We start from the raw sequence: 72,089 nt of genomic DNA on the forward strand, positions 1-72,089 counted from the left end.
ATCACTTGCAGGTAAGTCCATGTTTAATCAAATGTGGGGAAATGTGCATGATGTGCTGCTAGTGAAGACCTATGCAGTGTGTAGTTAGTTTCAGTGCAGCTTGCAATCTGGTATGAGATTTTACTGTTAAACATTGATAGTTTTTTGTTTTACTATTCTGTTTACTGAAGAAAAGTTTGCACCTTTAAGGGGGGGGGCATCATAATGGAATTATGCTTAGGGCACCAAAATGGCTAGCAGCGGCCCTGGTTATTAATCATGCTAGCGATTTGAGACAATTCAGGCAAATTATCAAGAAACGCACATTTTGTAGTCGAAGTTGTTGTTCTACCATATTTGTAACTAGGAGTTTGATTTGCCACCATAGGGTAGTGAAGCAATTGCATGATACCAGATAATGATCCGAAATGTCTTCGCTCTGCTGAAGGATTTTGATGTCGTCCACATTTATAAGTAAGATAGTATTAAATCTAAAGTATGATTATGAAGGTGAGTGGGTCCTGACACATGTTGTCTAATGCCCATGGAGCTAGGAGTGTCTATAAATGCCATTCATAAAACATCTGTATCATTATCTACATGGATGTTAGTCACCAACAACAAGGTCTGCAGCCAGTACTAGCTCTGATAAGAACCCACCAAATTCTTTAATAAAATCTGTGTGGTGCCCTGGAGCCCTATATGCAATAGCCAGAATAAATTTTAAAGATGTTTTATCCTTAGTGTTAGGTGTGATACATGAAGTACCATGACTTCAAAAGAATTATATTTAGGATTAGACTTCTGGAAAATGCTAAAAGAGTTACTGTACAGTGCTGCAAACACCTCCCCCTCTGCCTTTTATGCGAGGCTTGTGTTTATAATAATAATCTTGGGGGACAGACTCATTTAAAGTAATATAATCATCTGGCTTTAGCCATGTTTCTGTTAGACAGAGCATGTCTATTTTATGATCTGTTATCATATCGTTACCAAAAAGTGCTGTATAAGAGAGAGATCTAATATTAAGCAATCCGAGTCGTAACAGTTGCTTATCTGTATTTTGTTCATGTTTAATTTGTTTAACATTAATTTAATTACCTTTGAGAGGTTTACGCATTATTTTATGTTTGCTAATCCGGGAGACAGACACAGTCTCTATTTTATGAGGTTTGGGAGAAAGGATTATCGCATGTTGAGCAGACCATTGGTTATGCCATTCTGTCTGCTTCCTGACCTGGGCCCCAGTGAGTCAATGTAATAAAGTTTGTTATAAGGGAAGGAAGGAGGCGGGAACCGGCGAACATTCCAACAATAAAACTTTAATTGAATAAACAATAAACACTGAAGTAACTGACCGATAGCCACCTCACGGTAGACTGCAGGCCATAAAACATACACAAACTAAACACATGTTCGGGCCCGGTCCTCTCTCGTCAACAGTCCTGCCGAACATCCTTTTAAGCTCCCAATCTCCTCCGTGATAAGATGCGGGACCGGTGCGTGCACAGCTGCTTCCACTTATCACCCACGCCACCGGCCCCGCGTCACGGCTCTCGTCCCGCCTTCCTCACCACAGTCAAGTTTTAGCATTAAGACTATGTGCCATATTTCTAGACAGAAGAACAGCTCAAGGGGGGTGGATACCATCACTTTTCAACAGGTCAGGTCTTTTCTCTTCCAGTTATTTATGAAAACGATATCATTCTGCAGACAAGTAAATGATGATCAGAATCTAGAATCCCCCACAGTTCCCATCTCCAGTTATTATTGACCAATCAAGTATCGCAGACAGCAGGAATTAAGTTTATTTGAGTAATAAGTCTGGTGCAGTGCTGTTAGTGGACGGCTGTAGATGTTAACTTTCAAATCAATGACTCATCTCATCTAAAAGAGGCTGCTTCTGTAAAAGAGAGAGTCAGCCTGGAAAAGTAATATCATGCAATATAAATACTCAAGAGGATTGAAAAGACCCCCATATTTTCCCAGATGACACAAACATGACTACAAATCATCATTCCGTTTTTTTTTCTTCTTTAGAAAATATTTTTTTAATTTCAAAATAAATGTAAGTGTTTACTAGATTTCATAACATTCGGGTTAATGGTGACTTTGGTAATTACTTTCAGATGAACCTCCTGCTCAGGCACGATGAGACTTTTTTGTAATTAGGAATCAATCCGTCTGTAGAGAGATGCTCACACTACTTACTTTTGAGGGAAAGATACAAAAATCCTTTGAGACGCTAACCTCAGTCAACCCGCATGTAAAATGTATGAATCAGCTTAGAGATGAGGTAGATATCCCAGGCAAACAGAGATATATCTCTGAATCCTGCGTTCAGCAAACGAGCAGGGCCTTGTATTGCCTTCTCATACCGGCATTAAATCGTTTTCCCGCTCATTCTCCTTCACAACTCCTTTCTGGTGGAACCTTCTTCCTAACTCGGTCCGGTCAACCACATGTCTCGCAACAAAAACCCTTCTCTTCCGTGAATACTTGACAAACAAATGATTTTTTAAAATAATTTATGTACACTAACCCTCTCTCTATTTTCTCAACAGGTAGTGGTCTAGCTATTGTTGAAACTAGCAACTTTGTATTAGCACCTAATGTACTATTGCTCTTGTATGACATATCGCTTATTGCTCCCTGAATTCTTTGTAAGTTGCTTTGGACAAAAGTGTCTACTAAATGACTAAATGTAAACGTGAGGAATGTACATTTTGAAATCTTTATTTGATTATATAAGAACTATATTTATTTTTTAACTGTAAAAAATTAATAACATTAAGTAGAACAAACAGGACTTCAATCACAGATAGTAAGAAATGTACACGTTCAATATCCTTTGATATTTGTGCAGTTGGTCAGATAGAATTAGCTAAATGATCACATACTAGCACATTCAAGATCCTTCTGGCATGAAATCAAATCTACGGTTACGAATATAATAAAAGATAAATATACACATTAAATATACACTCTACCAACTGTGTTTTCATAGCTTTATTGGTGATTGCATGTTAATAAAAAACCTTGAATGATTTCCCCATTCTCATAAAAAAACATTCACAATATCCAGACCAGGTTTGAATTAAATGTGATTTTTTCATAAGCATTAGCTTGCTGGCTAGATGTGCTTCCCAAAAAATGGGAAATAACTTGACGGTGATAGTTTACGGCTTCAAAGACATGTAGAAATTGAAAGCATTAGGATTATATACGGAGTCAAGATTGAATGTTACAGCCCCACATAAATGATCCCACTCATACATTCTGAAAAAAAGTCCACACATGCTTATGCATCTTTATGGCTTTGTAATTATGTGACCGTAATATCAAAAGGAGTGTTGAAAACATTCTGAAGCTCTTATTTAAAAAAAGTCTTAAAAGCACTGCAGCACATCTTACTGACTATGATTTTAATAACACCCCAAAATAAAACACTTGACATGTTGACAATTCTTGACATGTTGAATCAAATGTATTTTTTACAAACTGAGATTGAAGTCAACATTAAGAGTGTTCACAACCAATTTTGTTTTATAATCTGATGTGTTCCGGAGTAAAACCATGTAAAATAAAAGACATGATATGGCTTTGCTGGAATTAGATTTGTCAAATGTTCACCTTAAAAATAGAAACTAGACAACTGGATGATTCAAAAATATAAACATTTCAAACCTATATGATTTTCTTTCTCCAGCAGAACACAAAAGATATTTTGAAAAATATTGGTTACAAACAACATTGAATTGCATTGAATGAACACCATACCACTGAGACATTTCTCACAATATTTTTTTTCCACTGTGTTCCACCTCATATAGAGGTTTTTCAATAATTACGGTGAATAAATTATGACAGAAATTGGATCTGTCTCCTTGCCTACCTTTTAGCTTTCCTGTAGCTCAGTGGTTAGAGCATGATGTGACTAAAAGTGTAGGGGAATAACACTTTTCTGGTGAGTCCCAAAAAGCCTCAAGTTGATCCAGTCTTTACATTTACATTTATGTATTTGGCAGACGCTTTTATCCAAAGCAACTCACATTCCATTATTCTATACATTTGTTTCTAAATATGTGCAATCCCCTGCGATCGAACCCACGACCTTGACATTGTTAACATCATGCTCTTAACACTGAGCTACAGAAAAGTGTGCCCGTTTATGTGACCGTTGATGGGAAACACTGAAGTGGGCCAGGGAAGGCTACAAGTGATTGTTTTTGGAGAGATATGCGATAAGGGCCACAGCCACGCCCACATAGATGCCAGTGCCAATGGTGATGGAAAGCACGGCGAGGAAGAGGGCGCGTCTGGAGCTGGAACTGGCGTTGTGAAAGTCCCCTTTATTCACCGCCTTGTTTGTCTGCAGGATAAAAAGGGAACAAAAGGCAGAAATAGCAAATGTTGAAAAGGTTTGGAGCTTTATTGTGCATATGCCCGCATGTGAGAGAGGAAAACGGGAGAAATAATTAATTGCTCCCTCTTCAACAGCTGACTGACAGAGAGAGCCACTAAAGAGAATATCAAATAAGCATGCATGAGTCAGAGATCTCCTACGGGCCATGGCAGCCTTTGAAGTCCAGGAAATGTTAGGAGAGATATTGCTGATTAATTCATTTACATGGCACTGCTGTTTTACCTTTCCCTGCTCTTTTGCAGATGTTACCTTCTGACCGCACTCATATATTTCTTCAGCTATTCTCTTCATTTGTGTAATGCTTGTAAATTGCATACAGAAAGCAGCCTTTTGCCTTTGCAAGCGTTCATCAAACCGGCAAGCTCACAATAACCTGATGATGCTAATCCTGTTGTACTGAGCTTGCCGTCGCCTTTAGCAGCCAATCATAATTCAGCTACTTCTGACCTTGTGCATCATAAAGTGGAAACAATGGATGATTGCTCAACCTTGATCGCAGGTCTCTCAGATGTGCATTTCCAAGCAATATATTGAATATTCATGTTTAAGTGAATGTACATATCACACACACAGTTTCTGCCAATCTCATAAATCTTGAGTACCTACAGTATACAGTAGTAATGCATATTTCGTATCTTCGAAGAGCCTTTAGTTTGATCACGGTTATAAAACACAGATACAGATGCACGATTATTTCCAAAAACAGGCAACCTCCTGGAGACGTGCAGTGAGCGGAACTATAGCACGAGCAAAGAATGCATCACATTATCCCTGCTTAACTGTTGATTGTCATGATCGGGTGTGGTGAGACACGGACAGAAGATCCAGGTGCAGACAGGGGGTAAGGGGTTAACACAAGACTTTGATGATAAATACAAATCAAAACCAACGAGGGGGGTAACATAAAACAGGGGGATATGATAACAAGACAGGACTAATACTAATACTAATACTAACTATACATAAACAAGACTAAAATTAACTATTAGCATGACCATCAAAACTACACTCCACTAACGTAAACTAGGAACTCACCAAACAACCATAATGAACCAGCACAAGAAAGAAGCCACAAGGGCATTAAATAAGGGACCAAATCAAGAGGGGAACAGGTGTAGAGCATAAACTAATTAACAAGCAATAACGAGGAAACGAGAGGACATGCACAGAGACGAGACCAGAGAGCGCGTATGGCAAGCCAAATCAACAATATTTGCCTCTCTCCACATTAAACATGAGGTTTTGTCACGATCCTGCCATTAAACCAAGAGAAACATGACATGATGCGGCAGAATCAAGTTTGTTCTGTGTACCTTATGCACATACGCGGCGATTGTCAACAAAACATTTTGACGCAACATTTGACGCAGTTTCACTTACCCTGTGCGGTTCATGACCGGCATATTTTAGCACTGGGACCACTCTATCTATCAGTTTCAAACGATCTGCAAATCCAGCGTTATATCCACCATTTATATAACATTCCTCACCAAGATGCAGTACATAAGCAAACAAAGCTGAATTTCACGAACACAGCACATTGATGGGTGTGCTCTGTGTCTGGCTCTAGCTGGTTGATGTGTACGCGTGTGCTCTCTCTCTCGCTCTTGCAGGTTAGTTTTCATGGAGAACTGTCTAATAGAGGACTAGGAAAATAATTCCTGTAAGGGAATTTCATGTTCGAAAAAACTTTTCCAAAACCTATACGGACACTGGGGGAGTGTATCGAGCACAGAAATAATGTCATACGTACAACTAATTTTCACCATGTTAAGCATTAGAAACCAGCACGTTTAACATTGTAAAGAAGTCAGAATGCATGAAACACTGATGAACCACCCCTTTAACATATTTGCTATTTGATTACTTTGCTATGTATCATTGTGGAATATTGCAATGATATTTTAATACACTAATAACACTATATAGCACTTATTATTCGTAGTTTTTTTAAACATAGCAATAAACCAACATGAGCAAAATAAACAATTGATATTTATATTAACAACATTAACAAATATTTAAAGTGATAGTTCACCTGCAAATACAATTCTTAGGGATGTGACAATTTATCGATGGCGATGTGTCGTCCTTCCCTGTGCGATACTTGAATCGATACGCTGCACCTAATATCGACATTTTAATACATTAATAAAACAAGACACTCTCATATATATTTCCAAGCGTTATTACATTATGGCTCCACTGGCTGGCGCTTAAGACGCAAACGAGGGAAACGTGAACAAACTGGTCTGAAAAAGAGATTAGGATTGCGTGTAAAATAAAATATGCTCCATGCATATATGTAAAAGAACATTAATGTGCTTAGATTTAATGCAAGTTGCTACACTCAAATGTTTTTAGGGTTAATTTTATGTAAGCTGGTAAACACTAAGGTTTAAATAAGTGCCTGTTAAATTTACAAATGTGCCAGTATAAATTTTTTTTATGTTTTAAATGTGTCAGTTAAGAAAGATAAGATTTTAATTTAAGCATAAAATGCTTAATTTACTTGAAATGTTACTCATGTTGGTAATATATTAATTTAACAAATGAAAAGCTTTGTGGACTTGAATAAAGAGACAAATGTTGCAATGAAACCTTTTCATGGCCATTTTGTTTTCATAGTTAGGCAGATATCGTGATGTATCGTTATAGAATTGGCAAACGATACATTGATTATCAAAGTATCGTCACATAATGATATTATCTCTTTAATGCTCTAAAAACTAATTTCTTATCTTTTTCTCATGTTAGCAAATGCATTATGATATGGTTTTATTCATTAACATTAGTTAACATTAAATCAAATATATATTTGTATATACTATTAAGGATGCTGTCTAATATGTAGGAGTATCTATTGACAGAAATGAAATATAATATACATAACTATACACATGACTTCATTATAATAAATATAATAACTTCAGATGTGTGTTCAACTATAACACCTACCAAGTTGCTGCATATAAATACTTATATAATACAAATATCATGCTGGCATAATATAAATCATAGGTCAAACAATAAGCGAAAAATGGTATTGCTGCAACTACATGAGGTATAGTGTTTTTTTTCTCTCTGCAGATGCTTTTGTTTACATTGCTAAATAGATACAGTTAAAAGAGGATATATACAATGTATCAGAGAGTAAAGCGAGATTTTGCAGGATGTATTCAGAAGGATAACCCCCAGAAGGGATACATTTTGGCATCCCGTGGCAATGATCATTGACAGGGCAAAAGTAAAATGTATTTGTTCTGTGAGTCTCCTGAGATAACTGTCAACAGAACTGCCCAGAGCATAACACCAGCCATTACAAAATAGTCACTTTTCTAGCCACTAACTAAACTACAACATGTTTCATTCCCCTGTATAGTTTCTTTAGTTTTAATTTATTGTAACGCTGTCCCTTACGAAGCAAAAGCAAAGTAAGAAGGGGTTGTCATTGTGGTGGATTTGTGAGTGGATCATTTTTAGCTGGACTTACAAATTATGTACAATGTATTATTACAAATTTCTCGTTTTTTAATTGAAAAAGGATGTCAAAAATAAGGAGTACCTGGCAAAATATACTTTTTAATGATATTTTGGATAGATATTTTCCTTCCGCTTTGCAAAGGACAGGCTGAAATGGTTAAGGAATCCCCTTTTTCCATTTTGTAGAAAATCCTTTTTCTTGAACTATACATAACTGTATGTAGAGACAAGCCTCATGGTTTTATTTCATCAAGATATATTGTCAATCGAGAGCCTTGAGGTATAAATCAGATTCCATGTTCTGCATGCCTTGGGACACTTGTTGTTGCACTTTTTTTACTCTTAAAGAATCACTAAATCGATCACAAAAGACATGATCTAATAAAATTGTCACTGACATTATCATGATGCATTGTTAGAAAGCAAATAGTCCATCGGCAATCTCTGAGCCCTCATTGGTACACAGGAGCGGCTCATGTATGCTTCTCCTTTGGGGTTGCAATACAAAGCATGTTAATGTGATTTCTGTAATGTTTTCTGTCAGGGTATACATTTGAGCCCCTCAGTCCAAGCAGCATACCAATATGTTGTTATCTCCAGTTCTGTTATCCACTTGTTTTCCTGTCATATGTCTTAAATGTTCTTGAGCCACAAGAAATCTCACTCGGTTCCTCAGCACGGACACTTTTACTTCAGAGCCTGTCAGGCTGTCCTTGACCTGTGAGGTAGTCAAGTCAAGTCAGCTTTATTTATATAGCGCTTTGTACAATTTTCATTGTTACAAAGCAGCTGTACAAGAAAACATTGACTATAAGTAAAACATAAAAGGTTATGGAAGTCAAAACACAGGTCAAATATCAGACACACTATAAATTCCTATATGCAGTGTTAATTAAATAAGACTATAACATTCTAGCAACCCCCCCCCCCGGCCAGGCAAACAGTGCAAAACAGTATGCAAATGGTGGCGAGGAACCCAAAACTCCATTGGAGGAGAAAAAAAAACTCAGCGGGAAACCAGGCCTAACCTGGAGGTTTCAGTTCCCCTCTGGCAAAAACTGCAGCCTCTGCACAAGCTCGACAGTGCTTGCACAACAAGGCAAAATAAAAAAAGTTAGATTTAAAATTATCATTAATAATCTAAGGCTGAAGTTTTGTAGAGTCGCCACGTCCTTCGTCCAGCTTTATCATCACAGCATTTGTCAGGTCTGGGTATGGATTGCGCCCTGCCCGCTCCGGTAACCTTGGAACAATGAGACAAGACTGGCTGAGAGTAGAGCACTGTTCTGCACTCTTTGATGCAACAAATGCATCAGTTGTTATTGGAAGTGTTCCTGGTTCCGGTTGATCTAACTAGTGCAGCCTAGATCTTTGGAATATATATATTATGATAGTGTAGTGTATGCAAGATTAAAAAGATGCGTCTTTAGTCTAGATTTAAACTGACAGAGTGTGTCTGCCTCCCGGACAGTGCAGGGAAGACTGTTCCAAAGTTTAGGCACTACATATGAAAAAGATCTGCCGCCTGCACTTGATTTTCAAATTCTAGGTATTACCAACTGACCTGACGCCTGAGAGCGTAGTGCACGTGATGGACTGTAATACTTGAGAAGTTCACTCAAGTAGTTAGGAGCTAAACCATGCAGGGCTCAGGGCTAAACCATGTCAGATACTGTAATATTCTCTGGTCCCCTCCCTGCTTACCGTGGTGATGAAATATATAGCAGATTATCATATCTAAATGGCTGGTTGTCTGAGTGGTGCCTGCAGAATGATATTGTTTTTATAAATAACTGGAAGATATTTGAGGACAGACCTGACCTGTTGAAAAGTGACGGTCTCCACCCCTCCTGGGCTGGAGCTTTTCTTCTGTCTAGAAATATGGCACATAGTCTTAATGCTAAAACTTGATTCACTGGGGCCCAGGTCAGGAAGCAGATAGAATGGCATAACCAACGGTCTACTTGCAATCTCACGTCACATAAAACACAAAATGCGATAATACTTTCTCCCAAAAATCATAAAATAGAGACTGTGTCTGTCTCCCGGATTAACAAACATTACATAATGAATAAACCTCTCAAAGGTAATTTAATTAACGTAAAACTAATTAAACATGAACAAAATACAGATATCAACTGTTACGACTCGGATTTCTAAATATTAGATCTCTCTCTAATAAAGCACTTTTTGTTAACGATATGATAACAGATCATACAATAGACATGCTCTGTCTGACAGAAACATGGCTAAAGCCAGATGATTATATTACTTTAAATGAGTCTTGAAAATTTGAATGCCACCTTCTCGGAAACGCTAGACATAGTTGCTTCTCTGCGCTTAAAGAAGATTCAAAATGACAGCCCGACACAATTGAATAATGAACACACTCAGGCTCTAAAGAAAGCGGCACGAAAAATGGAGCGCAACTTTAAGGAAACTATATTTCGTACTGCATGGAAGGATAGTATTAGAAAATATAGGAAAGCCCTGAAAACGTCTCGATCCGCCAACCTTTCATCACTAATAGAAGAAAACCAGCATAACTTTTTATTTGATACAGTGGCTAAATTAACCAAAAATAAATTGTCAGCGACTTCTGATTCTGTATAACAGCATAGCAGTGATGAATTTATGAACTATTTTACAAATATAATATCCAAGATAGAGAAAAAATTATAACTATGCAACCAGAAGGGAAACCCGCTGAACAAACAACTAACTACAGCACCCCAAGGAGAAATTGCGATTATTTTCTACTATAGATCACAATGAACTCTCTAAAATCATTAGATCATCTAAATCAACTACGTGCATGCTAGACGCTATACCTACAAATCAACTGAAAGAGATGCTCCCAGAAATTATAGATCCTCTACTTAGCATTATTAACTCATCTCTGACACTAGGACATGTGCCTAAAGCATAAAAGGTGGCTGTAATAAGGCTCCGAACATACGACCCTGGAGAACTAGTTAACTACCAACCTATTTCAAATCTACCTTTCTTATCTAAAATTCTGGAAAAAGTAGTCTCAACTCAAATATGTTCCGTCCTCCAAAGGAATGAGATTAATTTCCAGTCTGGATTTAGAGCACATCACAGTACAGAGACTACTGTGATTAGAGATACAAATGATCTGCTTATGGCGTCTGATCGAGGTTGTATCTCCTTATTGGTGCTGCTAGATCTTAGTGCTGCATTCGACACCATTGACCACAGCACGCTCCTACATAGACTCGAAAATGATGTCGGTATTAAGGAAATAGCTTTGAAATGGCTTAGATCTTATTTAAGCGACCGTTTTCAATATGAAGTTATAAACAATGAGGTATCACGCAAATCGCAAGTCCAGTACGGTGTACCACAGGGCTCAGTCTTAGGGCCTATGCTCTTCGCATTATAATAAAGCGACACGGAGTAAGCTTTCACTGTTATGTGATGATACGCACCTTTATGTTTCCTCGAAGCCTCATGAAACACAGCAATTCCATCGAATAGTGGAATGCATAGTCGATATAAAAAAGTGGATGAGTAGCAATTTTTTATTACTAAACTCGGACAAAACTGAAGTTTCACTTATTGGACCAGGACCGCCATACGTAACAACCAAGAATACTGCTTAACTTTTGATGGATGTTTCATAAAACCCTCATCTTCAGCAAAGAATCTTGGTGTTTTATTTGATAGTATTCTGTCATTTGAGAACCAGGTCGCCAACACCTGTAAAATTGCGTTTTTCAATCTTAAAAATATATCTAACCTACGTCATATGCTGTCACCATCAGATGTAGAGAAGCTAATTCATGCCTTTATGACATCAAGACTAGATTACTGTAATGCACTATTAGGTTGCCCTGCAGGCCTATTAAAAAAATTCAACTGGTCCAAAATGCGGCAGCTCGAGTTCTTACACGTACAAAAAAGTATGAGCATATTAGCCTGGTTCTGTCAACCTTCCACTGGTTACCTATAAAGCATCGCATTAACTTTGAAATCTTGCTTATTGCCTATAAAGCCCTGCATGGTTTAGCTCCTCACTACTTCAGTGAACTTCTCATGTATTACAGTCCTTCACGTGCACTACGCTCTCAGGCGTCAGGGTCAGTTGGTAATACCTAGAATTTCAAAATCAAGCTTTCTAGAGACACTATTTTTAGTGTCAACCATTTAAAGATTCAAATTTATAATGAGGATCAAACTTCTAATTAAGTGCACTTTTCTTGGTGGATGCACTTGAAAGTAAACTGAAAAATGAAAATGAAATTAAATCCAAAACAGTAAATCCTCTCAAAGACCTTAGATAATTTCAAGTGTAAACTAAATGAATTTGGGCCATGGTAATTGATAAACAGGACCTGGAACACACTGTGAGTTGCTTTTGGATAAATATGTCAGGTAAATGTAACCTTTTACAGTACATTTCTACTAAGCAGCTCTTGGGTAAAGTCAGGACACTAATTCAGGACAGTGCCCAAAGCAGCAAAATGGGAATTAATTTCAATGTAGAAAAAGGTTAAACCAGCACGTAACCATCTTAAACCAGCACAAACCAGCATCAAAACATACAGTATATCCGGAAAGTATTCACAGCGCTTCAATTTTTCCACATTGTCATGTTAAAATGGATTCAATTTTGGATATAATATTTTCCTCGAAATTCTACAAACAATACCCCATAATGACAACGTTGAAGAAATTTGTTTGAAATCTCTGCAAATATATTAATAATAATTCTGGAAAAGCACATGTACTGTACATAAGTATTCACAGCCTTTGCCATGACACTCAAAATTGAGCTCAGGTGCATCCTGTTTCCACTGATCTTCCTTGAGATATTTCTACAACTTCATTGGAGTCCACCTGTGGTAAATTCAGTTGATTGGACATGATTTGGAAAGGCCTGTCTATATAAGGTCCCAGAGTTAACAATGCATGTCAGCCTAATGAGAGAGTACAACAGGTCAGTAGACCTAGATGTAATTCTCAACAGTCAGAATGCTGTGAATGCAAAAAGAAAATGTCAGAAGAAATACTGCTGATCAAGAAAAATGACTTCCTTCCCTTGATTTGCGCAGTGATCAGTAAAGCAACCGAACTTCCTCAGGGAAGGAAAAAGGTAAAATCAATTGTGGATATTGCAAATGACTTTTTACGATTTAGCTCACAAGCTAGTAAAATTCAAGAGATACTGAATTGTAAATACGAGGGTCAAAATAGTGATTAAAAGCCTTATGGTTTTTTCATTCTTCAATGGAATGCCAGAAGCATAATAGCAAATGGTCAAGAACTTAAGAGATGTATACACAATCTGAAAGAAAAACCTGAGTTCATATGCATTCAAGAGACATGCATGGTTAAAACCACACCTTAATTTTGTATTGAAAGGATTTAATAGCATTAGATGTGATAGAGGAACAGGAGGGTGTATGACATTTATTAAATTAGGAATACCGTATATGTTTATTGAATCCAAGGAACATGAATGCGTGGTAACTGAAATATTTAATAAAGGTAGAGGTAATTTTACTATCATTAACTACTATAATCCATGTAAAGCATTAAATAGTGAGGTATTGTTAAGAGAAGCTCACAACAGTTTATGTAGTAAACAGACAGATTCGAATGGTGAGGCAGTGGAAGAAATTATGATGAATGATAGTGTGTATAAATAAAGGTTATGGTACTAGAATTAATGTTTATAAAAATTTAACTTCTTGTATAGACTTAACTTTAGTTGATAGGAACATTGCCAGTAGATGTGAATGGGAAATAGATCAAAGTACAATTATGGGTAGTGATCACTTTCCAATTACATGTGCAGAACAGATTTATATGCCCCAAAGATGGAATTTTTAAATTCGGAGAAATTTGTAGAAGACTGTGAGAATGGGGGAAAGTATATCAATTAATAATGATCAGACAGTTGATGAAATGAATAGTAGTGTCAGTTCTTTTATATTGGCTGCTGCCAGGCAAACAATTCCTGTTAGTCAAAATCAAAAGAGGCAAACCAAAGTCCCATGGTGGAATGATTAATGTTCTGAGGCTATCAAGAACAGGAATAGAGCTTTTAAGAATCTGCGTAAAACATTAAAAATGGAAAATCTTATTAATAATCAAAGGAAGAGGAAATTAGCCAGGAAGGTTATTAAAGGGGTTAAGAGAGAATCATGACAGTTTTGCTCAACAATTGAAAGAGAGATCAACTTAAATCAAGTATGAATGATGATTAAGAAGATGATAGGCAAATTTAAGCCTCCTCAGGTTTCTGTCTTCATTAAAGATGGGAACCATGCAATTTTAGATATGGAAAAAGCCAATATGTTTGCTAGAGCTTTTGTAGACATGCACAAAGGTAGCCACCTGGAGGAACGGTATAAGAAAAGGAAAGAAGAGGTACTGAAAATAAATAAGAATATATTAAATACCTGAGAGTCAAATATGTCTATTATGGATTCTTAAATTAATATGTCAGAACTTAAAAGAGCATTGAATAATACTGCATACTCAGCATAAGGTTGTCCGTCCCTGATGCAATGTTTAGAAAATTGCCTGATGAAATATTGGAGAAAGTTCTTAAGCTGATTTACAAAGTATGGAATGAAGGTAAGTAGTTACCAAGCATATGGAAATGGACGAGAATCCTTCCATTTCCTAAGCCAGGTAAAGACTCAAGTGACCCAGGAAACTATAGGCCTATAGCACTCACTTCACATTTTGGAACATGTGTAGAGGTCTGTTGATTAAATTAGGAAATTTGGGAATTGTAGAGTCGGGTCGGACCAAAAGGTCAACACCTGGGATCGTAAAATGTCAGTTATCACCTTTCTGGTTTGATCAGGGCACATTCCGACACTCTCCCCGAGCTTCAAAGGCATTCTTAGCTAGGCTAATAATTGTGTTCTTGTACACATTATAGGTCAATGTTCTAATGACCCTATAATGTTTCATGTATAAATGTTCCCCTTTTCCTTCTTTAAATGATGGTGTATAGCACAGATATGTTTTTTATACCATACTCATTTTATCTTCGTCTAAAATATTACAGCGCCAAAACTTCCAGGCGACCATAAATGTAAATGACCTATTTAGCCGGACAAAGAAACAGGTTTCCCGCTCAAAATCAGCTCACTACATTAGATCGCCCACTCTGGAGGGGCGTGACGCCCTCAGGGTTAAAACATCTGTGCACGAAATAAATGTTGCTCGTTGCTGTTTCTTCGATCTCTCGAGACCTGCCTTTTTTCCAGCAAGTTTGCTTCGGCTAAGTTCCCTCTTCCTTCGTCAGCCAATCCGGTTCTCAGGGAGAATCCAACGGACTCACCGCTCAATTTAAACGCACCAGGACTTCCATCAGCGTAAACCAGAATTTGTCCGAGCACATCTAAAAGCCAATGCAAGTATCTGATTTATTTCTAAATAGCTGCGCGTAAGCTTTGCCCCTTTTAAATAAGGAGATTGTCCGTGATGGTTTATGCAGATGTGAATTGCTGATGTAATACTGCCACTCTTACTTTGTCTATTACTTGCATGCATGAAACGTAAAAGCAGTACAGAATGAGTGTTTGTCTTAGTGTTTGTCATTGTTTAGTTAGTTGGTTTGTTTCCCCTTTTATGTAGTCAATAAACCCCAATTTGTATGCCACGCTACTCTGTGTTTATTAATCACATCTTAATGTCCCTTGAAACTGCTTGATTTCGTTATAAGACTGAAGTGGTACTGTGTTACAGTAAGAGTATTGTTTTCCAAGGCCAGGAAGGTGATATTTCTTAGAGTTAATATACGATCTGCTGATCACCCGCTGGACGAGTGTATTTTAGTTGTCGCTATTATTGATTCTGCTGCATCAGGTAAAGTGTAAAAGATAGGTATGGTTAATCACCATTAATTATACATATCTTACTGTGGTTAACTTCTTAGTTTCCCGAGATGCACAACATAATTAATGGGAAAATGTTTAATTACATACTTTACTTTCTTTCTCAACGTTCCATCAGGGGCAAAGTTGGTGATGCAGTGTCTGATGAGTTTATTATTGAAAACGGAATCCCTCAGCGGAGTGCTATAAATCTTGTTCAACAAAATGATCAATGACATATATGAAAAACTGGGAGATCGTAACAAAGGCCTATTATATGCAGATGATGCTGTCATTTTGAGAAGGGGACGTAACATTTTATATGTAAATGATAAGATTCAAAAAGGTAATTCATTTTATGAGAATGGTCACTGGGCATAATTGGGGAGTTGACAGGGTGTCTCGGATTAATATATATAAAGCATTGATAAGATCTATTGATTATGGCAGTATAACATATAGCTCAGCATGTAAGACTTCACTCAAGAAAATAAGATCAGTTATTTGTACTGACTCTATGGCAGTATTACAAAGTTTTATAACAGATAATGCAATACGTGAAGATTTGGTAATAGAGGTAAAGCATTTGCTTTTAAATATTATAAACCTTGGACTAGCGATAGGCTACAGTTGTGTTTGATACCAGGCCATTATGGAATTGATGGCAATGGAATTGCTGATAATCTAGCTAAAAAAACTCTGGAATTAGACCAAGTAGAAATTCACATTCCATTGGGTAAAGGAGATGATAAAGCGTTAATTAAATCACAGATTATGCTAAGGTGATAAAATAAATGGCAGTCTGAGAGTAATGCCAGGCACTATCATAGGAACCAGAACTGTGTTGGAGGGAAAAGAACCACCTCATTGGGTCTTAATATGCATGAAGAAGGTATTATAACCAGTAGGGCTGGGGGCAAACGATTATTTATTAAATGATTAATCAGGCGATTATTTTAACGATTAGTCGACTACTCTAACAACAAATTTGTCGATTCATCTATCGATTATTTTGCTACTGCTCGATTAATAAAAACCATAATGTATCAAATAAATACAAAAATATACTTTATTAAACAGTTTAAATATTCTGCTTTACACAAAATAAAATCAATAAAATAATTTAACTTATACAAAATTAAAGGCCAGCCTGTTTAGCAGCTGTGCACTTTGGTGGTGCATTTTAGTTCTCTGTGCATTTTTTTCGTGCTAGGTTAGTAGCTAGCATTCACGTTAGCTAACGTCAGCTACTATAGATGCAGCCGTAAACTAGCTTCCATTCAAGCCAACATTAGATGATAACTAACGTTAGCTAAACACAGCTGTCTAGGCGCCAGTAGCTACCTAGCACGAAAAAAACTGCAGGGAGAGCTAAGATAGTTACCCAGGTAGCAAACAGACGTTGGGCCCACGTCAATATTGGTTGGTTACGTTGGCCCAACCTATCTGACAGAAATACAACGTTGGGCCAACGTTGGTATGGTCAGCTGCAATTGCCCACCACTTCCCTCAAATTATATATATATATATATATATATATTTAGAAAAAAATGTGCATTTATGTAGAAATAATTGAACACACCCCCGGATGAAGATCTAAAAAGCTATGCTTTAAAGCACAATATTTTAATACAATTTAATGTTAAACAAGTTCTACCATCTTTATTGTTTTTAACATGTTGTCTTTTGTCATGTGTTATTAGTCATGTTCGACTTCATGATGACGTCAACATATCGCGAGTCGACAACTTACACGTAGAGATCTAATTTCGAATCGCTCTCGCGGTACATTGACGTCATCATCCTGTCAGCGCCCCATGAAGCCGCACACACGTATCTGTGGGCGCGCGCGCGCCTCCGTCCTCGTGAGTTCGTTACTGTTGTAAATTCTGAGGTAAGTTTTCATTAATTCCTGGTTACCTCATTAAAATAAGTTCACAGTAATGTTCATTTTTTTGTTACTAATTCGATATGACTAAAATATTATAAACTTTAATGTTGACTGTTGGTGTAATCTGGCGCTTTGACTGAGCTTGTGACACAACTGAGCTAATGTAGTGCATATCTTTTATTTGTCTTTATTTTCTTGACAGAGCAGAAGAGAGCACCCCGAGCAGAGTGCCCTGGCCGCGCGTGCATGATTTAGAATTACCGTTATCTTCTAATAGCCTTCTATTCACTTCAGCCGTTAAGATAGCCAGTCCAAGGTAATCTCGATTCAATTTATTGTTTTTATCAATCTGATGTAAATGTAGCCTTATAATTTAGCCAGCATAATTTACATTCAATGTAAGAACAGCTCTACCGTCAGCCTGCTAGATTCTAACAGTTAACGTTAACTAGTATTGTAGCTTTCTTAGTCTAGATTAAACAGAATCGAAGTCAGCTGTAACTTAATAACTGTAATAAACGTTAGTTATTTGTTTGGCAGCATACTAACTGTGTCTGCAAACAACATTTATTCAGACAGAACACTTAAACGTCAGGTAAAGCGGAGGGCTTACAAATATGAAAGGTGAATATGGCTTATTGAATTTTTAATAATGAAAATGTGTTTGAAATGCTTTGAATTGAAATATTCACAGCTTAAATATACAACCATGTTGAATTTCAGCCCATAAAAATGCAAGCCCTAGAAATACAATGCATTACAATGCATTTTCTTTGCCGCTTTTTTGTCACTTTGGTTCCTTGTTGATTTCTTTGACTTTGTTTTACTTTTCTTTGCATTTTTTTGCTGTTTTTTTTGTTACCAATAAATTTCATTTTATAACCAATTCAGTTTGTCTGTTGTTCTGTTTTAATGCAAATCAACAATGAATAGGCCATATCACAATCTTAAAATGTTGTGTTGGGCCAACGTTGGGTGCTGACGTTGGCCCAACGTAATTTTTGTCCGTTGGCCCAACTTTGGCCCAATGTTGTTTTAGTGGTTTTTAAGTTGGCAGAAGGTTGGTAAGGTATTTTTTAGGTTGGCAGAAGGTCTGCTGGCCGTCCAATAACATGGTTGGCCCAACGTTGGCCCAACGGACAAAATTACGTTGGGCCAACGTCAGCACCCAACGTTGGCCCAACACAACAACAAACGTTGGGCCAACGTCTGTTTGCTATCTGGGTAGCTAGAACCACCAAAGTGCGCAGAGCTCAAGCTACTCAACACACTACACTAAAATGTAAGTAATAAGGTTGGCTAAATTAATTTCTTATTGTCTCCTTCGCGAGTGACAATGGGGTGCCTCCGTTTCAAATGCTCCAACATTGCCGTTATGCTGGTGTGGTATGCAAACTCCATTTGGCAAAGAGCCCAAATAACGACACCTTTAAGTTTAAGACTAAATTTAAAGTACTCCCATACCTTCTAAGATTTAGGGCGAGCTGTTTTTTAGACTTTTTTTCTTTCATTGGGGCTTTGTTCGATATTATGTGACGAGGTTGCTGTTCCGTGTCTGTTCATTCTTTTGGTCTCCCACATTTGTGTGGCGAAGCGTCGACGCAAAAATTTGACGTTGACTGAAGCGTCGACGTCATCCACGCATCACTACAGGCCTAATAACCAGATTGAGGTTGGGCCACACAGGCCTTAATTCCACTCTATCCTTAATAGGTAAAAGTAATGGTATATGCTACGAATGTAAAGTCTTTGAGGATGTCACCCATATCCTATTTAAATGTAAGAAATATGACCAACTCAGACAGAAATGGAAATGGACAGGATTGTATTGAGGATCATATCTGGGGAAGGATGCAGAAAAGTTTCTGTAGCATTGAATGTCCCAATGAGCACAGTGATATTATGTGAGGATACATGGAATCCATACATGGAAGTTTGGAACCATCAGGACTCTTCCTATACCTGGCCGCCCGGCCAGCCAAACTGAGTGATTGGGGAAGAAGGGCAGGGAGGTGACAAAGAACCTGATGGTCACTCTGACAGAGCACCAGCATGTCTCTGTGGAGAGAGGAGAACCTTCCAGAAGAACCACAATCTATGCAGCACTCCACCAATCAGGCCTGTATGGCAGAGTGGCCAGACAGAAACCGCTCCTCAGTAAAAGGCACATGACAGCCCTCCTGGAGTTTGCCAAAACTAGGAGAACTGGGAAAGTTCGAGTGAAAGATGAATGCAGCAATGTACAGATACATCCTCGATGAAAACCTGCTCCAGTGCGCTGTGGACCTCAGACTGGGGCAAAGGTTCATCTTCCAACAGAACAATGACCCTAAGCACTCTGTGAATGTCCTTGAGTGGCCCAGCCAGACTTGAACCCGATTGAACATCTGGACTGCTCATACTCCTTCACAACTCATTCCTGGTGGAACATTCTTCCTAATGCGGTACGGTCAACCACATCTCTCACAACCTTCAAAAAACTACTTACAACCCATCTCTTCTGTGAATACTTGACAGACAAATGAGAAAAAAGTACACTCTCTTCTCTCAACAGGTAGTGGTCTGGCTTTTGTTGAAACTAGTAACTTTGTATTGGCACCTATCGTACTATTTCTCTTTTATGACATGTTGCTTATTGCTCCCTGAATTCTTTGCAAGTTGCTTTGGATAAAAGCGTCTGCTAAATGACTAAATGGAGCAATGGACGATGCACGGCCGGAACTTTTCCAGCAAGATTGCATCCTGAAACCAACCTTTCCATCTCTCCAAGCACACACGGATACACATCTCGCACAGAGTCGCAAGTATCCGTTCTATTTATAGAATAGCTGCGTTAAGTTTGTGCCTCTTTGTTAAAGATGATTTTTTTGGTGTTCAGGAATCGCTGTAATTCTCTCACAATCCATCTGTCGCTCTCTAAACATAAAACAAAACATATAACGATCGCAAATACAAACAATACACAACACTACCTCTTTCTGTGTTCCATGTAGAGTAGTTTAATAAACAACCATATATTCACTTGTGATGGGTTTTCTGTGCTCAATGCTCACAATGCAAAGTCCCTTAAACCGTGTTCGATTTATGCTACCTTTGCTCAAATTTCTGTATGGTAAAGTCACGTTACTTATGGCCAATCGATCGTGGAAAGTGCATTCGCTGGACGAATGAATACCAATATTGTTATACTGTACATTACTAATCAGAGCCTGTAAAATATGTATATTTAATCACGGTTATTATACGTATTTTACCTTGAGCTAAACTAATTCCTTGACTGGAACTAATCTTTTAAATAACTCAGTTCATGGATTTGATCTTGATAGATCTGGTGGAGAATTTTATTTGGTGAGCTAAACTTATTATTTTAACATGCAGCTAAAACCGCTAAGTGCACTATACGTACCTAACCAAGCGAATGCTGTTTTTTTTCAACAGGGCTGTGCTAATACCACAATTTCAAAGAGGAAAACACATCCATACAGACTCAAATGCACCTTTATTTTAAATCAAATGTACACTTTTATTTCACTTCAGTGTAGGACATTTCTGGGAGCTGTTTAAGGTTTGATGTTCACATTTACCACATAAGGCACCCGAGAGGATTTACTTTATGATTCGTGCCCATAAAGAGAAGGATTCACCAATTTAGTCACGCCAAGATTACAGCCAAGATCCATAACATTGATTTTGGATGTTATGCTTTTGTCAGGAATGCTTAAGGCCAAATCTACCTCTTAGATCTACAACGCAGACTTTCATGAAAAATCCACTTCAAATTGTCTAACCCGGCAGAGTTCATTCTTAGAAAAATATTGAACAATGACTTATTGAAACACTATTGTTTAGTATTTGTTTGTGTATTTTTTTAGGTCGAAATAGTGTTATTATTTGATACATAATTGCTTGCCATATTTATGCAAATGGCACCAAGTGCAGGTTAACGCGCGGTTTACACGAGACCGTTTTCAAGTGAAAGCACAAAACAATTTATGCTATTTGGCTGTCCGTTTACACGGAAACGGCATTTTAGGGCACTGATAACGCAAACTTTTTAAAACGGGTTTCAAAGTGCAAGTTTTTGAAAACCGCGGCGTTCTCATTTACGTGTAAACCCCTGCAGTACGCAAAAAGAGAACAACATTGTGCGCATGTGTATTAAGTGTGGGGGTGTGGTATGCACGTGTACATCCAAACACAACGAAGGTGAAATAAATACATCAATGGCTAATTACATGGGTTTTTTTGCGCTACTCAATAGTTTGTTAACGCTTCTCCAGCAAAGTGTAGATTTTCTACACCAGTGCTATAACCACCAGCGGAGACCTACAGCAAAATTTTAACACTCATTCACGGCGACAAAGGGTTTTTAAACTGCGCTTTTGGATCAGACCCGGGAGGACGAGGAGATGGTGGAACACCTTTGTCGATGGCGTTGTTGACGAGCTTCAATGGAAGGAAACCTTTAGAATGTCCAAGCTTTTCGCCATCTTGTTTGTTTATGTGTGCACGCTTCTCTTCACTATGAATCTTAACTATGAATGAAGAGAAATTGTCTCTTTAGCGACGGAGGTCCGCCTTCCAATAAACCGTCAATCAATCGTCAGGTACTAGGTTATTTTTTCTTTACGAAGTGATGTCGTAATACAGCGTTTCAGTCATTTTTGCGGATCTGTGTTTTAATAACGGTGTCGTGTGTACGTGAAACTTTTCAAAACTGCAAAAGAAAAACTTTTCCGTTTTTCATTGTGTAAACGTGGCCTAAGTTTTAAGATTGTCTCTAAACTTTTTTTTTCAATATGATCAAATCCTTTTGGGCTGTCTGAATTTACCAATAGGGGAAACCTCATCCGTCCCCGCGCACAGTCGCTATAGCTTTAAGAACAGATCACCCAATATTAAAAATCTTTCCTCATTTATTCCCTGCAATGTCTTTGCTTTCTTCAAAATATTTCTTAAGAAGAAACTCTTACATAAGAGAGTAACCAAACATTAACCCCCATTGACTTCCATTGTATAGACCAGTGGTTTTCAACAAAATATGTGCTCTCCCGGATTCATTTTCGGGGGGCCCCCAGTTTGAGAACCACTGGTACACAAAACCACTGAAACATTTCTTAAAATATATTATTTTGTGTAACACAGAAAGAGACCGGTGCACGCACAGCTGACGCTCGTTATCACTTACGTGACTGGCCTCATGCCTTTCCCCCATGGCTCTGCTCACCACAAGGAACAAAGAGTCATATAGGTTTAGAACAACATGGGGGTGAAAAATTATTTCAGAATTGTATATATTACATGCCATTATACACATGTCTTCAGCAACAGTGGTTTAATGCACTTACAGTTGTCATGGATTTACATTTACAGCACTGATTTTAAATTTCCATCTTTTAGTGCTTTATTTAGTCATTTTATCAAAAAATTCAAACTATATCCGTCATAATTAAAGTTTAATTATGATGGCTATTGTTTTAAAAAAGAATAATAGATTGGTACGGCAAGTCTCCACTGGCCAATTTTGATTTGATTTGCAAAGTGGTTTGTGTGTGAGTTTTGTCCTCCCCTGCAGTTATGTGCACAGTCAATGTTCAAACATGATTATCAGCTCTATTGTTCTGTACAGATGAAGGACTGTACTTACTCGCCTAATTACTGCTTCAATTTAGACACTCATAATTAATTAGCCTCCCATTAAATCAAAGTAAAAACTAATTAACAACAGAGCAACCACACTGAGGATGTACAGGAAAGATAAGCAAAAAATATACAATACTAAAACAAGGCACGTTTTTGTGATCAGAATATGTACTTAAATGTGACATTCCAGCAGCAGCAGCAGAAATATGTGTTGATTTGTGAGTCTCTTCTGAGACCCTGACACAAAGCACACACGGTGTTGCTGACATAATGAAAACCGCTCTGAACACATCCACTCATTCTTCAAAGAAAGTTTTTTTCCAAACCTTATGTCCTACAAGGCCCACGTTTGTGCTATTTCGTGCCAAAAAATGACATAAGGAGCTTATCCTGTTTGTGTTAGGCACGCTCTAAAAGTAATGAATCAGATTATGCACACAAGCTTAGCAAAAACAGATTGTTGCATAGTTCAGTTTCAGGACAGAATTAGAGCAACATTCCCTGGCCCCCTCAGATTTAATAATTACTCCGGCTATATCTGTCAGATTGTAACCAAATCATACCACCGGATGGGTCTTTTTAATTAATCGTTCTGAATCGCAAGAACCACTGGTCTGAATCCTAGACTGATCGAGTTGGTCAAAATATATCTTCCTTGATCATATCCGATTAGGCCACCTACAGTTCACATGGAAACTAGTAGTTCACATGGAAACTAGTAGGCAGCTGCAGGAAAAAGTGAAAAAAAGCCTTTGGTCTCCCTAAAGGGACATTACACCTGCTCCATCCAAAGATTGATGACTTTGACATCGCCTGTCCATTTCGTTCCCACCAAATCCCAGTGAAAAGATGAAAACCCTTATAACAACACTTAATATGAGCTAAAAATAATTATCCATACACAATGAATCAGTGCAAAAGCTCAACAAAAATAATTTGGACAAGAAGTCCACAGTGTAAAGTGTTATAAAAGCACAATGTGGAAAACGCTTTAGTTATTCTCCATTTATTCGTGTTCCAGCCCACCGGAACATGGACGGTTACCAATCCAACCCTGTCTGAAATCATCAGGAAAACGGGTGAAGTGTGAATTCTTTCAATGAACGTCAGTCAGTTTGCCTTAGAAGCTGAGAGTTCAAAACTTGGACATACTGTACTTTATTCAGTTTAGATTTTACATTCGGTTGAACATCAATTGAATATAATCTGTAATTAAACCAGTTCTAGTAATGTGTACATTACCATATAAACATATTTACAGGTTGCTTTCAATTCAATTCAATTTTATTTATATAGTGCTTTTCACAATTTTCATTGTTCCAAAGCAGCTTTACAAGGGAAAAAATGAAAAACACAACAAAGGTAAAACACAGTACATGAATAGTTTAACTTGTTATAAAAATACCTAGTAAATAAAATCTAATGTCAGCAGTCTCCCGGTGGTTTATTTTGCATTAAGTGAATGCTTTGCTGAAAAGATGTGTGTTTAATCTAGATTTAAATTGGGCGAGTGTGTCCGATCCTCGAATAGTATCAGGAAGGCTATTCCAGAGTTTAGGTGCTACGTATGAGAAAGCTCGGCCCCCTATGGTGGATTTAGTTATTCTAGGTATTATCAAAAGTCCTGAGTTTTGAGATCGTAGAGAGCGTGATGGCTTGTATTGTGATAGAAGCTCTGTTAGGTAGGTAGGTAGGAGCTAAACCCTTTAAGGCTTTATAAGTGATTAAAAGAACTTTAAAGTCAATACGATGCTTAATGGGTAGCCAGTGAAGGGTTGATAAAATTGGGGTTATGTGATCGTATTTTCTGGACCTGGTTAGAACTCTGGCAGCTGCATTCTGAACTAACTGGAGTTTACTGGCCAATGTTAAAGAAAGCAATGGTTTTTACTTTTGTTAGGAATAATTATGTTCAACGCAAGCACTTCGAAAGATTTAAATTCATGCTCTGTTCTCTGAGTTACAGTAAGAAAGTTTCTAAATATTGTAGCGACAGCTTTATAAAAAGTTTTTGAGATCTGTTTGTTTAAGTGACCCGAGCGGGCTGCGCATAACACAAGCTCAGCCAATGGAATATCTTTATCATTGAATTGGTTTTGTAGCTGAAAGGCTTTGTAGAAGGATTTTAGAGAATTGATTTTGGTGTAGGCTTAGATTTCAAGAGTCTGGCTGATATTTCACATAGAATTAGAGAGCTGTGGGTGTTGAGTCGTGATGTGCTGCGTGAAAGAGAAAAAGTGAGTGAGAACAGAGGTTGAAAGAGAAACATGCCTCTAAAGGAAAAATAACAAATAAGAGAATTGAATGCAAGTACTACACAAGCTAATTCTCACATCCAAGATTTTACATTTTAAACAAAAAAAAACAGTGGCTGATACAGAACGAAGGCCACGTTTACACAATGAAAAACTGAAACGTTTCCTTTTGCGTTTTTGAAAAGTTTCACATACACACGACAATGTTATCATAACAATCTGGGTTTAAACAGATCCGCAAAAAATCCTAAAACACTGTATTACGCATGCCACGCCAGTAGTTGGTGACATCACTTTGTAAAGAAAAAATACCCTGAGAGTCCCTGATGATTGATTGACAGTTTATTGGAAGGCGGACTTATGTCGCTAAGGAGACCATACAATACAGCGTGCTGCATTTCTCCTCATTTATAGCAGGGCTCTAGTCTAACTTTTTGCACTGGTGCGCCTATTTCTTAGGTGCACCAGCACAAAATTTAGGTGCACCCAAATTTTCGACCGGATCCCATTTAACACCGCAGTTTTATAAGTTCACTTTTTTTTTAATCGCTATCCATATAGGCGATATTGACTTGTTAATGATTAACTAACAATCTGGTCAAAATAAAGTTTTTTATTTGAACTACAATTCAACAAGAAAGGTAACTTACCGAGTATGCTTCACTGAACTGAAATATAAATGTACAACATCTGTGTCTCCGTTGATTAGGAATGCCATGTACGGATGTATTTTTTTCAACGTATCTGCGACTCCTATAAAACGACTCACGCACGCGACATCGTTGCTGTACGTTGGGTTTGCGTTCAAACCGTTTTTCTTCATAATAATTATTTCGGACTTGAACTTAGTGAAGGGAAGTTCTTCTTTTGCAATATTGTAGGCAACGTTAAACTTGATTATCATCTCAGCCTCGTCTGAGGATCTGTTTGCTGCTGCTTGCCGCTGAAAGGCACCGGGGAGAGGGCACACTTGTGCAGTGCATTTATCGCGGCATGTAATGTGTTTTATAGATGCTTTTTCAGCGTTTCAATTCGAAATGTATTAGAACCAGTCACAAATGCACTTTTGCCGGCCATGGTCTTCCCACACTCTTTACAGTAAATGAAGTGCATTATTTCATCAGCTTTACTGTATCTTAGCCAGGGAAACTTGTCAAGCCACTCTCTTCGCAATCTATACACTTTCCCCCTTTTAATTTCAGTCGGCTCGGACTCGATCGTATCTGGCTCATTATGGAATGCCGTCTCCGGACCAATGCTTGACATAACCTGGGAGGTTGATGACTCCGTGTCAGAGCATTGTTTAAGATTATTGCACGGATTCTTATCGAAAAAGTTTTCAATCGTTCTTTTCATCTTTTCTACTAACCTCTGTCGGATTGCACCACACGCGATTTCAAATGTCAACGCACGTACAGAAAAATCCTGACCACGGCCAATCAGAGGGGAGTCCGCCCTACACTATCTCTGATTGGTTTAGACCACGTTATGGGACTTGTGTGACAGGAAGACTTGAGTCGCAGAGACTTTTTTTCTCCGTCGAAACGGCTGGTCGCACCGGTGAGACCTTTTTAAGTCGCAGCATTGAGAAATTAGGTCACATGTGCGCCAAATTAGTCGCACTCTAGAGCCCTGTATAGTTAAGAGAAACTTGCAGAAATATACAAACAAGATGGCGAAAAGTTTGGACATTCAAAAGTTTTCCTTCCATCTTCTTGTCCTCCTGGGTCTGATCCAAAAGCGCTGTTTAAAAATCATTGTCGCCGTGAATGAGTGTTAAGATTTAGCTGTAGATAAATAATTAGTCTCCGCTAGTGGTTATAGCACTGCTGTAGTAAATCTACACTTTGCTGGAGAAGAGTTAACAAACTATTGCGCAGCACAAAAAAACCCATGTAATCCGCCATTGTTGTATTTGTTTCTTCTTCTTCGTTGTGTTTGGGTGTACACCCGCATACCACACCCCCACACCTAATACGCATGTGCGCGATGTCGTTTTCTTATTCTTGCATACTGCAGGGTTTACATGGAAATGAGAACTCCGTGGCTGTCAAAAACTTACACTTTGAAACCCGTTTTCAAAAGTTTGCGTTATCAGTCCCCTAAAACGCTGTTTCTGAGTAAACGGACAGCCAAATCGCATAAATTGTTTTGCGCTTTCACTTGAAAACGCACTCGTGTAAACAGCCCCTAAGATGTCTTCATGTTTTTGCTTCTTTGTAGGAGGAGACAACATTTTTAGGAAATGCGGTTCAGGGCTACTGTAGATGATGAATTCTATGCAAGGGGTATGTAGATAAAAATTGCTCATTCTGAGATGATAAAAACATTACGCTTCATTATGTAAGGTCTTCATACACCTCTGAAAACATAGTTATGGATATTATTTTGCAAACTGGACTTCTAAATAAAACCTCAAAGATTTTAAAACAGGCTCCATTTTCTGCATGTGGAAGTGTGTGAAACACTTTTGGTGTGTACACTTGTTTTGAGATAAACGGCCCCTCCCTCTTTGAGCTTGGTGTCTGTAAGCAATCTCTCTCCTCTCAGGAGCATTGCAGTAAGCTATAAATAAATTTGAAACTGCAGCAAACTACAGGTGCCTTTATGAAATAATTTGCTATCTCAGAAAATCTGTTGTTCTTGCCCCTGCAGCCACGAAAATGAAAACGCAAAAAATATATTTGTTTGCATTTTAAAATGCTTATGCTTGAAGCAATGACTGGCTTTCTCTGCAGTGCGGGATGAGGTATACATTAAGCTAACTTCAAAAATATTTATTAGTGATGTCATGTTAATAAAACTAATCTGAATCCAACTAAAACAAATCTTGGACACACAAAAGGTAGCTTAAGAGAATAAAATGAAAAATTTTAAAGTAGGCCACCACTGCTGTATCCAGAAATGTAGCACCACAACATTATTATAACACGAGCACTGCAGCAATCTAGAATTCTGATTTGATTAGATACTTTCACAGGCGTATACTGTATGTACAATTTGGTAAATGCAATCAATGTCTTTGCATTACAATATGACATGGGCTTATTAGTTTGCAATTGAGAGATTCTTACCTCGTGGGATAGGTAAAAAGCTGCGATGCCAAGGGGCCAGAAGCAGCAAAGCATGGAGAAAACGCTGAGGCCCAGATGGTCCCTTGGGGGCATCATGAGGAAATTGTCTTCACTCTCTGAATCACTCGAGTACTCACTCTGCACAAAACAAACAAAACACTCAATGAAACAAAATGGCAGTTATAATTTATGGATCTCTCAACTTATAGTGCTAGCTACGCCAAAGCGATGAGTTTGATTCCCAGGAAAAACACAGTTTGGTGAAATGTATAAAAACAATAAAATATAGTAGTCCCGTGTTGTACAGGTATGTTTGTTTGTGCCTTCTGTTCACTTTGATAGTGTTTAATATGTAAAATTCGACAATACATCTTGCAATAATTTTGCCTCCAACAAGATTAACACTTCTACTTTTTAGCAATACTATTTTTCAAAGATTTTCAATGATTTCATAGTGTTACAGTGACTTCAAAGTTACAGTAAAAATTAACTGACATTCCAGTCTACATATTATAGCTTTTAAATAAGCGAAATGCCTGGAAACAACCCGTCCTTGTGCATCCCATTTGTAACGTGTACACCAGCGCATATGCGCGAGAAAAGTGCACTAGTCCACTAGGGGTCAATACACACACAGAAAGTGCGCAGGGTGCCGTTGTTGAAGAAGAACGATACAAAATGTCTCGGTTACGTATGTTACCTCTGTTCCCTGATGGAGGGAACGAGACTTTGTGTCGAACCGACAGATGGGGTTCGCCCCTGAGAACCTATCATCTTCTGACTATTTTGAAAAGGCCAATGAAATTGGCGAATGAAATTTGCTCCGCCCCCGGATATTTACATTTTACATTTAGTTATTTAGCAGACGCTTTTATCCAAAGTGACTTACAGATGAGGAAACATTGGAAGCAATTATAACAACATAGGCAAAAAAATACATAAGTGCATCAAACTAGTCCATTAAAGCCTAGCACAGTATAAAAAGCTAAGAATAGTGAGGTTAGTAAGGGTTTTTATTTTTTTTTTAATGAAGGAAAGGGAAGAGAATTAGGAAAAATCAATCAGCGACGTGTTGACGGAAGAGATGCGTTTTTAGGCGTTTTTTAAAGATGGCAACCGAGTCTGCTGATCTTGTAGCAGCTGGTAGATCGTTCCACCAATGTGGAACAGATCAAGAGAAGGTACGGGAGAGTGACTTTTCCGGGTATAAAAGGGGAGCTGGCGTGCTCATTCATTCACCTTTTGTGCTGAGGAGCCTGAGAGCATCTCACGATCGGTGCAGCGGACGGCTAGTGTTGTGGCATGAGGGACACAACGTCTCGTTCCCTCCATCAGGGAACAGAGGTCACATACGTAACCGAGACGTTCCCTTTCTGTCGGTCTCTCGACGTTGTGTCGAACCGACAGATGGGGTTCCTATTGAAAACGCCACAGCACTAAGCCGCGTCACAATCTCAAGCGAAGCGACGTTGACCGGCCTGGGCGAGCCACACGTGAGCGCTATCGCGAAATTTGTAACCTTCCAGTGGGCAGGCAGCGGCTCCCAGAGCTTTTGGCAAAGATGAGTAGCCCCTGCCCTCGGCCACCACAGACGGAGGCCTTGTTCTCTAAACGAGAAGCCGTCCGGTACTGTAGGGCTACTGGGTAAGCGCTGTTCCCTCAATGTGGACGTGCGCTACGGAGACCACTTCCCACCATAGGGGGGAATACAGTGGAGACACCAACATAGTCTCACCAAATAGGGGAGAACTCATGGGAGGTATGTGCGGAATGCCGTAAGGTGGATGTCCACCTGGGGGAGGTCATGGGTTGCCACGCGGGGAACCATCTCATGACGACATCTCAGACGGAACCACCCTAGTGGGGGGTTACTACGTGTGGGGCACTAGGTCCGGTTAGAGCTATATGTAATAACTCAGCTTGATACCCGGCCATAGGCGGCAGGGCTGCTCCACCAAGCCCGCCGCCCTGAGTGCTTATTGATGGATGGACGGACTGCCTATTCTTCACCCTTGGGGAAAGAAGGGAGGCAGCCCATAGCGCACTGATCCACCTAAGAAGGGGAATAGCGCTATGCGCAGGTGTACGCCCTACGACCGCTGGTCTCACCTGTTGGCAAGACTGGAGCTGCCGGCAATGCGCTTACTGGGCACCCCACGTACAGGTTGGGTCTTTCTCCCGGTGTGGGAGCGCCTGCAAGTTCACCACCTAGTTCCCAAAGGGGGAGGCGGAACTTTGGGCACGACAGCGGGTACCCACGCTCCAATGTGGAAGGGGAGATTACTCCCCAGCCTCTCCTGCAATAGGACAGCACGTTCCTGAGCGAGCAATTCCGCGGGTCTTCTCCTCGAGAAGAGCACCAGGAAGAGAAGGGGCGCCACTTAAAGGCATCCAGCCTTGTGGGCATGGCCCTTGCCTGAGTGATAGTCTCCACCACTGTGGGGGGTAGATCATCCAGGAACTCCTCGCCCCATCCAGGAGCCAGACCCAAAGGTCCGGCTCGAATGCCACAACGTGCCCATCCCCTGCGAGTAGGCCCTTCGCCAGGGGGAGTTGTCGTCAGGAGTATTAGCTCCGAGGACCAAGTGTAGTTGGGCCCGTAAGGCGCAACTAGCAGCACTTGATACTCCCTTCCCAGCCCTTGCACAGGACCTGCGCAATGAAGCTCACTGGGGGGGAAGCGTAATTCCGCTTGTCCCGCGGCCAGCTGCGCGATAGGGCCTCCGTGTCGAGGGGGGGGCCTCGACCAGGGAGTGCCCAGCGGTACTGGGTGGTGTTCAGGGAGGCAACAGGTCCACCTGTGCCCGCCCAAACCACACCCAAGCCGGCCCGCAGTGGTGGAGTCGTCACTTCCCACGAGGTGTCAACTGACGAGAGAGCGCTTGGCTGTCTGGTTCAGGACAACCGGTGGGCGTGTGACCTGCAGGGGTTTTGCCACCTGCTGTCTCCACCAGGGGTGGAGCCGTCAGTTCCCACGAGGCGTCAACTGACGAGAGAGCGCTTGGCTGTCTGGTTCAGGACACCCGGTGGGCATGTGACATGCAGGGGCTTTGCCACCTGCTGTCTCCACGCGAGGAGGCGTTTGGGCAAGTTGGGATGACTGCAGCGAGCGAAAGCCACCCTGAGGTATAGTACGCTACGCCGGTCGTGCTGTCCGGGCCAGTATGCTGGCTCTGCACGAGAGGCCGGAGCCTCATCAGTGCAAGCACGACAGCTAGCAACTTAAAGGCAGTGATCTGCCAACGCAGGCGGGGGCCCGTCCAGCGACCCGACACTGCGCGCCCGATGCACACCCCACCCGCAACCCGTAGGGAGGCGTCTGTCGTTACCACGACCGGCCTCAAGACCTGCTCGGGGTTAGGATGCGACGGCAGCAGGCGTAATGACGATACGCCTACTGCCAGTGCGCCACGCTCTCCAGGGAACTGATCTCTGTAGTCAGTGCTGTTGCGGTCCCATGTGCTTTGCCACCTGCTGTCTCCACGCGAGGAGGCGTTTGGGCAAGTTGGGATGACTGCAGCGAGCGAAAGCCACCCTGAGGTATAGTACGCTACGCCGGTCGTGCTGTCCGGGCCAGTATGCTGGCTCTGCACGAGAGGCCGGAGCCTCATCAGTGCAAGCACGACAGCTAGCAACTTAAAGGCAGTGATCTGCCAACGCAGGCGGGGGCCCGTCCAGCGACCCGACACTGCGCGCCCGATGCACACCGCACCCGCAACCCGTAGGGAGGCGTCTGTCGTTACCACGACCGGCCTCAAGACCTGCTCGGGGTTAGGATGCGACGGCAGCAGGCGTAATGACGATACGCCTACTGCCAGTGCGCCACGCTCTCCAGGGAACTGATCTCTGTAGTCAGTGCTGTTGCGGTCCCATGTGCGTCAACCCGAGGGGGACAGGCCACCCCCGAGGACACCATGCCCAGGAGCCTCTGAAACTGATTTCAGGGGACCGCTGGCTGCTGCCTGAAAGTTCAAGCAGCTCAGCACTGACTGTGCGTGCTCGTGAGCGAGGACTGCGCCAGGGAGAGCTGCTCTTTTTCCCGGCTGACCCGTTATTGACATGCCAACCCCTCGACGGTGCCGAGGGAAACTGGACATGAGAGTATGCGGTCAGTTGTCATGAACCACTCCTGGCATCAGACAGACACCAGGACGCGCTTCCTGAACAGCCCCCTGCAAGGTGCTGCTCAAGGTATGCAGCGACCCCTGGTTTTGGGGATGATGAAGTGCGGCTGTAGAAGCCACTGGACATCTCGGCAGAGGGGACGGTTCGATCGCCTTCGCCAGAGGGGTGGCAGCCCCGGCCTGGAGCACGGGAACATCCCTGCCTCTGCTGAGGTAAGAGGATGCCCGAATTCGGGCGGAGGTCTGGCGAACTGGATCGAATGCCGAGACGGACCACACTCCCAGCCACCGTGATGGTTTGAAATGCTAACCAAGCACCCAGGGACCTCACAGGGGGGGCTACGATCTGCTTCATCAACCCGCGGGGGCTGGTTCAATGACTAGCAGTGCTGGTCCCACCCGGGGGGAACAGCTCCGCTAAATCACCTGCCAGGCGATGGCGAAGCGAGAGTGCTGAGGGCTGCTTTATACTCAACATTGCGTGCCGCCACGACACAACGTCGAGTTGCCGAACACCATCTTTCAGAGGGTGAGAGCGGCTGCAAGTGGGACCCAGAGAGAGACCTCTCCTTGTGAGAAGGCGGGCACTAGGCTCCCAGGGGCCCAGAAGGTGTTGGGTCGCGGCAGGGACCGCCCCAGTCCGACCACCCAGCGACCAAGGCTGGGTCAGGCCTGATGGTTCAATCTCTCTAGGTGGTTCTTCTCTCGACGTCTTCCTCTGGGGGGCCACCTGCGGGGCACCAGAACCAGAGTCGACGCTGGAGAAGGCCGGGGCTGCTGGGGGGCAGACCACGTGCGAGACCTCGACAGCCAAAAGGTGTCATGAATGTTATTTATAAGCGCTTTATGCTTTGTTGTTTGGTCTTAGATCAAAAAGCCTCGGCACTTAGGTCTTAATAAATGGTCTGTTGCAGATTTTAAGAATTTTTGGTCTAATAAAATATATAAATAATTTGCATTCTTGTCTTTATTTGCTTATTTTTTCTGTGAAGGTCTGGCAACCCTGTCACTTTAGCGTAGTGGCTTTTGATGCTAGCCCACTTGGCATATATGCAAAGTGAGGACTTCTTTCACTATTATTTTTATTTAGAGCGACCAAGCAACAAACATGCAACATTGTGCAGTGCCTGGATGTGGAACAACACAGTCGCTTCCTTCAGATTCTTATATTGGGAATGCATGGTTGAAGTTTATTTTTAAGTACGTTCTTGCTCAAGTGGGTGAAACATCAAGCATTTGTTCGATTAATTAACAGTGGATTCCTTTGTGGACAAGGTGTTGGATTTGAGGAGAGACTTAAATTAAAAAGCTGTGTTGTGCAGTCACTAATGGATCCGATAGGAATGGCGAAGCAATCTTATGTGAGCAAACATATTTGTGCTATGAGTCACTATTGCTTTGTAAGAGATCGCTGGATATGTCCTGATAATGTGTAACCTAGCCTTACGTGTCTAACCAAATTCACAGAAGGCTCCAACTAAGTTTACTACGCAAACCGCTATTCAATCATAGCAGTGGGCGCTTACTTCCAAGTGTTCAATAAGGCATGCCCATAAAAGAGAGCGTATGTCGATACGGCCTCAGAACCTGGGCAGAGTAGTCCAGTACTTATTGTTCTTGGTTTTTACATTCGAAAACATCAAAATCAACAAGTAGAACTCAGACAATAGTATAAAATAATAAAAACGGCCAGTTCAGGACACCTTTAAGTGCGTGTAGATGGCTGTGGCCTGTTTCTCCTTACTAACTGTACAAGAGCCTAAACATCTTGCACGGTCTGGCTCTCTTGTCACCAATTTGCAGCAAAATGACCTTCTGCATATGTAAACACAAAGAGTGGCATAATTAACAGTACCAGCTGGGGGATGAAGCTCATGCTCTCTCTCTCTCTTGTCTGTCACACACACACATGACTCTGAAGAATGTTGGTCACTGAACAACATTGACCCCAATTGACTTCCATTGTATGAACACAAAGCCACAGATACATATCTCTAAATATATTCTTTGCATTCCACTGAAGAATCACAGCACATCTCTCTCAGTTGATGTATACACACAAATGTGTGAGATTCATATTAATATGACTCAATCACAAATTTATTCTTAAAGGGATAGTTCATCCAAAAATTTAAATTATTTCATCATTTATTCATGCACATAAAATTTCATATCCCAATACAAATACAAAGACAAATATTTGGAAGAATGGTTTTCAGCATTTTCAGTTCCGGGACATCATTGACTAGCAATATGAACCAGCAACATAGAAGAACAAGATTAATCGCTCTAGTCAACAAGCACTTTTGCGACCATTTAAACTGAGACAGTAGCCAGGTTTCCATTACCCTTCAAACTACGCAAATTGAAATAGCACATTGAAAATACGCCCAATGGAAAGATGTCAATTTCGCAAACAGTCCCAAGTATGGGTTTTTTCAGTCAATACGATAAAGGCTTATTTTGCAAATCTGCAATGGAAACACGTGGAGTATGAAAGTCACATGACCATTCATGGTATGTTTTGGCAGAACATTTGGAAAGATAAGATTTAAGGAATTCACATTAAGTAATATCTTATATGATGGCCCAAATGCAGGAAAACGAGTGAGTGCGGTATGGAGATTTATTAGGAATAGTGACTTTATATGAAAATATATATAAGGAAATAGACATTTCTCTCACTCTTTTTAACATAGTAGGTGGTACTATGCACTAAAGTTTGTTTGCAACCTACCATAAAACATACAAAGAATAAGTACAGCCAGAATGACTTATTGCGAGAAGAATAAAAAAACTTAATTCGCATTACCTAATTTAATGTAAACACAGTCATTTCGCGATTATTGTTTTAAATGACATTTAGAAAACATTACTTAAATTAAGCGCAAATCTGTAAAGGAAACCTGGCAACTGTGAGTGATTACAAATTCTGCTCTTTCTACTTTTGCTTAGAGATCTTTAGATTGTTTTACAGTGTAATGTTTTTCTACATGCTGTGATGAGTTTACTCTGTGCATCCCCATTCATCGGCATACTTAGCATATATAATGTTATCTCTGTTCCAGACATCGCAGTTAGATGTACATTTAGTCATTTAGCAGACGCTTTTATCCAAAGCGACTTACCAATGAGGTAAACAATGGAAGCAATTGGAACAACGCAAGTACAACAAAAAGCATAAGTGCAATAAAACTGGTCTCATATAGCATACCAAATTATACAGAGTTCTACCACAGTATACAGAGCTAAGTTTTTTTTTTGTAGAAAAGAGATGATTGGTCAGGTGCTGACAGAAGAGATGTGTTTTCAGCCGATTCAGTTAGCCGACTTATCATCATGAAGTTATCTTACGCGTGCGTCTTGTATATGTTCTTATACTGTAAAATATACATGCTGTTATGTCAAAAACACAAAAGGTTCACATTCCATAGCACAGTCTGTAGTGTTTTAAATGTATATCCGCATAAAAATAATTTGCCTTAATGTGACAGTAACCTAATAAATCTGTGTCACATATTAAAGAGAAAATGAAACTTTTGTAGCTTTATATAGAGTCATTGCATATTTATTTTATACAGTGAAGACTGTGCAGTGTTTTATTTTTACTGATCATTCAGTTTTCATCTTGAATGCTACTGTTAAATAGACCTACTTGAAACATTTAATTGTTGTTCAAAATGTAATTGTTAATATTTGTGTGATTATGATGATTAATCTATATAACCAAAGCATTTTTCAGTAATACAGAGTAAAAGTGTGAAAGAAAATTGTGCTATATAAAACCTGCAGTTACAGCAGTTTCATGCAGTCTTCTAAATATTTTTTTGAATAATTTATTTAGGGCTGTTATTGATCACCTATGGTACAGATGTGGAATCGATATTACCGGTATTAGATTCTGGTAGCTTACCGAAGCCACAATGTTGGTATCGAGCCAACTCTATTATGCATGCAATATAAATGGTGAAAACATTCCTGCATTGTATATCACTCTTTAATCTGGAGAACACAAAAGAAGATATTTTGAGGAATGTCTCAGTGGTTTTGTGTCTTTACAGTGGAAGTCAATGGGGTTCAATGTTGTTTTGTTACCAACATTCTTCAAATCATCTTCTTTGTGAAATTCACACAGGTTTGGAAGGACCCGACCTTCATTGTAGCCAACCTGAGCTTTAAATATATAATAGAAAACATTAAAATCGTAATCTTAAATATTTCTCTTGATGGTCAATATGTCATATTTATGATTATGCATATGTAAATGTTTGATTGTTAGATTCCAGTCCAACCTCATTGACAAACCTCAGAACATTTAACAGCCTCTCATTCAGATTGGCATTTGATGTGAGATGGCACATTGCTCTGCTAACCTGGCACGTCTCATTCCAAACAGTATGTCACATGAAACAACACGAGTGAGGATGTAATAGCCCAACAGATTGAGAAGTGTGCTCGCATAATAGGAATGTCAAGTGTTCCATTAATTTGATTCCAAAATTAACTTCAAAAAGGTCAGAACATAATCTAAAAGGATGCGATAATGAAAGAGAACCAGTTTTTGGCGTGACATGGTTCTCTTTGGCTAGGTAAAAATGCAGTGAATGCAGTAAAAAAACAGTTTAAAATCCTTTATTTTATTCGATATCTTATTAGCTGAAGGGTTTCATTATGGCATACCCCAAATCATGATAATACATATGCAGTTTATACCTGTGCTGTCAATTATTTAAAATTCATATTCTATGTTATGTTTCGTTGTGAAAAGAAATCCTCTTTGTTTGCCCTTCCAAAAGACAATCCAACAAAAAACAAATGGTTACATTTTATTTTCAACACTGTTCCAGAGAAGTACAATCCAAATGTTCAGGTTTGTGCAGAGCATTTCACCAACGATTGCTTCACGAATCTGGGAGAGATCAAGACTTGCTATGCCTGGAAGCTTTTGTTAAAAAGTCGGGCAATTCCAACAGTTAAAACCCTGCAAGGACTGTCTGGCGTTTCAGATTCGCAGCCTGTAAGTATATTTTCATTGTAAAAGATTTTGTTACGGACTAACGCGAGTTGAGTTTCTTTGTGTGATCTGCAAATGCGGACACCCCTGCAACGTGAAAAAAAAGACTACATACAGCAAGTCCTAATAATCATTATTATTATTATGTTCCAACTAGAGGCAACAAATTATAATGGGGTTTATTGTCTTTGTTGAGTCGCGACGAGACATGGTGTTACACTGATCAAGAAGGGCCGAAGCACTTGCGATATTTATTATGTTTACCATTCCCTGCTGTAATGCGAGCTTGTTTCTATATGTTAGTATGTTTTTAAATTTTGTTATAATTCATTATGATTTCATTATCTTTCTAACGTCGTATATAAAATGTAAAACCGTTAGCTATAGTTTTAAACTATTTAACATAGGTTTTTAATAAAACCGTACCAATACTTTACATCCTGCTCGAGTCGTGCTGGCAAAGTTGTATCGGCTTGATCTTCATTTTCTGGATCGATTCGGGCTCGAATTGATAAGGAAGTTTCGATGCCATTTTATCACGTGTCAGCAGTTTTGGAACCTGATGTTCCGAATATGGTAAGAGGCGTTACATTTCCATGCAGTATTCGACCAATCACTACGCACTAGTGAACTGGCCAATCATAGCACACCTGGCTTTTCAGTGCGTTTCTGAGAGGCGGAGCAAAGAGGGGATACGAACATGCACGCTATGTGGAAAATACAGCTTTTTAAACCTTAAATCGTGTATACACTTTGTATTACATCTAAAGCAAACAATAATATAAATTTTAGCCACGTCAAATGACCCCTTAACAGTCAGGACATATTTGATTTAACTGAATACGCACAGTACATGATTTGGGATATAGGTTGGGATTGTATCCGCCACTAACCCTGTATCCGTCGTTCTGTGCATTGTCTCCCTCCCACAATACAATAACAAAATTTTGTCTGGTTACAAGCATTCTTCCAAATATCTTTATCTGTGTTCATCAGAACAAAGATATTTATACAGATTTAGAACAACTTGAAGGTGAGTAAATGACAGAATTAAAATTTTTGCGTGAAGATGAAGTATGTCTTTAAAGGAATAGTTCACCTTTATCATCATTTACTCATCATCATGTCGTCTCAATCTTGTTTGACTTCGTTTCTTCTGCAAAAGAAAATATTTAGAAAAATGTTGCTAACAGAAAACGTTTGGTCCCCATTGACTTGCGTTGGTAAAATTGAAGACAAACATACCAACGTTTTTCTAAATATCTTCTTTTGTGTTTTGCACAAGAAAGAAAATCACACAGATATAAATTGACAACAGAGTGAATCCAACCGTTGGATTTGTAAATTTTAAACCAAAATAATGTCAAAATGACAAATATAATGACAAAATTTCAATATTAGATTATTTCTGGAGCTCAGAGAACCTGATATACAACAAACAACCCATAACACATCTGCACGCTTCCCTCCACTCGCCTGCATTTACACACATTTGTTAGTTGTCTCAAAACAGGTGGCGCGAACAGGCGGGCACCAGCGGGAAACTGGCTGTCCAGACCAGCTCTCTTTACACTCTCTGATCGCCCACTCTCGCTCTCTCGCTCTCACGCTCTCTCACGCTCTCTCACGCTCTCTCACGCTCTCTCACGCTCTCTCACGCTCTCTCACGCTCTCTCACGCTCTCTCACGCTCTCTCACGCTCTCTCACGCTCTCTCATCTGGCAGGAGCTCCAGACACGTGCTCTCACGAAGACCAGCACCACCCATATGACAGGAGGGTGTTAAATTAAGGGTAAAGACACAGCGAGACCGAGCTCACACCTCTCTCGCTGTGTTGAACATTTACATTTACATTTAGTCATTTAGCAGACGCTTTTATCCAAAGCGACTTACAGATGAGGAAACATTGGAAGCAATTATAACAACATAGGCAACAAAATACATAAGTGCATCAAACTAGTCCATTAAAGCCTAGCACAGTATAAAAAGCTAAGAATAGTGAGGTTAGTAAGTGTTTTTTTTTTGTTTGTTTTTTTAAAGAAGGAAAGGGAAGAGAATTAGGAAAAATCAAACAGCGACGTGTTGACGGAAGAGATGCGTTTTTAGGCGTTTTTTAAAGATGGCAACCGAGTCTGCTGATCTTGTAGCAGCTGGTAGATCGTTCCACCAATGTGGAACAGATCCAGAGAAGGTACGGGAGAGTGACTTTTTTCCTTTTTGGGATGGTACCACTAGTCGTTGTTCCTTTGCAGACCGCAGTGATCTGGCAGGAACATAGATCTGCATTAGCGAGTGGAGATACGATGGTGCAGATCCGGTGTTGGTCTTGTAGGCCAGGAGCAAAGCTTTGAACTCTATGCGGGCGGCAACAGGGAGCCAGTGTAACCTGATGAAGAGCGGAGTTACATGCGCTCTCTTCTGTTCATTGAAGACCACTCTTGCCGCCGCATTCTGGATCATCTGGAGAGGTTTGATTGTGCAAGCAGGAAGTCCAGCCAGAAGCGCATTGCAATAATCCAGTTGCGTAGAGTGCTCCGATAGGAAAGGTCTAATTTTCCTAATGTTGTAGAGGATGAATCTACAGGACCGGGTGGTGCTGGCAACATAACTTGTGAGGTTAAGCCGATCATCGATTACCACTACCAGGTTTCTGGCTGTGCTGGACGGTGTAATCGTTGATGAGCCTAGTTGAATGGTAAGGTTGTGGTGAATCTTTGGGTTGGCCGGGATCACAAGCAGTTCCGTTTTTGCAAGGTTTAGCTGCAGGTGATGATCCTTCATCCAAAGCGAGATGTCACTCAGGCGTGCCGCGATGCGAGCAGCGACCGTCGGATCGTCCGGTTGAAATGACAAGTAGAGTTGTGTGTCGTCGGCATAGCAGTGATAGGAGAAGCCATGCTTCTGAATGACCGAGCCGAGGGATGTCATGTAAATGGAGAAGAGTAGCAGTCCAAGCACTGAGCCCTGTGGCACCCCCGTGTTGAGCTGTTGGGACCCGGAGACCTCATCTCTCCAGGATACTCTGAATGACCTACCCGAGAGGTAGGACTCAAACCATTGCAACGCCATTCCAGAGACACCCATAGCACTGAGGGAAGCCAGGAGGATGTGATGATTGACAGTGTCAAAGGCAGCAGACAGATCCAGTAGGATGAGCACAGATGACATGGATGCTGCTTTTGCCAGTCTCAGGGCTTCGATGACTGAGAGCAGTGCAGTCTCTGTGGAATGACCGGTCTTGAACCCAGACTGATTGCTGTCCAGGAGGTTGTTTTGCATGAGAAAGGAGGAGAGCTGATTGAACACAACTCGCTCCAGGGCTTTGGCGATGAAGGGAAGAAGGGAGACAGGCCTGTAGTTTTCTAGAAGTGCAGGGTCCAGGGTGGGTTTCTTTAGAAGCGGTGTGATGCGGGCCTCTTTGAACGCTGTGGGAAATGAGGTCAGAGCAGGCACAACCGTTGGAGAGATGGCCTGGAGGAGATGGGTGGGGATGGGATCCAGTGGGCAGGTGGTAGGGTGGTTGGAGCCAATGACCTTTGAGACATCAGCTTCAGACAGAGTTGAAAAGGCAGGGAGCACACACGTGTCAGGGATGTGGGCGGGTTCGACAGATGGTGGCGTAGAGAACTGGCTGCTGATGGCAGTAGTTTTCTTTACGAAGAACGATGCAAAATCAGCAGCTGTTAACTCCGATGAAGGTGCAGGAGCAGGCGGACAGAGGAGAGCAGAGAAGGTTTTGAAGAGCGTTTGAGAGTCCGGAGAGTTGCAGATCCTCGAGTGGTAGTAATCTGTTTTTGCAGAGGTGACATCTACAGAGAAAGAAGAGAGAAGAGATTGGTAGAGAGAGAGGTCAGCAGGGTCTTTTGACTTGCGCCATTTTCTCTCAGCTGACCGGAGGCTGGCGCGATGCTCACACAGGACATCCGATAACCAGGGAGCCGACGGGGATGGACGGGCTGGTCCAGATGCAAGGGGGCATAGGTTGTCCAAGCAGGATGAAAGCGTGGAACACAGGGTGTCTGTGGCATTGTCTGTATCTAAAAGAGAGAGCTCATCAGAGGGGGGGAGTGCAGAGAAGACAGCAGAGGAAAAACAGGAGGGAGGGAGAGACCGCAGGTTGCGCCGGAAGGTGACCATCGGTAAGACATCTGCGATATCGGGAGCAGTGAGGTCGAGGTCAAGGGTGACGAAGAAGTGATCAGACGTGTGCAGCGGGGTGACCTGAGAGTGATGAGTGGAGCAGTACCTTGTGAAGATCAGATCTAGATGGTTTCCAGACTTGTGGGTTGCTGATGTGGAAACCTGCTCGAGGAGAAATGATGCGGTCAGGTTGACGAAGTCAGCCGCCTGTGGCTTTCCAATGTGGATGTTGAAGTCACCTAGTACCACCAGGGGAGTACCATCCTCAGGGAAGGATGAAAGAAGCACATCCAGCTCCTCCAAGAAATGTCCAAGCTGACCTGTGGGACGATATATAACTACAAAATGACTTTTAACAGGGTGGGTGATAGTAACAGCATGAAACTCGAAGGAGGTGTTGTCACACATGGGTGTTAGCTGATTGAATTTCCAGTCTATGGGGATGAGTAGACCGGTGCCTCCACCCCTTCCTGTGATGCGAGGGCTGTGGGAGAAAGTGTGGTTATGGGAGAGGGCAGCGGGAGTGGCAGAGTCCTCTGGTTTGATCCACGTTTCTGTAAGTGCTACAATGGAAAGACCAGAATGTTTAACAAAAGCTGTAATGAAATCAGCTTTGTTCACAGCAGATTGGCAGTTCCACAATCCTATTGGCAGTTCCACAATCCTATTGAACAAGGTGTTGTTTGTTGTATTACTTAAGATAATTGTGTTGTTCTTAACTATTTTAGCAAATATCAAACCCTAGACGCTTAGGTGCATCATGAGGCACAGCTCTCATTTGAAGGGACAACCAGTATGATTATGCAAACATATGCATTTTTATTCATTAATATGTTATCTATATGTAGCTATTTATAGCCATCTTTACGCTGCGTTGTGATTACATTGATGCTTCTCTTAAAACTACTTGTAAGTCGCTTTGGATAAAAGCGTCTGCCAAATGAATAAATGTAAATGTAAAATGTCTTAAACCAACTTTCAACGTCAATACAATTATTCTGCAACCTTGCAACCCACAGGTATTTCCTTTAACTAATGGAGTTTAAAACGGCACATAATCTCTCACCTCGAGTTCTTGAAAATCATCATCGTCGTCATCAACGTCATAGGAAAGGGTTTGGATCTTGGCCTCTTCCATAGACAGATCCAGAAGCCGGCCGTCAGCGAACACAATTCCATCTTTAGCCGAGCCAGAACAACCAGCTGTCATTTCTTCAATGAAAGTTGTCTCGCAGCAGTCCCCTCCCTCACCCCATGCTCTCAACACACTCTCGGGGTAAAGAATGAGGTTGGGCCTGCAATATGGGTCTATGGCTTGGGGAAGAGCACTGGGGTTTAGCAACTGTGGGAGCCCTTTCCCATCCTGTGTCCAGTTTTTGTCCTTGGACACCTGATACTGTGGAGCGGAATAAGCTGACACAAGAGATTCCTTAGTCTCCACCAATAGGTTATGGGTATTGATCAATCCGTTACGTTTGCAGCATTCAGGACCCAGGTCCCCACTCCCTGCTAATGGTGTCTTCCGCTGATCTCTCTCATCTGCCACTCCGGGTTCTAGTCCTGTTCTTAACACTCTCTCCATGCTGGTCTATAGGCGCTGGTGCGGGGGAAGGCTCTCCTCACGAATGACTTTGTGGAGGCATGAGGTATAAAGTATCACTCCCCTTCTCTCCTGCAAGATTCAACATCAACATGGTTAAAAAGTGGAAGATGATGAAAGATGTGATGTGATTCTTCAGTCAATGTAATTCGGTTATCAACATTCTTCACAATATCGTCTTTTGTGTTCTGCTGAGGAAATTAAGTCATACAGGTTTGAAATGAGATGAGGGGGAGTAAATGATGAAAGAATTAACATTTTTGGGTGAACTGGCCCTTTAAGTATAATCAGTAAATGCTATGGTTTGGGGTGAAATGCACGTTTTGTATGCAAATTGTGGAGAAGAAAAAAAAACTTTACTGGAACCACTGCTTGGGCGAGGGACAGGTTGAAGATGTCCGTGAACACCCCAGCGAGCTGCTCTGAACATGCCCGGAGTACGCGACCATCGATGACATCTGGACCAGCAGCCTTGCGCGTGTGATCCAACTTAGTGCATTGTGAACATCAGTGGCGTTAAGTGTGATGATTGGGTGGTCAGCAGAGGGTGTTAGCTTGGTAGCTGTTTCCTTGTTGCGCCCCTGTATATGATACATTTAATATTCTAGCCTTCAAGTTTGTAGATATGTTAGAGGACTTTTAATCATATGTATAATATGCTATAAAACTCATCGGCATACAAAAAAGTGTTTATATGACAAATGTTTTTTAACACATCCTTTGAATGGATGGACAGATGAGGTATCATTCTTGTTCATAAGCTAAGCAATGCTGAATAAGGCATGTGGCAAAGTTTAAACAAGAGTAGGAAATGTTTTTCGCAAGATTTATACTGATAAATCCCTTAACAACCGGGTTAATCTCTTATTATGGTTTTACTTCAAAGCATGTTTTTATTTAACCCATGGTTGGTTACAGGATCCAATCCATCAAAAAACTGGTTACAATACGAAACAGTATTTTATTTTAATTCAGTCATTAATTGATTATAAATGAGCAACACTTGTTTTGTAAACTTGGAATATTGATTTGTCCCTTTTTATCCTTTTGAATACAATACAACCAGGGGCGATTCTAGGATTTTTATTTTAGGGTGTCTCAGCCCTCAATAACTGCTAAAGGATCCTTGAGTTGTTGTTGTTTTCAATCAAATGCAAGAGATGTTTGGGAAATAGAAACCAGATGTTTCTATTATATAAGAATGCGTATTTCAAGCTCCAAAAATTGTGGTCTAGGGTTATGAAAAGTCGATCGTTATTCTGTTTATTTCTGAAAACACAAACTCAACACACAGTCTGCATTCAGGAGCTGTCAACGACATCTGACTTCGAAACGTGATTAGATTAGTGGTAAATATCTCGCATGCATAACCATGCATAATGAAGGCTGTGATTTTATGAATAATCGTGTCATTGTTTTCAGATCAGATAGTAATAATAATAATAATATGTAAAATCGTGTTCGTGTCTTCAGATCAGATGGAATAATTGATCGATAAGCTGCTATAAATACATTTATCCATCAATGGATGCTTTATGAACGGTATGCTTGAAATGCACCAGTGGAAGAATGAAATGTCAAAAAGATGAACAGGAAGGTTTTGCAGGCTGTGATGTACTGATGTCATCTTGGTGCAATCATTCATTTGCTGTAGGCTACAAGTTCGTGATCTGACTGGTAACTTACCTTCCAAGGTGAGCTGGTAGAGCAGTCTCTGATTTTGTGGTGAAAACCGAATTATCTCATTGACTCGGGATTTGTTTACGTCCTCTATTTTCTCAAATGTAAATCTGGTGAAAGAGCAACTAACAAAAGTCCAAAGTGTCCCGTTTTTGTCCTCCTTTTGGCCAATCGCTTTCCAAAAGATCATATGAATCATCACCGAAAGCCTTTCATGCGTACACGATGTCGATTATACTGCATTTTAAAACGCGACTGCGGTAATGCTAGTGAATAAACTATAGCCTGTTCAGAACCGTTGATGTGTAAGCACTACATCCTGCACTCGTCTTCGCCCAGCTGACGCTGACTGCTGTATTTATACTTGTGCATCGCGTTCCCCTGGGTCCTAAACATCACACCATTACACAGCACACCTCCTCGATATATGCCACAAAATTAATACATGTTGTTGTGTTGAGATTGAAATACAAGTATGTTGTTTTGAGACACCGGGACAAATGATGAAATCCCCTTTAAACAAAATATGCACAAATTATTAAATAGGTTTACACAAAATACCAAACGGCTCTTTTGCGAAATATCAGGAGATAGTGATTTTTTAAATGTAAAAAAATTGCATACAAAAATGTCTTATGTAATAGCGACCCTTTGTCACATGATAACCACTGCTGCATTCCATGTACCTCGGAAATCGGATGTCGGAGATGGGAACAATGCACACATGCAAATAAACTTCAACAGATTTTCGGTCAGGAGACATGAAGTTGCAAAGACTGCACATGGAGCTCAGACAGAGAGAACATATCCACACACAAATGCTTCACTGCTATATATGATCAGTGGCGCAAAAAGTGGGTATGCGCTATATGCGGCGCATGGGGGCGCCGCACCATGGGGGGCGCCAACGCGATGGTTTAAAAATGTGAAATATATAAATTTTATTAAAATGTATATAACTTTTATTAAGTTAGTGTATATATAAAAAGTTATATACATTTAAGAGGACTAACAGGCTAGGCGGCACCGGTGCCCTCATAAGATTCCATCATATAATTTATTTAGACGCTTATCGCGAGTCGGCGGCGCAGTAACGTTAGTGAGTTCTCGTTGAAATTTGAATTTGAAAAAGATGGATAAACCAAAAAAGCTGTCGGGGGCTAAAAATAGAAAAAGGAAGATGGAAAAAGGAGACGTCCTGTCAAGGGATGCGACAGCAGCTAAATACGTGAATGTTGAAAGGCAACAGGTAGGATTCAAAATGTGACGTCTATTCTTGCAAATACAATATTCATGTTAACAGACTAACGTTAGCTAGTGAGCTTGCTGAGCAACCGACCGTGGAATCATGAATAGATTTGCTACCAAAGTTGGAGGCTTGCAAATATAAATATTGACCGGCAAGTGTTTGCTAACTTAATGCATGTTGCTGCTGATATCTACATTTATATTTTGGTTAAACCCTATTCCATGACATATCTAAATTTTATTAAAGTAAAATAAGAACTGGTAAATATAAGGTAGCATGCACAATAAATGACTAGAAGCTGGAAAACATTCTTTATGCAATAAAGCTGGTTTATCATGGATTTTATTTTACCATTAGCTTCATGTTAGCTCAGCTGTGCTGTCAGACATACAGGCTACTTTACATCTGCTGGGTGACATGGAAGCTGCAAGGGCCACATTTCTCCTTCTTTAAAGATCTGTGCTATATGGTATGTATGTATGTATGTATATATATATATATATATATATCAGCACAGACCTTTAAACAGAGAGAGATGTGACCCTGTAATTACTTTTCTATATGTATGTGTGTGTGTGTGTGTCATATATGTACTTTTTAAAATCCCAAATGTTAATGTAATTTCAACAGCAGCACAACCTTACTGCATAATAGTTGTCTTATCTGATGCCATCCCTAGGCTGATTAAAAAAATCAATTTAGGCTGCTATATTTAACAGCAAAGTTCATTTTATTCAGGTGTGAGGATGGTGGATCAGGAAAGACAGGGGAAAGCAACAGGTAGGTCTAACATTAGGTAGAAGTGTAGAGGGAGCTTGATACCAACTTGATACCTGATACCAACAGATTAATTTCTTAATATTATTAATATGGAAAAGGTAGGGGTGTAATGGTTCACAAAAATCAGGGTTCGGTTCGATACGATACACTTGTGTCACGTTTCGGTACGGATCGGTACGTTTTAGATACGGCAAAAAGAAAGAAATGGCAGAGAAAATACCATGAATAAATTTTTATATATTTGTGTCCATATACCATATAATTATGGTAGGCTTACAGTAGCTGTCTGATATACTTTTAAAATAAACCTTTATTATTTCAAGCCCATACATGATGATGTCCGGCACACTTTTTTATTTAGGGGGGCCGCCAAAACTGTTTCTGCATACCCCCCTAACACTGAGTAGTTTTAGATTAGATTAGATTAGATTAGATTAGATTAGATTAAACTTTATTGTCATTACACATATACTGTCAGGGTTCTGCCACGAAGTGTCAGGTTTTTCTAGTCTTCGGGCAGGATCTTGACAGTACCATGTCTTTTGTGTGCGTCTCGTCTTTGGCCCCGCCCCTCTCGTTCTCTTATTAGCGTCCCTTTAGTGTTTCAGTCCCCACACCTGCCTTGTATTAATTATCCTTGTTAGTCTCCTTATATATTGCCTTTGTGTTTGCTGTCCTGTGCTGAATTGTTTTGTATTACTTTCATGTCGTGTGATCTTGTTGCCTTGCCTTGCCGTGTATCCTGTGTTCTCGTTTTTGCCCTATTGTGGGAAGTCTTTTGTTCTTGTTTATATTTAGTTTGGTTACATCTTTACCCCATCGTGGGCTTTATTTTATTATTAAATACTCCATTTATGCACTGCTGCCTGCGCTTGGGTTCTTCCCCTAAAAATCCCTGACAGAACAATTCAGCCAGAACCGAACCCAGCAGGCAGCCATGGACGGTGCAACCACTTCGCGGTGGCAATGCACTTCAGATCCCGAGTGGTGGGAAGCAATCGCCTCTCAGTCTCACGCTGGAGGAGGTCCATTCCCCGCCCAGTGCCAGCGCCCCTTGCTGGACTATGCCCGGGACGTCGAGGCAAGGAAGGCGTCCGTTCCTGACGTGCTGGTCCGGGCATACCTGGTGGCTGGGATGGACGATCCTCCACCCTTTCCGGAGCGGGAGGAGATGGTTTATCAGCCGTTCTCGCACTTGGTGGAGCAGCTGCAGCGTCGAGAGGATCTAGGTAAAGGCTTCTCCCCAAGTTGCCGTCCAGTCACTCGTTCCGGTCTGGTGTCCGTCCCGGAGCACTGTGCCCTGGGTGTGGTCACCCTAGGGAGCACTCCACCACCAGCTAGCCTCCGGGGCAGACGCGGACGGAGGAAGTCGTGGGACTCCCCGTCCGACTCCTCCGGAACGGAGGTAACGGGGTCCAGCATCTCCTCTCTGCAGCCGGCAATACCCCTCGGCCGCTCGAAGAGAAAGAAGCCGAGGAGAGGGTCGCGGTGTCCCATCCAGCAGCCGGTATCCAGTCAGGCCGGTGCCTCCGGTCCTTTCCAGTCGGCAGAGGTGCCCGCGATCCAGTCGGCAGTCGAGGTGCCGGTCGTCCAAGCCGCGATTCAGCCGGCCGTCCAAGCGCCGATTCAGCCGGCCGACAGCCCAGTGCTGCCGGCCGAGTCCCGGTCTGCGTCCGGGCGTCCTTGGTCGGGTCCCGGGGCCTCATGGAACTCTTTCTCTTGCCCCGGGAGCACAGGACATTTTCCCCTGGACTCTAACCTGTTCAAGGTCCCCACGGGCAGGCCACCTCAGGCTGCCCGCTCTCGCCCTATGTCCTTTCGGGCAAAGACATTTTCTCCCTCTGGCCCGCGGACTCCTTTCCCCCAGAACATTGTTGTCCCCCCACCCCCCTACCCTGTTTGTTATTTTTATTGTGTCATCCTAACCCGTTTATTACCATTGCCTGTTTGCCTTTATTAATTTTTACAATGTTCTGCTGTTTTTTGTCTGTTTCCCAGTCTGTCATGTCTGGTCAGTGATGTTCCCTTGGAGGACGCCAGGGGGCGTCCTTTTAAGCGGAGGGGTACTGTCAGGGTTCTGCCACGAAGTGTCAGGTTTTTCTAGTCTTCGGGCAGGATCTTGACAGTACCATGTCTTTTGTGTGCGTCTCGTCTTTGGCCCCGCCCCTCTCGTTCTCTCATTAGCGTCCCTTTAGTGTTTCAGTCCCCACACCTGCCTTGTATTAATTATCCTTGTTAGTCTCCTTATATATTGCCTTTGTGTTTGCTGTCCTGTGCTGAATTGTTTTGTATTACTTTCATGTCATGTGATCTTGTTGCCTTGCCTTGCCGTGTATCCTGTGTTCTCGTTTTTGCCCTATTGTGGGAAGTCTTTTGTTCTTGTTTATATTTAGTTTGGTTACATCTTTACCCCATCGTGGGCTTTATTTTATTATTAAATACTCCATTTATGCACTGCTGCCTGCGCTTGGGTTCTTCCCCTAAAAATCCCTGACAGAACAATTCAGCCAGAACCGAACCCAGCAGGCAGCCATGGACGGTGCAACCACTTCGCGGTGGCAATGCACTTCAGATCCCGAGTGGTGGGAAGCAATCGCCTCTCAGTCTCACGCTGGAGGAGGTCCATTCCCCGCCCAGTGCCAGCGCCCCTTGCTGGACTATGCCCGGGACGTCGAGGCAAGGAAGGCGTCCGTTCCTGACGTGCTGGTCCGGGCATACCTGGTGGCTGGGATGGACGATCCTCCACCCTTTCCGGAGCGGGAGGAGATGGTTTATCAGCCGTTCTCGCACTTGGTGGAGCAGCTGCAGCGTCGAGAGGATCTAGGTAAAGGCTTCTCCCCAAGTTGCCGTCCAGTCACTCGTTCCGGTCTGGTGTCCGTCCCGGAGCACTGTGCCCTGGGTGTGGTCACCCTAGGGAGCACTCCACCACCAGCTAGCCTCCGGGGCAGACGCGGACGGAGGAAGTCGTGGGACTCCCCGTCCGACTCCTCCGGAACGGAGGTAACGGGGTCCAGCATCTCCTCTCTGCAGCCGGCAATACCCCTCGGCCGCTCGAAGAGAAAGAAGCCGAGGAGAGGGTCGCGGTGTCCCATCCAGCAGCCGGTATCCAGTCAGGCCGGTGCCTCCGGTCCTTTCCAGTCGGCAGAGGTGCCCGCGATCCAGTCGGCAGTCGAGGTGCCGGTCGTCCAAGCCGCGATTCAGCCGGCCGTCCAAGCGCCGATTCAGCCGGCCGACAGCCCAGTGCTGCCGGCCGAGTCCCGGTCTGCGTCCGGGCGTCCTTGGTCGGGTCCCGGGGCCTCATGGAACTCTTTCTCTTGCCCCGGGAGCACAGGACATTTTCCCCTGGACTCTAACCTGTTCAAGGTCCCCACGGGCAGGCCACCTCAGGCTGCCCGCTCTCGCCCTATGTCCTTTCGGGCAAAGACATTTTCTCCCTCTGGCCCGCGGACTCCTTTCCCCCAGAACATTGTTGTCCCCCCACCCCCCTACCCTGTTTGTTATTTTTATTGTGTCATCCTAACCCGTTTATTACCATTGCCTGTTTGCCTTTATTAATTTTTACAATGTTCTGCTGTTTTTTGTCTGTTTCCCAGTCTGTCATGTCTGGTCAGTGATGTTCCCTTGGAGGACGCCAGGGGGCGTCCTTTTAAGCGGAGGGGTACTGTCAGGGTTCTGCCACGAAGTGTCAGGTTTTTCTAGTCTTCGGGCAGGATCTTGACAGTACCATGTCTTTTGTGTGCGTCTCGTCTTTGGCCCCGCCCCTCTCGTTCTCTCATTAGCGTCCCTTTAGTGTTTCAGTCCCCACACCTGCCTTGTATTAATTATCCTTGTTAGTCTCCTTATATATTGCCTTTGTGTTTGCTGTCCTGTGCTGAATTGTTTTGTATTACTTTCATGTCATGTGATCTTGTTGCCTTGCCTTGCCGTGTATCCTGTGTTCTCGTTTTTGCCCTATTGTGGGAAGTCTTTTGTTCTTGTTTATATTTAGTTTGGTTACATCTTTACCCCATCGTGGGCTTTATTTTATTATTAAATACTCCATTTATGCACTGCTGCCTTCTTCCCCTAAAAATCCCTGACATATACAAGTACAGTGTAACAAAATGTAGTTTAGGTCTAACCAGTTAGCAAGTGCAGGATATACAGTTAGAATAAATACAGAATACAATATGGGAGAATATAATACAGTGGGCATGGACTATAAAAATATTTTGCAGTAGGAATGTTCTATGAAAATATGACAGTAGGTATATACTATGAACAATATATACAGATGGCTATATACTATGAACATTAATGTACAGTGACGGACTTTTTCGCTTCAGTCCTGCATGTTCAAAAATTTGAAGAAAGTCAAAGAGACCGTTTTTTTCCCAATAAGTTTAAGTAAAATGTATTATCAGATGTAAAAGCTTCTTTCCAGCTGGGGTTGCCTCTCAACATATATATGAGCGAACAACTGAAAAACACACTTCCAGGTTACAGACATTTATAATATGTTACGTCGATTCTCTCTTCAGGCTCCTCCCCTTCCTTGGGCGGGCGTTCAATCCTCTGGAACCAATCACCTCGGGACATGTTAATCTGACTCCATTCTCCCCCAACCGTTGGTTCCCTGCAAAACATTTTGAAAATAGCCGTCCTGCCGAAAAATGCGATTTATGCACACACACACACGTTATTTGAAACTCAGCTTCCGCATTCCTCAAAGCTCTCGTTTCACACTCCTGCCAACTAGTTTTCAAGATTAGAAAACCAGCACAGCATACACATACTCATATTAATATATTTTACAGTAAAAGAACAGTAAATATAAACTTATAATGCATAGAACATCGTAACCCCAACAATAGGTGGCTATGAACAGATAATAATTTAGACTAAAATAGTGCAAGTGACTTAGGTATGCATAGATTATTGACATTGGCTATTAAAGTTGCAGTGCAATAGGTGAGTTAATGCAGTAGTTGAAGTTAATGCAGTTATTAAAGTTACGGTGCAGTATACAATTTAATGCAGTTAATAGTTTGCGGTCCAGAAGATGAGTTAATGCAGTTTATAGGTTACAGAGCAATAGATGAGTAGATGCAGTTAATAGAATTACAGTGCAGTAGATTAGTTAATGCAGTTATTGAAGTTACAGTGTAATAGATGAGTAGATGCAGTTAATAGTTACCTTGCAGTAGATTAGTTAATGCAGTTATTGAAGTTACCGTGCAATAGATGAGTAGATGCAGTTAATAGAATTACAGTGCAGTAGATAGGTTAGTGCAGTTATGGAAGTGGTCCATTAGTGCAAATGAGCATTCAGTTAAATACTCCTGGTGTGCAAGTGAGCAGTATAGAGTGCAAATGATGCTGTGTGTGTAAACAGTCCAGTAGAGCAGATAACATGAAGTGCTGGTGTGCACAGTTCAGTCATGCATGCAGCCCTGTAGTGCAATGTAAACAATGTTATAGCAGCATTGGTTAAAGGTAAGAGAGGTAGTGGAATCAGTGGGGGGCAGAGTTCAATAATGAAACAGCTCTGGGAAAAAAGCTGTTTCTTAGTCTGCTGGTTCTTGTCCGGAGGCACCGGAAGCGCCCACCGGAAGGCAGGAGAGTAAACAGTCTATGAGCAGGGTGAGAGGAGTCCTTGAGAATGCTGCGAGCTCAACGCAAACAGTGTTTCTTCTGGATGTCCTTAATGGCAGAAAGTGTAGTCCCTGTGATGCGCTGGGCTGTTTTCACCACCCGCTGCAGTGCCTTGCGCTCAGCAACAGAACAGTTCCCGTACCAGACTGTGACACAGTTGGTCAGGATGCTCTCTATCGTGCAGCGATAGAAGTTCACCAGGATAGTTGAAGACAGTTGGTTCTTCTTCAGTGTCCTCAGAAAAAAGAGACGCTGGTGAGCCTTCTTGACCAGGCATGAGGTGTTGGTGGTCCAGGACAGGTCCTGAACGGATCTAACTCCTTCATCAAGTTTGCAGACGATACAACAGTGATTGGTCTCATCAGCAACAACGATGAGACTGCATACAGGGAGGAGGTCCGGCACCTGGCCACATGGTGCACCGACAACAACCTGCTCCTTAACGTCTTCAAGACAAAGGAGATCATCGTGGACCTGGGGACCTCCGAAATGTGAGTCCCCAGGAACTTAAAACTGGAAACACGTTCAACAGCCATCCCATTAATGTGGATGGGGTCGTGTGTGCCTCCTTTCGCCTTCCTGAAGTCCACGATGATCTCCTTTGTCTTGGAGGTGTTAAGGAGCAGGTTGTTGTCGGTGCACCATGTGGCCAGGTGCCGGACCTCCTCCCTGTATGCAGTCTCATCATTGTTGCTGATGAGACCAATCACTGTTGTATCGTCTGCAAACTTGATGAAGGAGTTAGATCCGTTCACAGGCCTGCAGTCGAGTGTGAAAAGGGAGTAGAGAAAGGGGCTCAGTACGCAGCCCTATGGTACACCAGTGTTGAGGGTGGTGGTGGCGGAGCAGATGGGGCCTAACCTAACAAGCTGAGGCCTGTTCGTCAGGAAGTCCATAATCCAGTTGCAGGTAGGGTTGTTGATGCCTAGGTTTCCAAGTTTGACGATTAGCTTGGAAGGGATGATGGTATTGAAAGAACAGCATTCGTGCATAAGTATCCTTATTGTCCAGATGTGTGAGCACATCATCTGTGCTCCTATTGTTGCGATCGGCAAATTGGTATGGGTCCAGTGTGGGTGGTAGAGAGTCCTTTAGGTGTGCCAGGACCAGCCGCTCAAAGCACTTCATGACAATGGGTGTGAGTGCTACAGGGCGGTAGTCGTTGGAGGTGGATTTAAAACATGCTGGAACCACTGCTTGGGCGAGGGACAGGTTGAAGATGTCCGTGAACACCCCAGCGAGCTGCTCTGAACATGCCCGGAGTACGCGACCATCGATGACATCTGGACCAGCAGCCTTGTGCTTGTTGATCCGACTTAGTGCATTGTGAACATCAGTGGCGTTAAGTGTGTTGATTGGGTGGTCAGCAGAGGGTGTTAGCTTGGTAGCTGTTTCCTTGTTGCGCCCCTGTATATGATACATTTAATATTCTAGCCTTCAAGTTTGTAGATATGTTAAAGGACTTTTAATCATATGTATAATATGCTATAAAACTCACCAGCATACAAAAAAGTGCTTATATGACAAATGTTTTTTAACACATCCTTTGAATGGATGGACTGATGAGGTATCATTCTTGTTCATAAGCTAAGCAATGCTGAATAAGGCATGTGGCAAAGTTTAAACAAGAGTAGGAAATGTTTTTCGCAAAATTAATACTGATAAATCCCTTAACAACCGGGTTAATCTCTTATTATGGTTTTACTTCAAAGCATGTTTTTATTTAACCCATGGTTGGTTACAGGATCCAATCCATCAAAAAACTGGTTACAATACGAAACAGTATTTGCTTTTAATTCAGTCATTAATTGATTATAAATGAGCAACACTTGTTTTGTAAACTTGGAATATTGATTTGTCCCTTTTTATCCTTTTGAATACAATACAACCAGGGGCGATTCTTGGATTTTTATTTTAGGGTGTCTCAGCCCTCAATAAGGGTTTGATTAAAAAAATATTATTTGACTATTAGGGTATGGTTGTGTACTACTAACCTTATTGCAATCCATTGTTTCATTGTATTCCCTATATTTCATAAATGGGAGTAGGAGTACTGACTCAGCAATGTAAAAAAATAAACAATTTGAGTTGGGAATGTAGATTTTTTTACAATGAAGACTTCCTGATTCATTATTCACTGTACAAACACACGTACACACGTTTCCAGTACAGACACAACTTTTTACTGTTTGCATTTCTATGCTCGCATAGAAACGTCTCGGTTACGTATGTAACCTCCGTTCCCTGATGGAGGGAAGGAGACGTTGTGTCGACAGAATGGGGTTTGACTTGAGAACCTACCTTCTCTGACTGACTTGAACAGGCCAATGAAAATTGGCTAATTAAATTTGCATGCCGGACTCCGCCCCCGGATATCCGGGTATAAAAGGGAGCCGGCGTGCTGCATTCATTCACCTTTTGTGCTGAGGAGCCTGAGGATCTTGCCCCGACTGCTGCAGCGGGCGGCCAGCGTTGTGGCATGAAGGACACAACGTCTCGTTCCCTCCATCAGGGAACGGAGGTTACATACGTAACCGAGACGTTCCCTTTCTGTCGGTCTCTCGACGTTGTGTCGACAGAATGGGGTTCCTCGGAAAACGCCACAGCGCTGTGCCGCGTCACAATTCCTCGTGAAGCGACGCTGACTGGCCTGGGCGTGTCAGACGTGAGCGCTTAGCAAAAATTGCAACCTTCCAGCGGAAGGGAAGGAGTCCAGAGCTTTCAAAAAAGATGGGAGCCCCTTCCACCGGCCGTCACAGACGGCGGCCTAGTTCTCTTAACAGCGAGAAGCCGCCCGGCACCGTAAGGCCACTGGGAAGCGTCATTCCCCCCTGAGGGAACGCGCTACGGAGACCACTTCCTACCGCAGGGAGGAGCTCTCCATCGATTGAGAGCCATTCATGAGAAGACAACAGACGGAACCGCCCTGTGGGGGGGTTACTACGTGTGGAGCACTAGGCCTTGTTTGAGTCACTGCTAGAGCTCAGAAACAGGCCAAGGGAGGCAGGGCCGCTCCGCCGGGCCCGCCGCCGAGGAGTGCTTAGTGATGGATGGAATGCCTACTCTTCACCCACGTGGGGGGAAGAGGGGAGGCTAGATAGCGCCGCGTCTCACCTAGGGAGGGGCGCTATCACAGGCGTACGCCCACCGGCTGCCGGACTTACCTGGCGGTGTCTTGTAAGACTCTGGCTGATACCGGTTCCACGCGGAGGCTGTAAAACCTCGCGAAGGTGCTGGGCGTAGCCCAACCCGCAGCTCTACATACGTCTGCCAGAGGGGCGCCCTGCGCCAGTGCCCACGAGGAGGCCACACCCCTGGTGGAGTGTGCCCTCACTGCAAGCGGGCACGGGAGATCCTGTGATCGGTAAGCCATAGTGATGGCGTCCACGATCCAGTGCGCCAACCTCTGTTTGGAGACAGCCCTCCCCTTGTGCTGACCTCCAAAACAGACAAAAAGCTGCTCAGAGCTCCTGAAGCTCTGCGTGCGGTCCAAGAGAGTATCTTGAACCTGTGCCTGTAGAAGTGGCGCTGATGCTCAAAATGAAAAAATCTCCCATCAGCCCATATGTTGTAAAAATGTATGACTGGTATGAGGAGATCAATACCATCACCCTCGTTCTAGAGTACATTCATCAGAGCGAGACCTTGTACCATTTCATCGAAACTCAAGAATCCTCAAGACTGACAGAAGATGTGGCACGTTGCCTTATGCGTCAGGCAGTGCTTGCAGTGAAACACTGCTTGGAACATGGCATATTTCATTCGGACCTTCACTCAAGCAACATCTTGGTGGACCGTGAAAGGATGACGCTAAAATTGATTGACTTTGGGTGTGGTGATAAATTAAGATATGAAGGCTACATTTCCAAACACTTTAAAGGTGAGCTAGAGTTTTTTGCTAAATAAGCAAACTGTGGAAACCTGCTTTGACTTAGTTCAACAAAATGACTCAAGACAATATCCTGCTTACAGGAGCTCTGCGCTACCGTCCACCTGAGGTCTTCCAAAGATATAGATACTACGCTTGTAACGTCTCGCAGAGTTTGATGGTTGCCCAGATGAAAAATAGAAGACAGTACAACCGGACTGTTAGTTTCACGGATCGTTTATATTATGGTTTCATTAGTTAAACCCACTCTTCACACACATGTTAATGGGTGAGTATTAACAGGGGAATACACTGCGAAACGCGTTACAAATCAAATAAACGGAAACATATCAACATAAAGCAAGTCAGCAGTAGAGCGGTCATCTCTGCCCGTTGCGCGAACACTCTCTCCGCGCATGCGCTCCAAGAACAGCACGCATATATTAACATACGTCTTAAAGGGACATCAACCTCCAACATTATGAATACTTAAACACTAGGTGGCCGTTACAGATCCCCCCAGGAAGGTAAAGGCTGCCCTCAGCCGTGCACAACTGAGTACAGCATCACTTAACACAACTCCATACATGAAAAGTTGTAAAAGCAACAGAACCATACAGGAGAATCTTGCATTAAGGTACACACTGGCACACATGTCAGTACAGATGGACCAAAACACAACATCTGCAGCAGCAAAAGAAAATGGCATTCAACAAACCAGAATTGTAATACCCGACATATTGCATCACCCACTCTCAACTCCCATCGTGTCCAACATTATAACAAAAGCAAGTCAACAGACAAATTAACAATGGTAAATATTAAATTCACATCACACAAATTTTAACATCACCCCTCCCACATGAACAAACCAAACAAATCAACACACATTATTATTGAGCAACACTATTCAAGGCCCAGTCTGTCTGTGTGGTACTCATTCGTCCACCTATTAGTCGACCAGTCCGAAGTGATTCTCGGTACACGTCGAGGTCTCAAGGCATAGCGGCCCATGTTAGGATCATCCTCATCACCAACAGCCAAGCCACCGTTCACTCCCAAGCCCGTTGGGTCCACAGCATTAGCATCACCACCATCCTCCGAAATTTCAGGCACATCAGCAGGCAAAGAACAGTCACGCAGCAACCGCATGGCGTCCATAGTTAGCAAGCTCCTTGTAGGCAAAGGACAAAAGATGACCGGTGAATCCAGTTGTTCGGGCGCCAATTTGTAACGTCTCGCAGAGTTTGATGGTTGCCCAGATGAAAAATAGAAGACAGTACAACCGGACTGTTAGTTTCACGGATCGTTTATATTATGGTTTCATTAGTTAAACCCACTCTTCACACACATGTTAATGGGTGAGTATTAACAGGGGAATACACTGCGAAACGCGTTACAAATCAAATAAACGGAAACATATCAACATAAAGCAAGTCAGCAGTAGAGCGGTCATCTCTGCCCGTTGCGCGAACACTCTCTCCGCGCATGCACTCCAAGAACAGCACGCATATATTAACATACGTCTTAAAGGGACATCAACCTCCAACATTATGAATACTTAAACACTAGGTGGCCGTTACACGCTATGCCAACAAACGTCTGGTCTTTGGGTGTTTTGCTCTATAAGACGGTACATGGAGCTCACCCCTTTCAAGGCATACCAAAGGCTGGAGATTTGAATATTTCCAACAAGCTTTTATCAAAACGTAAGTGAAAGCACACACACGCACATATTTTATACAATGTAAAGTATTATATAAAAAATATTATCTTCATATGTCATGACAGTTCTGTAATTTATGTGTCATGTTATCTTGACTAACCATCTCTCTCTCTCTCTCTCTCTCTCTCTCTCTCTCTCCTGAAACTTACAGCAATCTGTGATCTGATTGGACAGTGTCTGAGCATAGATCCAGATAACCGGCCAACATTTAAGCAGATAATAGCACATCCCTGGTTTAAAATGTAAGTTATCGAAGTAAATCATAAAGGGCATCCAGTCCAACATCACTATTAAGTATAATAGTTAATAGTTACATTAATACTAATACTAATAATTAGTTAAGTTTCTATCATTATTGCTTTCAACCGTGCTGAAATAGGGCTGTTCAATTCATATCAGGAATGCCAACTTATCACCTTTCAGCGAAATTTGCCGTTTTGGATCCAAAATGGGTCATTATTGTGAATCGTGTAGATCGGATGAGTTTTTGAAATTCTGTGAATCTTTGAACGGGGTCGTGGTGAATTCAATTATGAGAATCATGTCCAGATGTTGTGGTAACGATGTCAAATCACTAGCCAGTTTGCAGTTTATGTTTTGAATGCTGCGCAGATTGAGCGCAAAAACTGAACGCATGAATCAATATTAGATGTAGTTGAATTACGCAGCATTTCTGACTAACTTAAACGCAACCGTCACTAAGCAACAGGTGAAGGTGCACTGGTTTGTTTGCCTTGAAATGAACGGACCAGACCCAAGAAACAATATGCCGTGACACACACTGGGACAACCACTATCACCCCATTTACGGAGAAGCCCTGATATGTAAAAGGAATTTAGTTGTGTTCAACTAGTCTTTCACGTCAAAACTACTGACAAAATGCAAACAGCAAATATAATATAACAATTAAAATGCTATGTAACAATTAATATCATAAACTGAAAACAGAGTTAGTAACTAAATTAGCCTTTTTCTAATAACTACTATCGTTAAATCATTTCCCAATTAAAACATTGTTCATTACAAAATGTGAACCTGCTTGTGTATAACCCAGCAAAAGTCCTTCATAAAACCATCCTACAGAATATATTGTGAAAATATAATATCTTCAATATTGACTGAACATTCCTACTGCAAAATATTTTTATAGTCCATGCCCACTGTATTATATTCTCTCATATTGTATTCTGTATTTATTCTAACTGTATATCCTGCACTTGCTAACTGCACTTATGGTAATACCTAAACTACATTTCGTTACACTGTACTTGTATATGTGTAATGACAATAAAGTTTAATCTTATCTAATACCAAAATCTTAATTAAATCAATGCTTGAAATTAATTCTTGATGCTTGTTATAATAATCGATTTAAGATAAATGACAAAAAATTTCCAGAGATCGTGTGATGTGATTCTTCATTGTGAAGACGCGCGGCTCAATTTAAACAACCAAAATAGTCAACAGTTTAAAATGGTTTATTAGGCTATGTCTGACGGTCCGGATGGAACAAATCAAAGGTCCTATTTAAATAGCACATTTCATACACAATGGTATGTTATGGTTGTGGACAGAACCCAAGCGCAGGCAGACATGTGTCGAACAACAAGACTTTATTTCAAAACAAAGACCCTCGATGGGGAAAACATGAACACAAACAAGACTGAAAACTAAAACTTCCCACAAGGGGGACAAAACAAACAAGGTCTTAAGAATAACAAACTAAGTCCACAAACTTGAGTCCAGGGAACAGGAACACGGGTAATCCAGACAGACGAAGGGTAAGTGTGCAAAGTGTGCAAAATGAACCGACAAGGGACAGAGGGAAACTGGGGCTTGATAAAGGGAAACACTAACAAGGACTGATGACAAAGGGAGAGTGGCCACAGGTGACATGAATGAAACACTAAGGGAAAGCTAACAGGAGGATTGCACGAGGCAGGTGAGGGGACTGAAACACTAAGGGAAAGATGGACCAGGGCTGGAGACAAGACTAACACTAATGGACCGCTAACCGGGGAAACAAGGGGGCGGGACTAAAGGATGTGACACCGGAGAGAGAGCATGGCTTCTCAAACCAAAACAATGCTCCTTCTCCACACAAAACACATGGGACTGACATGATCCTGCCACAAGACTCGAAAACCAAGACAAGGAGAGGCAGGATCATGACATGGTAATTCAAAGTGCTTTACATAGAATAAATAAAAAATATATCAATTTGATACAAGAGTGAAGAAATAAGAAAAATAAAATGTAATCAGTTAAGAATAAAAGTAAAATACAGTTTAGAATAGAAAATAAATCAAATAAAGTACAGCAGAAACAGTCGGACGGTCAGAGGCACAGTGCACATTAATTAAATGCAAAGTTAAACAGATGTGTTTTGAGTCTAGATTTGAATGTGACTACTGTGGGGGCACATCTGATCTCTTCTGGAAGCTGGTTCCAGCTGCGGCTCGCATAATAGTTAACGCAGACTCTCCTTGCCAGTTAGGAGTCCATTACAATAATCCACCCTGCTGGTGATGAAAACATGCACAAGTTTCTCTAAGTCTTGACTGGAAACAAAGCATCTAATTCTTGCAATATTTTTCAGATGATAGTATGCTGATTTAGTTATTGCTTTGACATGACTACTGAAGCTAAGGTCTGACTTTAGAGACACACCGAGATTCCTGACTTGATTTTTTGTTGTGAAGGTACTTCAGTTTTGTCTTTGTTTAACTGAAGAAAGTTTTGGCACATCCAACTATTTCTTTCATCAATGCATTTGAGCAGGGAGTCAATAGGGCTGTAATCGTTAGGCGATAGGGCTAAGTATATCTGTGTGTCGTCTGCATAGCTGTGCTAAGCAATTTGGTTATTTCTCATTATTTGGCTCATTGGGAGCATGTACAGGTTGAATAGGAGAGGCGCAAGAATTGAGCATTGAGGGACTCCGCATGTCATGGATGTCCACTCAGACTTATGGTCACCTACACTCACATAATAACCTCTCGCTTCTAGGTATGACCTGAACCATTTTAGGACTATCCCAGAAAGCCCCACCCAGTTTTCCAGCCTGTCTATAAGTATGTTGTGATCGACTGTGTCAAATGCAGCACTGAGGTTGAGTAGGACCAGCACTGATAATTTGCCTGAATCAGTATTTAAGCGAATGTCGTTTACTATCTTAATGAGCGCTGTCTCTGTGCTGTGATGCGGGCGGAACCCAGATTGAAAATTGTCAAATTATCTGTTTGAGCTTAAGAATTTGTTCAGCTGGTTGAAAACAACTTTTTCAATGACCTTACCTATGAAGGGAAGATTTGAGATCGGTCGATAGTTGTTAAAATAGGGTCTTTTTTAGTTTGGGAAACTTCCAGAAAGAACCGAGGCATTTACCACATCTAGGAGATCTGCTTCTAAACGGTTTAACACAGTTTTGAAAAAAGATATGGGAAGTGCGTCAAGGGCGCATGTTGATGTTTTAAGGTGTTGAACGGTTTCTTCCAAATTTTGCCATCAATTTCTTCAAAATTAGACATTGTAACTACTTTCTCAGGTTGTGGTGTGATCTGTTTGACCCCAGCGCAACTCACCTTTCTAATGTTATTGACTCAGAGAAGAAAGAAGCAAACTCACTGCACTTGCTGTCTGAGAGCATTTAACTGGGAATCTGGCTTGGGGGGTTTGTCAGTCTGTCTACAGTAGCGAAAGGAGTCCGGGTGTTGTTTAAGTTGCTGTTTATAATATTTGAGAAGAAAGTCTGTCTAGCTTTGCCTAGTTCCATATTTTGTCTTCCGCGACAAGCGCTCTGCTTTTCTGCATTGTACGCTGTTGTGTGAACAGAGCACCTATGTGAGGAGTTAATTTGCAAAGACAGATAACTCTGTTTTTGTTCATTTTCATTAACTATGTTTTTTTTTATAATGCATTCCAAGTAATATAATTTAAACAGTTTGATCGTTCCCACAGAGCACTCGGTTTGCCCGAGCCCTGAACGCTTCCCCCAAAAGATACAACTAGTGTTGGACAGCAGCCGAGGCTGGGCGTTATAGGCTCCCAAAATGTAGTAGAGCTTGAGGCCGTTGAGCTGCGGCAGTGGGAAATACAGGTAAAGGCCCCTGCTGTGGCAATGCTGCTGCAGCAGTGGGAAATATAGGTAAAGGTTGGGAGCTGTCTGGCGCTAGCGAGTTTGGTTGATGAGGGTTCGGTGTGCTTCTTTAATATGGGAATGGTGGGATCGAATGTAGCTCTTAAAAGCTTCTGAAGACCATCATCCAAGTGTTCGGATGTGGTGCTGGGAGAGTCCTTTTTGGGCGGCTGTTGGAGCTGCTCCGATTCTAAAAGAGTAGCTGGCAAAGTTTTCCGCTAGAATGCCTGATTGGAGTAAGACTAATTTAAGTTGTTTTTGGAACCAAAAATGAGTGATGGGGCGGTTGGAGTCGTCTATGAAAAGTGGGTCGGAGGGGATTGAGGTCTGTGTGCTTCTGAGCTGGAGGTAGACTAGTAGGGTTTGGTATGGTTGGAGAGCTGATGGTATATTAAATGGCCTCTCTTTGTTTGGTCTGGCTTACTCTGTTTGACTCGTGGTCCATCACCGAGAGATCTGGATGCCTGGATTACATTTGGACTTGATTGTGAGTTCCTCGGCAGAGAGTGTTAATGCACTTAGTTAGGATTTCTAGTGTTATGAGAGAGAAGGTGGGAGAAAGGGCAGCCTTGTGGTATGATGCGTTTTGTGAAATTCTCGTTTGGAGCAGTTAGGATTGTCTAAAAGGGAGGTGGCGACAAGAATAGTGTGATGGAAATTTTCATGACGTGGGTTTCTTCATGCTAATCTCTGTAAAAATTGATTCAAGACTGTCTATCTTGTTGTTCTTAAATTTCTGAGAAATGTTGTGCTACGTGGCAAACCACTCAGCTCCTTTGCCCTTGAGCAAAGACCAAGAGGTTCTGGTGAAGATAAGAAATGGCGACACATTTTTGTTACCAAGGATACGTTCTTGCTCAAGGGAGGGGAGAAGAAGGGGGGGGGGGTCATGTATGGATGATATAAAAGCCCCTGTAAATGAACAGGTAGGGGCCTTCTGTCTGCACCATGCTTGTGATGCAGACTGAATGACAATAAAATATAAAATACCTTGCAAGGTAACTCATGCTCTCTGTGTGTTGCATTTGTCTAAAGTGTTTAAAAAACTCACTTTGATTAAGGAATAAGAAAATTCCACAACAATTTGGCGACAAGGATGGGATCACAAGGCTGACGGAGAACGGACTAGAGTTGACTGATCATCCTGGACATAGCAAATCCAGCTCTAACCCCATACAGGGATGAGAGAACTCTACTCCGGACTCCAAGCTGACGTGATCCCAAAAGAACTCAGTGCAAGGCACAAAAGTGAAAAACGGTGAGTTGAAAATATTCTAAACAGTCTAAGAAGAAAGGGGAGACTACTTAGCGCTAAACAGTCTGGTTAAAGAGGGGAGACTACTCAGAATCAAGATAGATTCTAAACAGTCTGGTTAAAGAGGGGAGACTACTCAGAATCAAGATAGATTCTAAACAGTCTGGAGGACTGCTTAAGACAGTTAAAGAGGGGAGACTACTCAGAATCAAGATAGATTCTAAACAGTCTGGTTAAAGAGGGGAGACTACTCAGAATCGAGATAGATTCTAAACAGTCTGGGAGACTATTCAGAATTATGGATAAACCAACATACAGAGAAATGAGGAAAAGGTGGGGAACGGGAAGTTTACAAGGTGTACCCTATTTAATAGAAAAAGCTAACTTTCCAGAAAACGGTACATTTAGTACCACAAAATTAGAGAAAATAAGAGAACACATGGGGAAAAAAGACATATTTAAAATGTCCAAAAGAGAAAGGGAAAAATATGATGAAGCGTGTAAATGTTTAGAGTTATGGGAGAGGGAAGCTAATAGACGTGACTATGTTTTTAAAGGAATGGCATTGGAAGAACTGCCACCACCGAAAACTCCATTGTACCCTGTTTTGCTTGAATATAATGATTTAACCCCTCTGTCTTCTTTACCCCCATCTATGACTGAGTACAAACACCAACCGGAGGATGATTGTGTCCCTCCTCACCGACATCTGAACCCGATTGAGGCAGCTCCAGTGCCCCCACCAGTGTCTCCACCAGCACCAGTGCCACACATACCACAGCCCGTGGTGCGTCAAAAGCAGGAAAGAGCGCAACCAGCACCGACGTATAAAGAACTTTTGACATTTTGCAAAGAATTCTCACCCTCAATGAAAGAATTAGAGAGACTGTTGAAAGTCAAACTGAAACCATCTGACCTGAGAAAGTTACAGGGTAAATGGCCTGTGGAGGAAGTATTTAAAGAACATTCTGAACTTCAACCTGATGCCGACGGACCAGACATTGGTCCCTTCGAAGGACATTTCAGATCCGTTTTTCTGCGAAACCTAAGGGGAGAGCTGAGACGAGAAGTGGAAAAATCGTGCATCGAGCCAGATCGCGCAAGAATGAGTGAGATCGTCCGTCATGCTGTACACGCCGAAAGACAAACAGGCAAGAAAGAGCTTCAGAAGAAAAACACACAAGATAAAGAACTCCACATGGCTCTAATGAATATCGGAGTAGAGCATGGAGGAAGAGGAAACGGGAGGAGAGGAGGTCAGTGGCGTGGACATGGAAGAGGGAGAGGAGGGTTTAAACCCTCTAGCACCTATGATCCAGAGAAATGTTTCAATTGCGGAAATACGGGGCACTGGCGAAATGATTGTCCTGAGCCTCTGAGACCACTGAGGTCAAAGAAAAGGTAGATGGAAGTGAGGAGGTGAGGCATCATTCCGAGGGTGGTGAGTATGATTTCCCTTAGCATATGCAATGAAGAAATGCTTTTTCCTACTGTATGCAATGAAGATCTGCTTAGCTCACATTCCATGATGAATGAAACCGCTTTCTGAACTTTGCTAAAATGCACAATGCTTGTGTGCAACAAACCGCTTGAATTTTTGATAGATTCAGGGGCAACAAATAGCCTACTGTGATTCACAAGAAGTGTTTAAATTTGCCAGAGTCTAAACTAGCTGTGTTTTGCCTAAATGCTAGTGGCTCTAATGTAAAATAATTTATGTCAAAAGGGTGCAATGTGAGTTGGGGAGTGTCAAATTTCAACACAGGTTTCTCATGTCTGACTGCTGCCCGATTCATTGGCTGGGCAGAGTCATAAAGTGTATGATGACAGATTGAGCATGATACCAACACGACCCGAGTGCAGCGCTCGTACAGCTGTACGATGTAATATTGAATTACGTAAGTACGATGTAGAAAGTTTTGCCTCACAGAGCCTCATGACGTTGATTACAATGGTGTGGGGAGATGTGGGTGTTTTGCTGACAAATGTGCGCACGCCATAGAATGGGTTAAAAGGGATGACGTGCAATATTAAAATTTGTTGCACGCCCATCGTGAGAATCATGCCTGTCTGTCAGCAACAAGGGGACTTGAAGTGTTTTCACACACAAAACGATTAATGAAGAAATTTTGGTAAAGGTGCCCGTACAACTTTGGGTAACAGGAAAATATTATGTTGGGTTGATTAGGAACTGTGAGCCTGTTGTGATAACGCCCAAGGGTAATTTTCATCCACGCAAACTGCAATTCCCCCTCAAACCAGAAGCCCTCAATGGCATAAGGCCAATATTTAATGAGTTTAAAAAGATTAAAAATAAAGGCATAGTTGTGCCATGCCCAAATTCACCTGTGCGCACACCTTTTTTTCCAGTTAAAAAGATCAGAGAAAAGGGAGCACCCGTTGAATGGCGGTTCGTACAAGATTTGCAAGCAGTTAATGCCGCAGTACAGCCACGAGCACCAAACGTACCCAACCCGTATACCATTCTCAGCCAAATTCCGCCTGAGACGAAATGGTATACGGTGATTGATTTGTCAAACGCGTTTTTCAGGGTGCCAGTACACCCAGACTCACAATACTGGTTCGCCTTTTCATTTGATGGCAAGCCATATACATTCACACGTCTATGCCAAGGGTACTGCGAATCACCGACCATTTACAACGAGGCACTGCGACAATCACTGGAGCCATTCCATCTCCCGAAGGGGGTGGCATTGCTTCAGTATGTGGATGACATTCTTTTATGTGCACCCACCAAAGCGCAATGTGAAGAACACACTGTACGACTGTTAACTCATTTGGCACACGAAGGACACAAAGTGAATATCTCCAAAGTCCAGCTGGTAAAACAATTTGTTCGTTTTTTGGGTCACGAAATTACTGACCGTGGCAGACAGCTGTCCGCAAAGCGCGTGTCTGCAATTTCAGACATCGCACGCCCAAAAACAAAGAAGCAACTAATGACATTTTTAGGGATGACCTCTTACTGTAGGAATTTAATTTTGAGGTACACAGAGATGGAAAAACATCTCACGGTATTGATTCACGGGAAGCCCATGACTGCAAATGCGCAGATTGAATGGACTGATGCAGGGGTTGAGGCTTTTGGTGATCTCAAGCGAGCTCTGCAATCTGCGCCTGCGCTAGGTATCCCAAACCCAGACAAACCATTCACACAAATGGTAGACGGAAAAGACGGCACAATGCTCTCTGTGCTGCTCCAAAAACACGGAGACCAGCTGCGCCCCGTTGCTTATCTTTCATCCAGATTAGACAGTGTGGCACAAGGTCTCCCACCGTGCCTGCGCGCAGTAGCAGCGGCAGAGAAAGCAGTGCTGGCCTCTAGGGAGTTTGTTGGTTATTCTCCCCTTACTGTGTTTGTTCCCCATGCAGTGGCCATGATTCTGTTAGAACAACGAGTGTCACATTTATCTACAGCGAGGTGGCTGAGATATAATCTGACGTTGTTGGAATTGCCAAACATCACGGTAAAGAGATGTATCACACTAAACCCAGCCACGTTGCTGCCACTTCCTGACAATGGTGACCCACACAACTGTGTTGCCACTTTAGAGCAAGTCTGCTCGCCACGTGTTGATCTCAGAGACGAACCCCTGCTAAATGCAGACTTGACTTTCTATGTAGATGGCAGTGCACGAAAAGATGAGGCGGGAAAGAATCACGTGGGGTTTGCTGTTGTGTCTGATTTTGAAACAGTACAGTCAGGCGGCCTGCCTGACCATTTCTCTGCTCAAACAGCAGAGCTCATTGCACTCACACGCACATGCGAATTAGCAAAGAATAAAAATGTAGACATTCACACAGATAGTAGATATGCATTTGGTGTAACTCATGATTTTGGCACACTGTGGAAACACAGAAACTTTGTAAAAGATGATGGTAAAAACATTCTTAATCACACACAGGTTGCTGATATGCTATCTGCCATTATTCTCCCATCAGCCATTGTTGTGTGTGACTATGCCACACACACTTTTGTATCTGAAACTATTTTTTGCAGGAAGCCGACAAGCTGACCTTGCAGCAAAGCAAGCAACATCGGAGCCACAGACAGATTTTCTCCAGAAATCACTAACAAAATTCTTTCTCTTGCAGAGATGCAAACATTTTGCAGAACCAGCTGAGCGTGCACTCTGCAAGGAGACAATGTTTGGGGGGCCCAAATGGCCTCACCTGTTTGCCAAAACATTTTTTCCCTGCTTTTGCGATTTTGACGCATTGCCTAGACCACGCGTCAAAAGGGGGGATGTTACAAGCAATGTGTTTTTGTGTTTTTGCTCTCAAAATATTTGTGCAGGTCAAAGGAGCAGTAGCAAACGGAGCTGACAAATCATTACACAGCTTCCAGGAAGTCGTAGGAAAGACATCCTCCCACTGCAAAAAGGTGTCTAAGGAGTGGCAACTCCAACCATAGGCCCATCGCAACTCCAACCATAGGCCCATCGCAACTCCAACCGTATGGCTCTTCGCAATGGTCGTGCTGACTGAAGCGACAGGAGGGGCACTATTGGTGCTCGCAAAGGGAATCAACTGTCCGAGAAATTAGAGATTATAGAATTTTGTTTCAGTGCAACACTATATTCCAAGTTTAATAAAATGGTATGGGGAGGGACAGTGTTACCCTAATTCTGTTAGGTACTGGGGAACAAATATGTATTTGTGTAGAGGTACGTGTACCTAAGTTTATGTTCTGGATAAGGCAACAAAATTTGAAAATGTGGGCCATTATGTCCCCTGGGACGGCCAAATAAAAAGGCAAAAGAAAGTGACGTAAATATGACGTAACGGGAGGAACTTCCCAATAAGAGTGGGAATAAGCAAGTGATAAAGGTTTAAGCAAGTGATGAAGGTTTAAGCAGGTCAGTATTGGTGTATGAGATTGAGGAGATAAAGGACACAGGTCAGAAGGTTCAGATATCAGTGCAGCCAAGGAATTTTCAGGCCGCAGAGCAGGCAGAAGAAGAGGCACAAGAAGTAGAGGCTAGAACATGGATAGACCCAGGAGAGACAAACGTAGGTATGAGAAAGGCAATATTGGAGTGAATGACAGTTGTTAGTGGTGTATGCAACTCGAGCAGGCATGGAAAGTTAGTCTTCTGAAATTAGAGGACCGGAAGAGGCTAAAGGGTCACCCTGCGAAGTCACAACCCTGTTGACAGTTGCAAACTGTACCAACAAGGCAGAAGAAAAGACAGAGTGCAGAGAACCAGGTGGTAAGTAAAGTACAGAATTGAACAGTTTGGAAGTAGGGAATTAGGATTGCAGGGTAGGTTAGTTTTAGATGTGCTCACCGCAGAGAAAAGCTGTGTGTTTTGTGTCAGTTGTTGTTTCTACATTCTGGATTATGCTGATAATGTAATAGACATCATAACGCACAGGAAGAATGCTATCAGGGAGCCGGATGATATGACTAACAGTCTGTTGAAATGGTGGAATAGCCAAGGTTGAGGGGCGTGGGTGAGGCAGGTGGCATTGCCACTTCTAGTGGGATTGTTATTTCTTATAATTATGTTACCATGTTTAATTTACTGTTCTTAGAACTGTTTAAATAGAATGATGATAGGGAGCATGGCTACAGGCCATGAATCTCATGGAAGGAGAATTTATTGAGTACGATGACAACGGCCTATGAAATCTGTAGGAGAAAGGGCAGTGCTCATCTTACAGGTTGAGGCATAAAGATTTTGGTTATCATATATGATAAAAGATGGGAATGTGATGGAAATTTTCATGACGTGGGTTTCTTCATGCTAATCTCTGTAAAAATTGATTCAAGACTGTCTATCTTGTTGTTCTTAAATTTCTGAGAAATGTTGTGCTACGTGGCAAACCACTCAGCTCCTTTGCCCTTGAGCAAAGACCAAGAGGTTCTGGTGAAGATAAGAAATGGCGACACATTTTTGTTACCAAAGATACGTTCTTGCTCAAGGGAGGGTAGAAGAAGAGGGGGGGGGTCATGTATGGATGATATAAAAGCCCCTGTAAATGAACAGGTAGGGGCCTTCTGTCTGCACCATGCTTGTGATGCAGACTGAATGACAATAAAATATAAAATACCTTGCAAGGTAACTCATGCTCTCTGTGTGTTGCATTTGTCTATAGTGTTTAAAAAACTCACTTTGATTAAGGAATAAGAAAATTCCACAACAATAGTCCTGTTGATTTTCTCTTTAGGTAAAGAAGCCTGGTATATAAATGAATCTAAATTAATGCCTAGAAAATTAATCTGTGTGCTTGGTCCTGTGGTTTTTTTCTTGTGCAAGGAGGATCCCAAGCTCAGTTAAAAGCTTTTGGAACATTAAGAGGCATGCGGCTGGAATGGAGTTGGGGGAAGATATTATTAGAAAATCGTCTAGCAAATGGATGATCTGGGGGATTGCGTAGTTGTTGGATAAGATCCAGCAGATCGCTTCTGACAGCATGTCGAAGATTTTTGCTGTCAGGCCTACACAGGCCTGTATATTAACAAGTTGCTGTTTATGTGCTTCTATACTACATCTAATGGTTATACCTCGTATTACATTTTCTATTTATTTCTCGCAGCAGCAACAATCTGCCTCTATGTATTGAATTTTAAATACCAGAAGGAAATTAGTAAAAAAAATTATTGTATATAGTTTTAGATGACTACTTTTGTTATTATACTTATTATGATCCCCAATTACTGACTTGCCTATAACAATTTTTAAAACGCTGCGATCTTGGATGTCAGTCGTTTCATCAACCATAACACACATAAATACTCTTCCCACTGATCTTGTTCAGTACGTCTTCCATGTGTGTGTTGCTCAAAGACGCGAGGTAAGTGGGTTTGACGAAGGATGCTTTCATTTTGAGGCAACAATCCTCCTTGCTTGCAGTACTTTATGAGAAAACTTCAGATGGTCTCTTCGACATGATCGTCTTAACTTTGAATAAATGTTTATAAATATGGCGAATTCCGCGCGTTACTAGCGTCCTCACACATAGGCTATACGGCGCCTCATACAGACAGGGAATATGCATTTCTATCATTTGATTTGTCAGTTAATGAAACCATGGCAAAGAACAGGTATTTGTAAATGGGTTTTGAAAATTATGTAATCCAAAAATTGTCAAATTCCGTCTCAATCCATGTTTTAAATTCCGTTTTTATGTCTGGATTCTGCGATTCCGTCCGTGTTTTCTGCATCGTGGAAATCATAGGGCCCGACCAATGGGACTGATACGGAAACGCCAAAGGGGATTTGGAAAATGGGCCTAACATAAAATTTGCATCGATTTCACTTTTGATTCGCCGTCGACTGTTTCTGGTTAAGAAAATCTTCTGATAAAGATTTGTGTTTTAAATTGTTATTCGCCGTAGGTGAAACTTATCCTTAAGTATATCCCATACAAAAATTGTTGTTAAACACACTGATAAATTATTTTTATCGGATCATTCTGTATTAGCTCTCAGCATTACCAGCCTGCTTACTGCTTTACTCACTGTTCTCATTATTACATCACTAATGGCTAATGCTTCAGACGTGTTTGTACCTTTGAGTGCAGATAAGGAAACGTTCGCACTTCAGTTGGAATTGGAGGCTGTGGAGAAGCAGATCCAGGATTTACTTGAGAAGCAGACACGGCTGTGAGAACAAAAAACGGCGCTGGAAACATCCCGGGCTGATGCTCGCAAAACCGCGGTAAGTGTTCATCGTGATTATAATACTTCTACCACTTCTCTGCACAGAACCCAGGCTTCGAAGAACACGATCACCCCAAATGAAATTCACTCCTACACCGGCACACCCACAGCGAAAGAAGCAAGCCAGGACCAATGACTCAACTGCCGCCACCGGTCTTCGAGATCCCAACCAGGAACCATTTTAGTGCCCTCTGCGAGACCGAATGCAACGCTGTGGTCCTCAGAGACTCAATTGTCCGGGACGTTAGCGCTTCCTCCACTAAAGGTAAGGTGTGCACTCATTGTTTTCCTGGCGCTCATGTTCTTGACATCGGAGCTGTCGTGCTGCATGTGGGGGTGAACGATGCAGCAGTCGGAGATCCTGAAGAGGGACTTCAGGTGACTGATCGAGACAGTATGCAACGCATCGCCCGCGGCGATGATCATCGTATCATAGGTAGGCTTCGGGTAGGGAATGAAAAGTACAGTAGACTATTTTCACTTAATCGATGGTTGATGTCATTGTGTATTGAACAGAAGCTGCTCTTTGTTAATAATTGTTATCTGTTCTGGGAGCGAGCTAGGCTCATCCGCCCCA

The 72,089-nt window shown here is 41.9% G+C and overlaps 1 protein-coding gene across 4 annotated transcripts; it reads right to left on the minus strand.

Moving 5' to 3' along the window:
- Positions 1-2,694: 2,694 nt before the first annotated feature.
- syndig1 (synapse differentiation inducing 1) lies at positions 2,695-45,504 on the minus strand. Of its 4 annotated transcripts, none has more exons than XM_079473768.1 (5): positions 45,178-45,504; positions 43,852-44,072; positions 42,958-43,563; positions 28,614-28,751; positions 2,701-4,351 (listed from the first exon to the last, which is right to left on the minus strand). In XM_079473768.1, the coding sequence occupies exons 3-5, from the start codon at positions 43,471-43,473 to the stop codon at positions 4,193-4,195; spliced, it is 813 nt and encodes a 270-aa protein (XP_079329894.1). In that variant the 5' UTR covers positions 43,474-43,563; positions 43,852-44,072; positions 45,178-45,504; the 3' UTR covers positions 2,701-4,192. The 4 variants fall into 4 exon arrangements, with proteins under 4 accessions (XP_079329893.1, XP_079329894.1, XP_079329895.1 ...); XM_079473770.1 differs by lacking the exon at positions 2,701-4,351 and adding an exon at positions 8,113-9,131; XM_079473767.1 differs by lacking the exon at positions 43,852-44,072 and having other exon boundaries at positions 2,695-4,351.
- Between the last annotated feature and the right edge of the window lie 26,585 nt (positions 45,505-72,089).

Source organism: Barbatula barbatula, assembly GCF_947034865.1.
Source record: "Barbatula barbatula genome assembly, chromosome: 14".
Taxonomy (NCBI): domain Eukaryota; kingdom Metazoa; phylum Chordata; class Actinopteri; order Cypriniformes; family Nemacheilidae; genus Barbatula; species Barbatula barbatula.

Coding starts and splice junctions, on each gene's coding strand:
- syndig1 (XM_079473767.1), bottom strand. CDS start 43,473: ATGGAGAGAGTGTTAAGAACAGGACTAGAACCCGGAGTGGCAGATGAG. Junction 28,752..42,957: donor ATGATTTTCAAGAACTCGAG/GTGAGAGATTAT, acceptor TGTTTTGTGCAG/AGTGAGTACTCGAGTGATTC. Junction 4,352..28,613: donor CTTTTTACCTATCCCACGAG/GTAAGAATCTCT, acceptor TTTATCCTGCAG/ACAAACAAGGCGGTGAATAA.